The sequence below is a fragment of the Porites lutea genome, chromosome 12 (genome assembly GCF_958299795.1).
Source record: "Porites lutea chromosome 12, jaPorLute2.1, whole genome shotgun sequence".
Classification (NCBI taxonomy): Eukaryota; Metazoa; Cnidaria; class Anthozoa; order Scleractinia; family Poritidae; genus Porites; species Porites lutea.
Genome location: NC_133212.1, coordinates 7,628,644 through 7,697,551, shown reverse-complemented (window position 1 = coordinate 7,697,551; position 68,908 = coordinate 7,628,644). Strand labels below are relative to the sequence as shown.

Here is a 68,908-nt window from a genome sequence, read left to right as displayed (position 1 = left end):
CATGAGACCTGGGGCTTCAAGTAGACTCCACCCTTAGCTTTGATGAACATATTACAAACACTGTCTCATCATGGTTTGGTGAGTTTATGTCAGATAAATAGGGTTAGACATTTTCTCGACACCAGGACATTGGGGAATGTTATAAATGCGCTGGTTTTTGGCAAAGAAAAATATCCCAAAGCTGCAAAAAATGCAGAATTTCGCTGCAAGAATAATCACTAATACACGTAAATTTAATCATTTTACAACGGTTGTTCAGGAGTTAGGCTGGCTCCCTGTGAGTTAGCATGCGGTAATCGCTCTTACGTTTAGGGGTGCGAATGTTACTTGAGTGATCGCTTTGTGACAAGATCCAGTACTTTTCATGATCGCAAAACAAGAAATAAGGACTATCTTAATACTCCAGCTTATCAATCGGTCGCAGGTCAACGAGCTTTTCTATATAGAGCAATTAAACTCTGGAAGTCATTGCCACGTGCGATCACTGCTGCAGACAGCCTGCGTATACTTTCAAAAAGAAACTTAGAGAATTTCTTTTTGTCAATGTCAATGTATTTGAAATTCTAAGCGGAGGCTTTATATTCTTTCCACAATACATTGTTAGCTCTCACTTCACCTCATGCATAATTCGTGTTGTTAAGTTCACGTCTTGCTAAATCACATGTGACGACGAAATGAGTGGAGTGATTTAGCGCTTTGGACAATTATTGGATTTTAGCGCTATATAAATAAAATTATTATTTATTCATTATTATTATTACCGGTTTGATTCATCTGTCTTGTTAACGGAGAGTTGTCCATAAACTCCACGTTACTTCGACAGCTGAACGATTCTATGTGGGTCCAAACAAACCTTTCTTCTGTTGTGAAGTCGCAAATCGTTTCGTAAAACTCTACTGTGCTTAAATTTTTCAACTTGTAAACCCTACTTTTAGCTTTTTCCCATGTCATGAAATGTCCCTGCGTGAAGCAACCATCTGGCTAAATCCCAGTTCTACTTCGGTAATCTGCTGGGCAAGTGCAGATAAACTCAACTTTGGCATCGTCAATGCATGACGTTCATGCCCTGAATTTCAACACCAAAACATCCTGATACATATCATACGCCAGATAGTTTACCTGATAAACGTATTCACACCCGAAGTGCGTAGAAGTAACCCCGAAGTACGTTAACCATCTGTGTGCTTAATCGCCTGGGGCGCTGAACCTATCTTCATACAACAGTTCACAACGACTCTGTTTCATCTTACCGACCGTCGTTGTGTAATTAGCCAAAAACGGAAATTTCTAAATATAATATGAAACGGACGAGGAAGATAATTTACCTCGTCTAGAATTCATATTGGGAAAGTTGTTTTGTTGTTGTTTTGTTTTTTTGTAATTACTATAATCATCGTCATCATCATCATCATCATCATCATCATTATTATTATTGTTATGTTATTATGTTTAGTGATTTTCTTAGTAAGAATACGTTAACCTTGAAATACGTTTTTTTTTGCAATTGAAATGGATTGCTTTAATTGAAATGAAATGTTTTTAATAGGAATATTTTTTTATTAATTAAAAGAATTTTTGCCAATCAAAATAAGGGTTTTTTAACCGAAAGGAATTGCAAATAGTGTTTTGACGTAATAGTTTTCAGTTAAGCGAATTAATTGTAAATAAGGTTTTAACAGTTAGCATTGTTATCAATAAAAAATATACTACAGTCAAACCTCTTTAATACGGACACCAACGGGACAGAACCAAGTATCCGCTTCACAGAGGTGTCCGTATTATAGAGGTGTCCGTAAGGAGAGTTTACACTGTATTAAGATTGAAAAATTATTATTATTATTATTATTATTATTATTATCATTATAGGTGAGGAGGAAAAGGACTTTCGGAGCAAGGACGAGAACCATAATTTGCCTGAATACTGATCACTTTAGACGAAAAAGGACGAAGACAATCAATACATGCAGCCACATGTACATTGACTAGGCCAGAGTGACCGTTTGGTCTGGTGAGCCGCAGAGTTCAAGTAACCGCTGACAACTAGCTACAAACCAATTGACTTTGTCTGACGTATCTTATATGAGACAAGCTAGTAGCCGTTAAATTTTCAGAGGCTGGGGCATTCGCAGTTTTGTGTTGCTTCTTGTTTGTTAAAAGCTCGTTCAGAGTCTTCCACAATTTACGCGAGTAATAGCTGGCTGTTTCATCGACACAGAGTTATGAAACCTTTTGTAACTGCTCCAGTGAAGCTCTTTGTTAGTTTTAATGGCTTTGTTGTGATCAAAATCGCGCTTTTTCATCAAGTCCTTTATAGGAGGTGTGATCCACGGTAAAGATCTCCCGCGCACACGACGATTGACTACTGGAGCATTACAATCAGCTACAGCCATAAATAAATCGATATCCTTAAAAGAATTCCACGCGTTGTCAGGGTCTGATTCAAGTTCAATGATATCCCATGGGATACGATTTAAGTCTGCTCTGAATAATTCTGGATCATAATTAATTTGATCAATTCATTGAAGAATAACCCACTGTGCAAGAGGTCATGCAAGGTTCAAACAGGTTAGGATAAATTAAGAAAAATTGTTAAATATACTCAAGAGGGAACAGGTTGATTGAGTTTCTCCTTATTCGATTTGAAGCCATGAAACACCACGCAGAGTTACTGTTTTTGAAAAAGAGTGTTTTTGTCTTCTTTTGCATGCTAAACTTCCTAAAATTCAGATCTACAGCCGAGCTGCTGGTGAAATTTATTCAGAATACGGGCTCCTAGCAGAATTTATCTTGTGCCGGGTTGTAATCATCCATATTGTGGTCATGTGGCTCAATTCCGTTTGTTTAATACTGAATGTAGGAATGTAATGGCCAGTCTTCATCACAGAAAGCAAACCAGAGTGATTCAAGCTAATGGTTTCTAGGTTTGTGGTATAAATTTGACCATTCCCACGCTTCAGTAATTGTGTTCAATATTTATGATTAAATTGAATGATCATAAAGCATGATAATTATGATCAAGCTTGACTGGAGGGAATTTAAGGTCGAATGTATAGTGAGACTTTTTTGTCCTTTTTTTCTCTCTAGAGGCAGGTTGGTAGGCTTTTAATGATTGTGCTAGCACAATTAGTGGTATAATCCCTCATTTCGAGTATAATGTTATATCCATGCCCTTTTCTTCTCTTCCCCCTTTTTTTTTCTTCCAAAAACAGCATATCTGGTATGAACTGCATTTCTGACCTGTTGCAGTTTTCAAGTCCAGAAAAGGAAATTTATCGACCATCAGTGCAAAGTTACAGTGGTATTTTTCAAGAAAGAAACTGGTACGCAATTTCGACATTTTATGCTAAGATTAGCATATTCTAAAAAAACTGGCATTTGACATTTGCATTAATTTTAGGCATTTGATATTCCAGAAAAGTACGAGCACTGCCCAGTGGTGTGTTATGTCATTGTCAAGAGCACAATTTAGCAAAGCCTATAAGCTACGGACGCAGCAACATCCAAAATTGTTGCGCTAACAATGTTGTGTGTTATTGCGTCCGTGTTGCAATGGTGCGCAAACGGATGCAACAACTCCCAACAACACGCAACAAAATGTAGGGGTGTACAAACGGACGCAACATGTAACATCCAACAATGTTGGGAGTTGTTGGCCAATAATTTTGAGTCCGTTTGCATAAGGCTTAACAAGTAGGTCATTGGCTGCTTCTTAGAGTTTTTACAAATTAATGTTCTCTTAAAAATGGCGCCACTTTTGTTGTTATGCTTCCTTAATTTTGGGGGCGGGAATTAAGTATTGCAAAGTTATTCACGCTTCGTAGTCTGACTGTTTTAATTGAAATTGCTATAAACAATAACCATTATCATTTATATTGCCCAAATTAACATAAAAATACGATTAAATGCTCATAAATGAATATGTACTAAGTTTGTTGTAGAATAAACTGGATCTTGTTATGACCAGAAAGAGAGAGCTTCAATCTTATTATACAAGAACACCTTAAGAGTGCAACTAAAGATACATCTATTCAAGCGGAGGTATTGTTTAATACAATGCTTTGCTTAACCTTTTCTTTGTCCCAAAGTCAATTATCGAGACAAGTGATGTCTTTTTTTAACTTGTGTGATCATGGGGTTGGATCAAATCCTGCGGCCCTGTGATCATTCAAGCAAGACACTGTTGACATCATATAGCAGTGTTTTTGACCACTTAAATTTCTATTACATTACTGAATTTTGTACTTTGGGTAATTTTTTTGTGGTTTTCAAGCAACGTTAGCCTTTGAAAAAGTGTTATTCCATAAACAAGGCGGATAAGTCAAAGTTCTAAAGATTCAAATGCAGAAGACTCAAAGTGATTTCAAAATGCCAACTCTCGAAAAAAAAAAAGAATGCCTGGTGACTTATACAGTTATATTAGCATATTCACAGTATCTTTTCTTTCTTTTCAGTTTAGAGGTCGTCGAGCGAAAGTATGGAAATGAAAACAGTTGGGGATTAGTTGACCTGTAGCGCAAGGGGGTGGGGGTGGGTAAATTAAGTCTTATTTTCAACTTCTTTATTTATTTATTTTTTTTTTTCAACTTTTAGACAGTTCACTCAACTTATTGAATATTGCACACGTGCTATCTATTCTGAACTTATCAGAAATGAAACAGATATTAAAATAGTGTAACCGGAGAAAGGCACTTATGCCCCAGTTTTGTGATTATCATACCCAGGGGGGGGGGGGGGGAGCTACTTCCCATACATTCTCTTAAATGGAATCCAAACGATGTTCTCACAACTTGCAAAGCGTTCAGGAAGGGTCTTGCCAGCGGATTTGTGTACTGATCATTAGCCTGTTCCAGGCGTTCAGCTAGTGGGGAGCGGTGCGAAGAAAAAAGGAGCGCGAAAAAATAAAAGCGAGGGAGGGGGGGGAGGTGAGAGAGGGAACGCCTGTTAGATTTGTTTTAAATAGACTCTTCCGCCCACTCAGACCGAATCAGCTGTAGGTGGTCTTCACTTGTCAATTAAGACTGATGCTACAGCCCCATACATTTATTATTGTTCTTAGGAATAAATCAAAATTTCTCACATCAAAATTAATATTATGTGTACATAATCTTACTAAAAACCTAATGTAAGACTTTCAGACAATAGAGAGCGGGATAAGTAATTTATTTACGGCTTGAAAACATGATTTCAGCGTGTACGTGACAAAAAAACTATGAATCAAGTGACAAACAAATATCGCTCATTTCGATAGAAAGCCGTTTCAATACAGATCGTTAACTCGAGCAATGAAAATGCCCAACAAACGAAGGGAAAATTTGCTACTCGATGATTGAGTGGACCTCGTCAATAGCGATAGCTGCAACTTGCCTTCCAAGCTTTCCTTTGAAGTCCTTTTGTCCATTCCTTAGACAACCACGATTTGTGACAGCAGTACGCCTTTGAGTGAATTTTTAAGGATCATACAATTTCACAGCTTCCACTTTTAACGGCTTCATCCACATCTTCTCCCATCATTGCCGCCGCTACTCCGATTTTGTTCAAATGTTCCACTTGGTCTTTCATGATGGCAATCAATGGAGTTACCACAACAATCGTAAATGGTATTCTATCCTGCCTTCACTCCAACACACGCTTTATTCGAGGAAAAAGCTGGAAAATAAGTCTTTTCCCAAAGCCAGTCGGTGAAATTGCGAAGACATCTATCCTGCCGACTACGTGTTTTAAACAGTTCCTTTGCTCTTCGCGTTTTAGCCTCCACGTTTGAAAAGTCACTCAGCTCTGTGTTTGTTGCGACGGGACGTAGAGTCTGTCATCATCGCCATATCGCATTTCTCGCTTTGATCGAAGACGCTCCACTGTTGACAAAAACTGTCAAAATCAACCAATCAGAGGGTATACCAGGATCTGATATACCGGAACGCACTTTTGTTAAGAATTCTTACAAGCGTTGCCGCACCTCTCTCCCCAGTCCCCCTCTACTTTTCATCGTTATCTTTACTTCGCACCGCTCTCCACTATCTGAACGCTTGGAACAGGCTAACTGATCATGCGCATTACGTCAAAAACCATAGATCAACGGTCTTGAGAAAAAACAAGAACATGGCAGTCGACGGCGGGACTGTTTCTCACTATTATATTTTGGTAATTCGCAAATTTATTGATTTTATGTCGCTTTTCAGACATAGTATGTGGTTTTCTTTTTCTGTTAAACAATTTCCCTTTGCAGAGTTTGGAATATGCAACATATAGGTCCGTATAGCTGCTAAGATTCGCCGACGAGTTGTCAGAGCTATCGAGCAGTGTTTTGCTGCAAATCTTAGGAAAGTTAAAGCCGCTTCAAGGTACAGAGCTTTCAGTAGTAGTTGTGATTTGTTTTAGGATCGTTTTGAATTTTAACTTTGGATTCAAGGTGTTGACTGATCGAAATAAACGAAGTGAAATGTTATGAAGTGTTAATTTGTATTCAGTTATGATATGTAGAGCAGTAAGCTCATTTTTATAAAGCTCTATTGAATATACTTGCTTCCGATAAATTTGACACCTGCTCCAGTAATTTTTATCAGCATCAAGTTATCCTTGCCTGGCAAAAACGATGTAACCTATAAATAAATCCATCGAGCGCGTTGTTGTTGGTTAAGATCTAGTACGGTTGCGTTTTAGTTTCCCCGCATTTCAGTACCAAAGGACAAATACGATATTCAAGAAAAACAAAGATGCATGATATTATTTTTTTCAATTTTTTAAGCATTTCTGATTTCCTCTGTCGGTTCGCTTCTTGCTTCTAAAAAGTCTAAAAGTATTATTTTACTGTGGGAAAAATACTGTAATTATCCGCTGACCACCTCGCTGGGTGACCGCTTTGCAAGTTGTGAGAACATCGTTTCTCGGTCCCAGACCTCGTCTCTTCATAAGTGAAGTACATTAAATTGTAGGTTGCGGAAAAGGTCCATAAGGTCGTGATGAAAGTCGTGAGTTATCAAAACAAGCTTAATAGTATTATGTGGAGAACATACTAAAACATAGCTAGGGCTAATGACTTTAAAAAAAGTAAACTGGAGAAAGTGGGATTTGTTTTGTAAAAATTTCAATTTATTGGGACATATTCATTAAATACATAAATTATTTAACGTCATCTCGGCTTAAGTATGTCGCGAAAATGCGTCTCGCCAAAATGCGTGCTTGTCGCCAGTTATCTCTGTATCTTTCCACTTTCCAATTTTTTTCAGTTCAACATCAAGATCCCATTTTTCGCATACTTTAATGCGGGTAAAAAAGGAAAAAAAGGAAGAAAAAAAGAAAGAAAAACCATTATGTTTGAAGGTACTGTTCTAAATAGTTGCGAAATTAGCGATGCATTAATAGTATAATATCAGGCAAATGTACATTATAAGCAAGTAGATGATTAAAACCATTCCCGACGTCCATTATGTTGTCTAAATATATTAAAAGGACCTAAAATATATACCAAAAACGCAAGACGTAGGATTTGAATACCAAAACTCAAAGCTCATGACATAGCTCCTTGGACTGGACATAAAGTATTCATATTCTCTGTAATTTTTTACCAAGATATTTTACTGCAAAAATTAATGGTTAAAAGTTAAAAAATATCAAGCTTATGTGCACTTATTACTCGTACACAGTATTTAAAAAGAGTTTTTATTTCTTTTAGAGACACTTTTTTCTTTTTTTTTTCTTTTCCCTCTCCAGAGGCAGGTTTGAAGGCTATAGATTGTACTGACACAATTTGTGGTATAATTCCTCCTTTTCTTCCGAAAACAGCACACCTGGTATGAACTGCATTTCTAACCTGTTTTCAGTTTTCAAATCAAGAATAAAGGAAGTTTATTGATCATCAGTGCAATCAATTTTTGTTGCATGCTTACAAGTCATGCAGTGGTATTTTTCAAGGAAAACACTAGTAAGCATAATTTCGGCATTTCATGCTAATATAAGCACATTTAAAAAAAAAACCGGCATAATTTTAGGCATCATTTCAGAAAAATACGAGCACTACCCAGAGGTGTATTCAGATGCCATTGTCAAGAGCACAATCCAGCAAAAGCTGAGGTATGTGCAAACGGACGCAATAACTACCAACAATGCGTCAACAATGTTGTGTTCTGTCGCGTCCGTGCTGCAGTGTGTGCAAAGGGATGAAACGACTCCTAACAACACGCAACATAATGCAACAGGGTATGCAAACGGACGCAACGTGTGACATCCAACAATGTTGGGAGTTGTTGGCCAACAATGTTGAGTCCATTTGCACGGTGCTATAGGTGTGTAATTGGCTGCTTCTCAGTAAAGTTTTTACGACAAATGTCTTCTAAAAAATGGCGCCATTTTTTCTGCTGTGCTTACTTAATTTTTGGCGCGGGGATTATGTGATGCATGTTAGTCACGGTTTGTAGTTTGACTATTTTAATTGAAATTGTTATTAAATGAATATGATCTATCTTTGTTGTAGACTAAAAAGAGTAAGTCTTGATGTAAACGAAAAGGGAGAGCTCCAATCGTTTAACACAAGAACACCTTAAGAGTGCAACAAAAGGTACACCGATTCAAGCAGAGGTATTGTTTAAATGTATTGCTTTGCGGCTTAACCTTTTCTGTCCCAAAGACAATTATCGAGACAAGTGTTCTCATTTCATTTTAACATGTGTGGTCGGTGGATCAAATCCTGCTGCCCTGTGATCATTCAACTAAGACATTGTCGACACTGTTACCACATAGCAGTATTTTTAACCAGTTAAATTTCTTTCACAAAACTGAATTTTGTACTTTAGGTCATTTTTTTTCCGGCTTGAAGCAACGTTACAACGTTGAAAAGATGTTATTCCATAAACAAGGCGCCCCGGACTGCTCTGATGGTTCTTTGACACGGCTACTTTAATCAATCTTCTAAAAGATTCACATGCCGAAGACTCGAAGTGATTTAAAATGCCAACTCTAGAAAAAAAATGCCTGGTGACTTATATATTTAGCATATTCACAGTATCTTCCTTTTCTCTTCAGTTTTGAGGTCGTCGAGCGCGAGTATGGAAATTAAAACAGCAGTGAAATTAATTGACCTGTAGCGCAAGGGGGTGTTAGACAGCTCACTCCACTTATTGGATATTGCAAACGTACGATATTTCAAATCGTAAACTTATTAGCAATGAAACAGATATTAAAATAGTGTAACTGGAGAAAAGACACTCATGCCCCAGTTTTGTGATACCTTTAATTCATTTTCGTTTAATTTTGGTAAGTACCTCGATAGCTATCCCGAAACTCGACGTTTACCAGTATTACTTCTAAGTAAAAACAGGAAAAAATACCAAAATATCAAAAAGGGAGGGCAAGCCTAATCTCTCTTGCTGTTCGTTTGTAAGAATCGCTGGCATGTATATACCCCCTCTCTGCCGGGGCGGAGAAAGATAGCCGGCCAATTGACCACTCCAGAAATACCATAACATACTGATAATGTTCTTTGTTTGTCGCCCCAAAATTCTGCATAAGCATTGTTTTCAATTTCTCTTGGGGCCATTTTAACTCCCAAGAGAAACTGAAGACAATGCTTATGCAAAATTTTGGGGCGACAATCAAAAAGCATTATGGTATGTTATGGTATTTTCTGGAGTGGCAAATTTAGGACAGATGTACGCTGGAAGATTCACGAACCCTTTTAAATCCAAATATTATTAACTAAAGGCAAAAATGATAACTAAAAAAAACATAATAAATTGAGCCAACACTTAATCAATATTTTTTTAGCAAAGCGTTATAGAGTAACTTAGATGATTTTAATTTTTTCAACTATAAGTTCAGGTTTTTAAATTACAGGTTATTTTAGGTTACTTTTGAGTGGACTACAGAACCACAAAGGTATTAGACCTTGACACACTGAAAATTATGCCAAACACTAAGCTACACTGAGCATTATAGTTAAATATAAAAAACCGGCCACCCCCCGATGAGTAATAATAAGTGAAGTACTTTTGTAGGTTGGGGGAAAGGTCCATAAGGTCGTCAACAAAGTCATGAAGTTATTAAAAAAAGGCTAAATACATGTTTCATGTGGAGAACATGAAATAAACTTGAACATAGCTAGGGCTAATGACTTCTAATAAGTTAACTCGGGAAAGTAGGAGTCGTGCTGTATAAAAATTTCAGTTTACTGGAAAAATAAAATACATACATTATTTAACATCATCTCGGCTTAAGTATCTCGCGAAAATGCGTGCTTGTCGCCAGTTATCTCTGTATCTTTTCACTTCCCAATTTTTCATTGTTCAACATCAAGATCCTCTTTTTCGCGTACTTTGATGCGGGTAAAAAAGAAAGAAAGGAAGAAAGATAGAAAAAGAAAAAAAGCATTTTGTTTGAAGGTACTGTTATGAATACTTGCGAAATTACCGATGCATTAATGGCAATATCAAGCAAATGATAAAATAATTATAAGCAAGTAGATGATTAAAGCCATTCTCGACGTCAATTATGTTGTCTAAATATAATAAGAAAAAAAAATGGCAAAAACTACACAAGACGTAGGAATTTTTTTTTAATAACCAAAGTCAATGCTCATGGCATAACGAGCGCTAAACTCCTTGGACCGGATATAAAGTAACCAGATTCTGTGTAATTTTTTACCTAGATATTTTATTAATAATTAATGGTTAAAGGTTAAAAAAGGTTGAGCTTATGTACCTAATTTCTCGTACACAGTATTTAAAAAGAGTTTTCGCGTAATTTATTTCGCCGAGTTTCGCAATCTTCCTTTAGCCACAGGGCAATAGCGACAAGATTCCATAAAATACTGACAACAACTTAAAAATAATGGTCATAATGCATGTTTCAGCTACTCGAGTGTAATTATTGATTAACTTGAAGTATAGCAAATAATCATTTGAAACAGTAATTCTGGTCGTGCTGGCTAGACATCTCCTTTGGCGGTCTTAAAACGCGTTCAAAAACGATGCTAAATTATAAACACAATTATAAGAGTTTAATAAAAATCTTGTTTTATTAAAGCGCCAACAAGTATATAATCTTCAGGTTTTGGCGTCCAAAGCAGGATCTACATGTAGACGATTCTTTTAGGTAAGAAGTTAATTTTGACTGTTTCAGTATTGAGAAGTCAAAAGTTCGATTAGCATAGTTGGACATTTTTTTGTGTGTGTGAGTACAGGGGCACCCAATGGATCTGTTCCTCAAAATATCTGTTCTTCAGGCACATTTTTGCTGGCTGGGAGATGTGAAAGAAATAATAGTCCTTGGAAGCAAAGTGTTGCTGGGAAAAAGATAATTCAGGGTGTCAGAGGGGATTTGAAGTCTAGAATAGCTGCTACGGGTTACTTGTATGGGTTACTTACCACTTAAAATCTGAATTGTGCCCTATGAAACTTCCCAGTAAGTCAGGTTGCAGGTTGAAAGGTTGCTGGCTGGGAACTCTTCCATCAGTCTTGCTGGGAGTGAGGAACAGATAATTTTTTTCCAGCAATCTCCCAAAATGCTTAAAATAGTCTCAAAAAACTTTATTCACTCTTTGTTGTTGTTTTTAGGTCTTTTTCTCAAAATTTCCCGTTGGGTGCCCCTGTGAGTATGTGTGCCTTAGATAAGTTTAATCCTTGAATGTAAATTTGTTGTAGCTTATAGAGATAAAGAAAGAATCCATTTGCATGTAGTTCCATATTACTGTTTAGCCCTTCCCTTTAAGTTATTACCTCTCTAAACCATTGTTGGTAACGAAAACAGTTAGTTTGAAAAGGTAAAACATAGAATTATAATTCTGCAATCAGCCCACTGAGCATTTAGCCCCTGGTAAAGGACATTTGAGGACAAGACGCGGTAAAGAGAATGTATTTTGACCTTGGTTAGTTTTAAACCTTCACCTCCTGTTTAGATGTTTAAATGTTACCCACTATTAAACGTAATATCGATCCTTCTGATTCTTTAGACGAATACTCTTGAAACTGCTAATATTAAGAGCTGTAGACAAAAACTCGGGTTTAGGGAACGGGAGGGTGCAGTGATCACACACCACGAAATTCGACTAAAAGACGAAAAGTTAGGATCGGAATGCGGCTTAATGTCATTTGCCCATTAATTTTTAGAGTTTGCTGTCAAATTGTCCAATTTTATAATGTTTACTGTTGCCGAAAAAAATACTGTTGGAGGGTTTTTCGTTTTTAAGTTTGCTTGTCATTTGTTTTTGTTTTTGTTTTTTTTTTTTTTCATTAAAAAAAAAAGGACTTCCCCTCGGAAATCGTCGGTTGTTCTTGGAAATCTTCGGTAGTCTTCGCGAATCCTCAGCAGTCTTCGGAAATTTCTGAAATAACTGGAATTGTCGCAGAAGAGCGTCTGAGTGAGGTTTAGAGTTAAGTTTTATTTGCCCATAATTTTTAGTGTTTGCTGTTAAATTGGCCAAATCTTTCATTTTTACTGTTTCCCGCGAAAGTGCTGTGAGGTGTTTGGAAGATTTTTTTTTCTGATTTGTTTGGAAACATTTCAGATTTCCCCTCGGAAATCGTCGGTTGTGGCTTGAACATCGTCGGTAGTCTTTGGACGTGTTAGGCAGTCCTCGGAGTTCTTCGGTAGTCTTCGGAACTCTTCGGTAGTCTTCGGAAATCTTCTGAAATAACCTGGAATTATCGTAAAATGGCCAAAAGGTGTCTGATATTCACTCACACCAAGATACCTGATATGCCTCAAATCTTAATTTTCATGCATCACGTATAAGGTCAAATTATGGCAAACACACATTTACGTTTGCCATAGCGAAAGAGAAGAGATTGCTAAGCTAACATAAAATGATTTAGCTACTACCAGTTCAAAATTTATTTTTTGTCACCCGCGCTCGACGGACTTTGAAGAGAAAATGGAGGGTCTGTGAACAGGCTAAGTCCTAAAAACAAAACAAAAGAATTTCATTCTGCGTAACTCTCAACTGAATGTTAACTACGTATAATGACTATTTCACATTATTATCTATAGTTGCCATGACGCCTCGCACACACATTAAATATTCTATTCATAACTTATTAGGGGTGGTTAACTCAAAAGCTAAGCTCCACTTATCACCATATATTTCTATCAAAGCCATTAATTTCTTCCTTTTCTTTTTCTCTAACTGATCTGTAGGGTTATTATCTCTGTTTTACAAAGACTTAAGAGTAACATGGATAACAACATGAACGACATTGAAGCACATCCAGAGAGAAGAGGTGACGAGGATTTGCCATTGATTCCTATGAGCCCTGCCCTAAATCGGAGCCATCGAGCCAAAGCACTGAGTCAGCTGTCTCTCCATTCAGAGGGGAGCCTTTTGTTTGATGCCACCTTTGATGGTAAAGATGCTGAATTACTGGTATGTTTGAAAAATCTAAATATATCAATGAAAGTAATTGCTTATTATCAGTCAATGCTTGAGACGGAGTTCCGTGCTTTTGAAGTAACCGGCTTGCATTTTAAGAACGCGAAGTTTTCGCGCTCTGATCTCGCGAGAGCTGTTTCGTTGTTGCACGAACTAACACATGATTAAAAATATCACAAAATAGTGACGTTGGGCACATTTTTACCAGATGAGCTTGGGTGTTTATAAGCATGAAGTAGTAGAGAAGAAGTCATTCTAGAAATTTGTTAAACTGAATTTTTTAAGTACGGTTCGGCATAACATTGCCTTTGGTTGTAACCATATTTTACCTGAAGGATTTTTGTGCAAGCGTAGAAGCCGATTTAGAGAAGTTTTAACAGCAGTGACACTCAACGTTCGTAGGTTTTCACACTTCTCTAGTACGGCATGCAAAGTAACACAGAGTGGTGCTGAGTTTCTGACCGGTTACATGTTGTCTTAACTTAATTAATTGTCTAATTTTGATATTTTAATGTCTTTGTTTTTGTGTTTTGTCAGGGCTCCATTTAAACTAGCCTGCTAAATTGGATGCCCCTGGATAAATATTGAATTAAATAAAAAAATAAATAAAAGTTTCCGACCGGGAGCATGTGCAGAACAGGGTAGCAAATCTTAATTTATCAGGGTTAAGACGAACGATAACTAAGATGCTCTTTCGTTTTTGCAGGTGGATGAAACTGTAGAACATCCCGACAAGTTACATCTGGCGTCCTGGTGTGGAGACGAAAAAGAAGTTAGAAACATGATAAACAAAGCAGGTAACGAGAAATATTATAATGTTATATACATGTAGCTACTTTGTTTTACTCCTCACGCGGTCAAGAATATATATGTCATTTGAAAAGTCTTTAGTCACCAAAAAGGTACAGAAAAGCATGAGAAAAAATAGTGGTTGTAAAAATTGTTTATAAACCAAGAAAGAATGAAATTTAGAAAGGAAAAATGTACAAAGAAATTGGATATCGATTGATGTTTCTGGGTAACTGGCCAAATACCCCTCTCCTCAGTAATCATAAACACTTCCCTCTCGCTTAGGGCAAAAATTGTGCAGGGGTAGGTGGTCATACAGTTACCCAGAAACTTCAATTAATCCAGAAATGATAAAATAAGTAAGACAGGGCCAGCCTCGTTCCCAGTCGTCCTCGGTCGGATGTGACGTCACCTGTAAAGCTTGTCGGCAAACGCCTCGGAACGAGGCTGACACAGGGCTAAATTTCTGCTCCAACTACCAAGAACGTTAACAAAACTGCCGTCACCGTTTTCTTTTAGAAGTTAATTTGTTTTTTTAGATGTTAACCAACTTGACAAGTCAGGACGGACCGCTCTCCATAACGCCATCTTAGGAGGTCACGTAAACATAGTGGAGATTCTCCTAGAGGCAGGTGCTAACACAACACTTCTGGATAGGAGCCAAGAGGCACCTCTTCATACTGCGGTTCGTACTGGAAACGAAAACCTTGTCAAGGTAAGCCCTTGTCACAGGGTCACAGGGATCCCAAGACGTTTTTGGTCCCTGATATGACCTTAAGAGATGGAGCACTTTTTTAGGCCGATGTTCACATTAAGCCCTTGATTGGGAATTGCATAGTATAAAACTAGCCTAGCACAATATCATTTTTTATGTGAGCGGCTTGTACGGGGATATTGCGATTACTAAAATGAGCATTCAAAATGTACCCGATTGTTGCTTCCACGTGCACTGCGCAATCTGCACTGAATTTTCCGAAAAAAAAAACAACAACCCAGCAGAAAAGAAAGAGTTTAGCTCCTCAATAGGTAAACGTTAATGACGTTGCGTCTACGTCACACAATTGTTCAGTCCAGACCTACAGTAGCCTTTTTTTATTATTCATTTATTTTACAGAATAAATGCTCTCTTTTCTTTCTTTTGGCTTCATCATAGCCAAGGAACAAATCAAAGTGAAGAGACTTTGTTAATTTTTTTTTTCCTTTCAAGCGCTCAATTCTTTTAAAAAATCCACTCTAATGTATGTATGAGTGTGATTTTGATATTTATATATAGCATACGAAAAAATTGAGAGAAAAAATGCCAGTATTTGAAAGGGTGAGGTCACGAGGATGTCGTCGTTTTAACGCCAAATTTGTTCATAAGTCATTACTGATAAAAGTACCTTTATTCATGCACACTCTACTCCAACAGAGTTTTTTTCAAGGAACACTAACCATAATATTTTTTATTGAACTTTGCAGGTAACGCGTTGAAAAGAATTCTTTTCCTTTCTTTTTCAAGTTTCAATCCACATGCATCCTTGCCATCCGTAACAACAGAAAGGAGAGGAAACACTTTCAATGCCTAGTGTTACATAACAAACCTGAACCACTATTTTTTATGTTAAGACATTTTAAAGCTTTTTGAAAATATAGCAAATGTAACAGCCCCTTTAAAGAGAGTAATCTGAATACAATTTGATTTTTTCGTTTTTTTTGGCTGATAACTGAACCTATTTTTCGTGCATTCTCCAGGCCTTTCTTAGTCGAGAAGATTGCAACCCTGACATAACTGGAAAAGCATCTCAGACACCACTTCACATCGCAGCTAAGATGGACAAAGTTTCTATCTGCAAAGTTCTGGTAAGTGGCAAATGAGGTATTGAAGGTTTACTGAAGATGTCCACAGGCATCCCCAAGACAACAGGCAACCCACATTCCACAACGCCACCACTGGTTGCCCTGTGAAGTGACGTCGGAAGGAAGAACGCAAAAATGCATATTGGTGACGTGTTACTTTCACTACCCAGATATGGGTGGTGCCTCTCAGTGGTCATTCCGCGAAGGAAATTTGCCTCAGTAAATCAGAGGCATTACCAATATTTGGGTAGTGACGCGTCTGTCAGACGGAATTTCTTAACTCGTTCCTTAGAACGTGGTGGCGTTGCATACTATCGGCTGCTTTCTCAGGACGGTTAGCTAGGGGGAAGTCATCTAGGTATTCAAAAAAAAAAGCAAGCAAGCATACAAAGCTAATCTCTCCAACGCGCTTTTTTTCCCGCGAATATAATGCATAAAGAATGAAAAAATTTCTTACTTTTGCTATGAAAATGCTTGCCGAGAGTCTCTTTATTTTAAATCACTCAGAAGCATAAATAAAATGGTTTCCACCCCCTGTATTTACAAGATACTAAAATTCACGCATAGATTCAGTATTGAATAGCGCTGTTCCTCAGTCGTCTGAGATACTTTCCTTTGGGAGTGATCAAATCGACAGAGTTCTCCAAGCTAAAAGATGAGGGATAAAATTTTCTCGTCTCCCCTCTTACTTCCTATTATTTTGGCTCTTGCTACAATCATCCCGCAAGTCTCAAACAACTGTATTTATTTAGATCGATCACGGTGCTTCTCCAGACTGTCGTGATGACGAAGAAATGACACCGCTGACACGAGCCGTGGAACAAGGAGCCTGCACTGCTGCGGAGTTATTATTTGAAGACGGTAAGCAGTTCAGTAAAAGAAAAAGTAATGTGATTAACCAAGCATTCTTCAGTCCGTAAATAAGAATTAACTATTGTGATGTTTAAGCTAATGTTTAATCCAGCCTGCACTGAAAGTGACAAAAAATCCTTTTCAGCCCCGCATGATTTAAATCCACATCAAAAGCCTATTTCAGCCCATGCTGGGATTCATCTCAGCCTGTGGGTGCAAATCAGCCCTCGGTAGTTGGGCTTTAGACACCCTGATTAAGGGAGCCAAATTAGACCCCAAAACAAGACTGTAGTCCCGTTTTTAGGGAGAAAACAGATCCTTCTTGTTGACAATGTGGGATTCTCTGTAGATCTACATGTGTACCCTCGGGGTACACAGACCTTTTCATCTTTTATTGTCAGACACAAACGCTGCCAAATCCCAGTTCGAGAGACAATTGTTAAATGATTCCTGATATAAGATTGTGAGGGTTATCTTTAAACAAATTTTCCAGGTTCTATAACATTACTACAAAGGTTGGTAGTCGTGATTTTACTATTTTATTTGTTGTATTGAAAAGTATCACATTTTAAGGGAAGGATTTGCATTAAAATCTTAAAGGTGATTACCGTACTTATTTACTTATATTTGCTTCGTTCAAAGCTAAAACAAGGGACAAAGAAATGGTGAAGGAAGTGCTCACTAATGTGGACTCTGACGGCAGTACTTTGCTCCACTTGGCAGTCGACAGTGAAAGTTGTGCGGTGGGTACTTGTTTCTCTCATCAGCAATTTTCTTTTAACTGCGATTCCTCCTTGCGTTTAAGGTTGATCGTTTGACCGTTCTACTTCGTTTCAGGTCGTGAAACTTTGTCTTAAAAATGGATCTATCATTCGACAACCAAAGGTAATTGGCAAAGGGTAACTAAACAAGTCTAATTAGCACAGTAATTCATTGATACGTTTAGGTTTGATAATATTGCTAGTCGCACTGATGGCTCTTTTAGTAATTCGCTGCTTAGCCTGTTGTGAAAAATAAACAGAAAAAAAGAATAATAAAAAAAGACTGAAAAGAAGTAAAAGGAGCGCCGGCGAGAGAGTAGGAGAACCCATGACTCCATCTTCGTACAGCGCTTTGTTCGTACGGGGATATGCACTGCGTAGTTTACTTTATTTTCACTTAACCCCGGCATCAGCTTGTCTTAGAATGGTTGAAGAGGAATCTGCCAAAAATAGTTGGTGTTTTTAGAAGATATTCTCTTAGTACAAGCTTGTTAAATGGAATGAGTTCTGTTTAATCTTGATTCAGGATCATGACAGGAGCACTGCATTTCACTTGGCATGTGCTGTGGGAGCCCTGGAGATAGTTAAGCTGTTTGCATCTAAGGATCCAAAAATTTGTCGAATAACCCTTATCGATGCACAAGGTTGGACACCATTACACCTAGCAGCTCTCAACAATCACCCATATGTCTTAAAGTACCTCTTGGAACAGGTTAGTTCATGAACACAGAGTGATAATGATGATGATGATGATAACGATGATGATGATAACGATGACGTTGATGATGAATGATGATGATGATGATGTTGACGATGATGATGGTGGTGGTAGTGGTGGTAGTGGCGGCGGCGGTGGTGGTGGTGGTGGTGGCGGTGGTGGTGGTGATGATGATAATGATGATGATAATGATGATGATGATGATGATGATGATGATGATGATGATGATGATAAAATGGAGAAGGCAGCGGAACAAGATAGCGATGAAGGATGGCGATATTTACCGGTAGAGCGCCAGATGAACAAAAGAACTTTAGGAAAGTTGTTGATTAAAGAATACAGCGAAATCTAAATTTTTGGAAGTACTTATGCTCTCGATAAGCTAATATCTATCATATAACATGATTTTTAGGGCGCCTTGGTAGATCCACGTGACAAACTACGTCGCACCCCTCTCTTCTTAGCAGCTGAGAATGGTGGAACGGAGGCTGCCAAGGTTTTGATTGACAATGGTGCTGACGTAACTGCCAAAGATGTTGATCTCCGATCCTGTGTCAGAGTGGCTGTGGGACATACTGCCACAATGACAGTGTTATTAACGGTAACGTAATGAAACGAATAATTATCAGTAACGGAAACGTAACAAATATTAAGAAAATGACAACCAGAGTAGGAAGAAGATGTAAATTATGACTGAGATTAGATCGAGGGTCTCTCCAGAATTTTCATTAACAGTACAGTCATAGAAGACGCTACAAAAACTAAAGTCTTTTTTCTCAGACAAATTAGTAAATTCAAGAAAATAAAACAAATGTACTCACTGTTGTGAAGAAAACTTCGGACAGTGAAAAAGATCTGGTGTTTGGATATGATAAAAAACAACCCTTCTTGCCTTTTGATTGGCTTAGAGCGGTGGTATTTCAGCCTAATCTGAAATACCTACATGTGAAAATTACAAACCTTTTGCGGGTAGTAGTATAAGCAAATAATAGCATGATTTGTACGTGATATTTGGCATAAATAACACTCGTGATATTTCAAAATTGTCTCAAATTTCACTCGCCTAAGGGCTCTTGAAATTATGTATAACAATTTTGAAATATTACTCGTGGTATTTATGCCAAATATCACTACAATTCATGTTGTTACTGTTAGCTATACAAGATCATTAATTCATTGTGAAGATACAAAATTGCCATGGCAACGTTCCGTGGTTATCAGTGCCAAGATGTCTGCTGATTACTGATTCCGTTTCCTTTTCCGGATTCCATACACCATGTTCTAGTGCTGCCAAATTTGTACCATGTGACCAAGTTTCCCCTTTACTTGTCATTCACTGTTCAATATTTTAACACATAAATTAGTAGTTGCACGCGATTTTTTATCCATAAGAATTGAGCTGTTTTTATCTGCTCATTTTCTACTTTGGAAAATTCAAAACTTGAACCTGACGTTTGACGTATATGTGATGCTTGAACTCTCTAATTACTTTTTTTTTTCCCTAGAAACGGGAAGCTATTCCACTAATAACTGACAAGGATATCACGGGGTTTGCTCCAGTCCACTATGCTGCAAAATACGGCAATCTTCAGGTAAGAATCTGAGCCAGAGCCTTTGTGATCTTCAATGGCCAATCAACGGTAAAAAGATCGATTTACGTCACCCATTGATCCTAATGTGCCAATAAAGGGCCTATAGGCTGTTATAATACATATTTTTTGTTTTTTCTTGATGGCCTGCACCTTAATGAACCTTAAATGATAAATAAGGTGGGTACTACACGTCGAACTTTACCATCCGACGAACCAGCTTGCCATTTGGGTTTACCTTATTGAGTTAAGTTGGACTGCTGTGTAAAACGTCTAACTCAATTGCAACTTAGCGCAGGTCAAAATAGGTTAAACCAAATATATGGCGCGAAACAGTTGACATTCGTAACTTGAGAACCATTCTTTGATTCATCTGAGTATTTGCACAAGCTTTTCTTATTTCCCATAGAACATCTTACTGTTTATGAAGAGAAATAAGGCCGCTACTATTGTGACGTCAGATGCACTGGACACAGCTCTTCACGGCGCCGCCAGGTATTCTCTCCCCATAATACACTATGTCCCACATACTTTTCCCTAAACTTTGCATAAACTCGTGGTTTAAAACGCTCTTGGAGGGATTGTATATTCCCGTGGGTATTTGAAAACAATATACAAAATTTGGGGAGTTAACAGCGTGTATTACGGGTGATACGAAAAGAACCAATCAGTCATTTTGAAGACCGACCTAATTAGGGAGTAGAGGTTAAGTCTATTTGCATGGCTATAGAGTGAGTAAACAATGTCAACGTAACGTACGCAAACACAGATCAAGAGAGGATGTATTTTAATTGATGAAAGGTAGCAATTTCAGTATACACACGAAAAAGAGATGAACAATATCATTTTTGTATTCAACTAGGTCTGGAATATTTTGTGCAGATGGTCAATGCAACACTTTCCAAATTTTTATTAGATGATTAATATTTTTTTAGATATGGTTGGCTAGAAATAGTTGATGCTTTATTATCCGGCCGGAATGTTCGTTCAATCAATGTGAAAAACAATCAAGGAAAGACAGCTTTGCATTTCGCATGCGCTGAAGGACATGACCAAGTTGTTGAACTCCTACTCAAGCTTGGTGCGACTGTGCAAAGGTGACCTTCTATTTAGTATCTGTTGATGGTAGTTCTAAGTTATAACTTAGATATAAACCTATAACCTATTAGCTCAGTTGGTAGAGCGCTTGACTAAAGAGCGGGAGGTCGCGGGTTCGATTCCCGAGGCCAGACCAACACTCAGGGTCTTAAAATAACTGATAAATGAAGGTACTACCCTTGCACTGAAAGGGGCTAGACCTTGACGTGACTCCGATGACCAAGTAAAATGGCGGTCCCCTCTCCAGGAGCCGTAAAAATAGTGTCCCCAATTAGTATAAATAAATCTTGCTAAATACATTGACATTCAGATAAAGTGCATTTTTTAACGTCTTCTTATCCATTCTACGCTTTCATTGTTGTTGGAGCTCACGCCACATTCCATTTGCACGCGGGTATTCTTTCGTCCTTTACTTTGTATCCTTCCTGAGATCATCCTGAATGGCAGGAATTTAGCCTGCATCTATACTGCAACTACAAAGGGGAGAAGCTGTTAAGAGCGAATGTCTGTAAAAATCGAGCAACCGGCGGCCACGATCAAAAATTAAATTTCGCTCATATCTTGTCCATACATACTTATTAGTCAGTAACTAAACGTGGTGTAGTTTGTTTTTCAAAAGGCCGCTTGGATTTGGAGAAAATCGACAAAATCAATTTTCGTGGTCGGCGACTTGAAAACAACCAAAATTTGGCGCAAAATGAGGCGGTCTCAAAACTTCACTCGCACGCAAAAAAGGAAGAAAGCGCGGTAAAATATTCCCCGATAAATCAATTTATAAAGGGTTTTAGCCCGAGTGTGGCGGTTAATTCTTATCTTAACGATAATGTGGAAGGTAAACAATTTTATTTTAGTTTTGGTTCTTTTTCAACTCAACGAAGTTTAAATTTAGACCTAAAGTTGCGATTTAATTTTTAGGCATGTGCTACACCTTGGTTTTTCCTGAAACTCAAGCTATAAGTTAGCTAAACATTGTACTAAAACATATGTAAGAACTGGCTTGGGTAATTTAATTTGCGCTTCAGACGAACCTTCTGAACTTGACCAAATTTTGAATGAAATATGACACATTTGCATAATTCACCAATGCCTTGCTGTTGCCGAAAGGGATCATTGGCATTTCTTGAGAAGAAACCTGATGTATCTTTATATTACGATAGTTAATTTGCTAACATGCAATAGAAATTAACTTACCTTTATAGTTTTGGGCACTTGTTTTACTTTTTCTACTCTCGAGCTCCAAAATTCTGCTGGCGCTAAGGCATTTTGTAATTTGACCTCTAACGAGAGGTCATTGGAGATGGGCCAGGTTATTAAAATGTCACTCAAACCGAATGAGCGTTATGATCTAAATTCTTCAGGTGGTTGAACAAAATATTTCACGAGAAAAATATGTTTTTAAGACATTTTCGGCGATTTGAAAGATGTTCTTACCACTTAATAGAATCAGTTACAACATACAGGGAGGAAGTGTGAGAAGACAAGGAGTGGTGTTGCGTGACAACGAACACCATCCTTCGAACAGAAAACAAAATTGTTTATACATTTCTTGGATGTTTCCAAAGTTATTTGTTCAATTATACAACAACTGGAAGGTTGCATAGTCTGGCTGCCAACAGTACTTGATTTAAAAGTGTAAAGTGGAAGTCAGTTTTGCGGACACCTGCGCGTGTGATAAAAGCAATGACTATTAAGGAATTTGGAAAACATCAAAATCATACACCCTGCCAGTACACACGAACACTGAGTAGGTTTTAAACTTTGGACAACCTGGATAAATGATCTCGGAAGCGTTTTTTGTTTTGAGTGAAGAATCAATAAAAAAATCACGTTATTTCATATGTATATTTGGGGGAAGGGTGGCTCTGAATCTTACTTGGGTACTACCTAGTAAGACTCCGATGGAAAGGCCGTTGAGGGGATAGGAGAATCCGTAGAAAGGGTTAAGCTGTAACTCTTTCTCAAGGATGTTAGGTAAGCAATTCGCTCTAAACACTGTCTCCCCCTTTTCAAATGCTTGCACAGGCTAACCAGCATTAAAAACTTACATTAGCACACGCAAGTAAGAAAATATTGCAAATATTGGGGAAACGCGACCCAGGCAGGGCGTCCTTGTGGAGTGGTAGTTGACGTAGCGCTATTTTCAAGTCTACAAACCTCTCCTTAAGTGTGAAGACTTAAGGCATGAGTTTCAGTTTCTAGTATCGAATATATACAATGAAAGAAACCTGGGGTCTAGAACGCTGACCTGTTCGTCTCTGATTCCTTTACCAAAAGATATGTCAAAGTATATCACACAATTTCCTCCTTACAGCATGCTCGGCTACTCAAACAAGCTTTAAAATCCGACACTAAGAAGATATACCGCAGATACAGCAAGTTAAAAAACTGGAATGAAACGTGTTTACCAGTGGCTTAGGCCCTGACGTCTTCAAATTCACGATAAAAGGACACTGTTAAGGCAAAAGCATTAAGTTTACTTTTCCAGTAAATTCTGTCTTGCGGCCTTTGGCAACGGACCACAGGGGCCCGTTTCTCGAAAGTCCCGGTAACTTTTTGGGCCCGAAATCAAATATTCAAATCGAAATATAAAGAATAAGAGCGCTGCTCCTGGCTAGCAAACTACTCCATTTTGTTTCATTAACTGATAGTTTTATCATGTTAGATGCAAAACTATTAAAACCTCGATCTTTAATGTAAACGGAGACAGCTTACCGGGCACGTTAATTATTGGGACTTTCGAGAAACGGGTCCCTGGGGCCCGTTTGTCCAAAGTCCCTATAACTTTTCGGGCCCGATATCAAATATTTAAATCGATATAAAAGGAATGTGAGGAGCGCGGGTCCTGGCTAGCAAAATACTTCATTTTTTCATTAACTGATAGTTTTATCATGTTAGATGCAAAACTATTGAAATTTCTATCTTGCATGTAAACAACAACAGCTTTAGGGGCCCGTTAATTATCGGGACTTACGAGAATTGAACGGACCCAGAAGCGGATGTAGCCTCAATATCCGTTTCATTAATGACTGCCAGAGAAAGTTATGGTCCGAGACTTTCTTTTCAAGAGTTCTGATCATGAATTTCTGACGAGCCACCAAGTTTCAGTCTCAAGACTGGTACCAAAGCGCACACTCAGAAAATGGCAAATGACCGAGAGTAAAACTGAAAAAAAAAACTATGTGGGTAAAGAAAGTAGTGGTAGCGTTAGGCGATAGTTGACAGGGGCACCCAACGACAGTTTCCTCCTAAATACATTGAAAACCCTTTTAGGCTATCTAAATCACTAAGTTCTTTGCGGCGCCATATAATTATAACAACTGTTCTGTCATCCACAGGGCAACTTGAGTAGTCTTTTCGATCGAAATTACAAGGGCTTGAATATTATTCTTTTGTGAATTTTGAAATTTTTTCTGATTCCCTCTCTATTACAAGTTTTGTATTCGAAAGTTTTAATTCCCTTTATATGGAGGAAACCTGTCTCGTGTAGGAGAGTCACCCTCCTAGCCGAGCGAAAAAAAAACATTGGCCCAACCGGCCTTCGCGCATGCTCTAATTGTCTTGCCTTGGCTATGCGAGCCCTTTACCGATACGGATCGGATTTGATCTAGACGGTCGGACCGAAATGTCTTCTTCCATTTGACAAATTTTTTTTCCCTAGGACCAATGATCTGTATCCTGCTTACAAGCACGATAACCAAACTCGCGGTGGCTTTGGTTTGGTCTTTGCAACTGGAATGTACCTTCCACTGGGCACGTGGTTTTTCCGAAATTTCAAACAGGAATTTTTTTATTCAATAGAAAGCGCGTAAAGTGCCTACGGAGAAACGTTGGCTCGGCTAGGAGGCTGACCCTACCATTACAAAAGGGTGACTGGACAAAGTGGGTCACCCTTCTAGCCGAGCAAACGTTTTGTAATTTAAACGGTCCACTATGTTTTCAGTAAGGAAATGTGTGAAAAGTTGCCTCTTCCAGGGAAGCTTAGCCTGAGATCATGCCCTTTCCCTATTAAGGGAAGCTCGGATGGGCGGGTGACCCTTCTGCTCGAGACAAATTTTCGTCATATAAGCGGGGCCTAAATTTTAATTCTTTACATTAATTTCAATTATTAATTATTATTATTATTATTATTATTATTGTTATTATTATTATTATTATTATTACTATTATTATTATTATTATTATTATTATTATTATTATTATTATTATTATTGATTTCAATACAGTGGAACCCCGTTGATGCGACCAGCGTTGGGCCATAAAATCCTGGTCGTGATACCGAGGTGGTCGCATTAAAGAGGTCTTCAAAATGATAAAATGACTCGGAGATTTTCACGTCCGGGTGAAAGACTATGGGAGGTGAGCTGAGGCAAGAGGTGATCGTATAAACGGGGTAATCCCAAGGCGGGGTTCCTCTGTATATAAACAGACTGAAACAAGAGTTTGACGATCGAATAACCATGTTCAGATTAGAAAAAATATATATACTAAAAGATCATTGCAGAAAGTTTACGAAAACTGTTATCCCAAAAAATGGAACTTGCATATATGAGAGGAAAGACAGCCGCCTGATAGGTAATAAAGCGTTGAAATAGCTAGAGGTTGAAGCCTGAAGTCAATCAAAGGCACATACAAGGCAACGGGGGAAAGTTGACGTGAAAAACGATGTTTTTGGACTTATTTAGTATGGTATGGAAGCACACTTTAAGAAAACTTAGGAAAAAAAGAAAAAAAAACATGATTTGTATTGTTAGTAGCATAATATGCTACTTCTGGCAAGAACATTAAAAAAAGGCGTCGCTCAAATGGTTAGATTGGGAAGCCTGTGAATACTGTCACGCAACACTTTTGACCAGACTTTTATCACCAAAGAGGAATCGGCAGCCCGAAAGTTTCACTATCAAAATCGCACTTTTTGTGAGACCTAGAATTTTTAAATGGCAATGGATGTAAAAGTGTGACTGCGGAAAAGATAGGCCATGTTCTGTTTGAGGTTATTTTCACGCACCACGGTTCCTCGAGTTTTTGGATCTTCGGTTGATTAGCATGGGACAAGGCGCAATGCCAGTTGACAAGAACAGGAAAATGCATTTGAGGTAACAAAAATTATCGTTTCAGTTCAAATGTCTTTAATACAAGTGCGATTGTGAGTTAAGTTTCGTTTGGAGAGCCCAGCCATCGTGACTTGTCGAGCAACAACCAACCGACTTTCTTGAAAAGTCTCATATTTCAAGCAAAATTTATTCAACTTCAGAAGGTTCGTGTGAAGTACAAATTTAATTACCCAGGCCAATTCTTACATATGTTTTAGCACAATGTTTAAATAACAACTGGCTGGAGTTTCAGGCAAAACCAAGGTGTAGCACATGTCTAAAATATAAAACGCAACTTTCAGCCTAAATTTAAATTTCGTTTAGTCGAAAAAGAACCCAAACTAAAATAACATTGTTTATCTTCCAGATTATCGTTAAGATGAGAATTCATTACCAGACCAGAAGAAGAACCCTTTATAAATTGATTTATTGGGAAATATTTTACCCCGCTTTCTTCCTGTGTGCGTGCGAGCGAAATTTTGAGACCGCCTCATTTTGCCTCGAATTTTCGTTGTTTTCAAGTCGCCGGCCACGAAAATTGATTTTGTCGATTTTCTCCAAATCCAAGCGGCTTTTTGAAAAACAAACTACACCACGTTTAGTGACTTACTTATGCCTATCTATGGACAAGATATGAGCGAAAATGATTTTTTGACTGTGGCCGCGAAATTTCGATTTTGCTCGATTTTTACAGACATTCGCTCTTAAATCACTGAAAAATATTATTAATTAGGGGACCCAAGCAAGTTATTTTCACTTCAGTATGGCATGAAAACCGTCTGTCAAACAAAATTTCCTTGGAATTCTTAGTGCATGCGTACCGCGATATTCAATAATAATAAATGATACCTGAATGGAATAATTCAAATGGTCCCGAAGGAAAATTGTTGGAACTCATATTAAAGCAAGGTGCGCTAAAGGACTACAAACAAACCTCTTGTTTTAGCGATGGGTTTGGATGAATTTTGCTCGTATAATGGCTTATTCTGGCTGCCAGCAATTCTTGTAAAAATTCTCCTCGAGTTCTGCTCAGTATCTAAAATGTTTTCGGTCCTTTTGTCCACTAGCATTTTCACAAAAACGAAAGGAAGCCCGGACTCCTAAATACTAATTAGAATATAATTACATTAATCACAAAATCTCTCGGTTTGTTATTTTTGTTATTTATTTTTTTTTTTTGCAATTTTGTTACAAATATTACGTGATTGAATAGTGATGCTTTTTCTCTGATTTTGCTCTCAAATTATACTCGAAAATGCCTTACTGTGCCGGGAAAATGCTACCTCATTCTGCTGAATATTAAGCCAGGCGCAGTAAAATTTATCTAAGCCTACACCTTGCGAAAGTATATATAGGATTCCTGGTTTAAACATACCAGTCATTTGTGTTGTAATTTCAGTGATCATAGCGACAGAACAGCCCTTCACGTTGCTGCTATGAGAGGATCTACGCAATGTGTCAAGTATCTGTTGCAGTATCAACCTCAATGTATTAACCACTTGGACAAACATCAGGTGAGTGATGTCCGAGCATTTTTCTGACTAAACAACAACAACAACAAAAACTAACCAAAAACAATAAGGACATGTGATTAACTCCACCCAAAAGCCAAACCTAAAAGCGGAGCTCCTGCTAAATACGAACCATGATTTGTTTGAAACAATAAAATTTTTAGCAATTACAATCGAAATTTATTCATCTGAAATACGTACAAAACAAACTTGAAACCACGATCCAAAGGATAATTAACAACTTCTATAAACATCAAAATGATATGTACCCTTTATTTTCCTGCATGAGCCAATGTTTCGGCTTTTTTTTATAGAGATTTAATAACCGAATGTATCTTTTTGACAGCTGTAACTGACTTATTGTGGTTAGCATATTAACCTGTACTTTCTTACATTTTCATTTCGTTATAGTCGCTTGGGAGCTTCATCGAATTGTTAATTATGTCTCTTGCATGAAAAAACAAACTTCAGCAATATCACGGGTAACTAACTGAACCGATAGTTATCTCAACATATTAGAAAATATAAATTGACGAAAGAACTTTTTTTCATTTAGAACACTGCATTACATTTGGCTGCTATTCACGGCCATCCAGATATAATATCCTGTTTATTGGCTTGTAAAGAACAAGAGATTCTTCAGAACAGTAAAAATCAAAATGCGTTGGACGCAGCCATGGAGGCCGAAAGGAAAACTTCCTTACTCGCAATTGCAAGTCAAGAAAGGTGAGCAAACATTCTTTTTAATTGTTAGATAATTGAAAATCTAATTAAAAATAAAATAAATCATCAATTATGTTCTTTTTTTAATTCACATTTAGTAAGTTTCAATTTAAGATACCATGTGTAGGAAAAGTTATTTGTGGTAAAAAGCTACAACTTCTATTTAAAAGGGAAAATAATTTGTGCTTAAGAAAATTGAGACTATAAAACTCCACACGTTTCCTTGGTCTGTTGAGCGTTATAAAAACAGTGGAATAAGCATTGATTGCTCTTTCGAGCCACGTAAGTATCTACTGTATAGACTACGAGCCAAACAGCTTTCCTACATCATACAGTGGTAGTAGGATTTTGCACTTTTTTTTCTGCAGATGGAGAGAGTTGCTAATGTCATCGGCCCCAGGTCACATGTCACAGATGCAAGTTCTAGTCGTCAAATTTCCTGAAGTTGCAACGGTAAGAAAAGTGGTCTTCCTCACTGGATTTAACGCAGAATTAATTTAATAACCTGATAATCATAATGATAATAATATTAGTAATACTAATCAGGGCTCCTTTTTAAGGGTATTTAAAGCTACTTAAAGCTACACCGAAAGAAGTCCAAAGAATGATTTGAGGTCGCATCTGGGAATCGAACTGGGGACGTTCCGCACAGAAGGCCGCGAACTAACTACGCTAATCCTCCTTCCTAAAGGTGATGTTACACGAGACGATTCGCAACGATTATTTTTAGCGCAATTTCAACATTGTTGCGACATTGTTTTAAACATTAACAACATTGTGCCAACATTGTCAAGGCTGTGTTGGGCTAAAAATCGTCCTTGTAAATCGTCCCGTGTAACATCACCTTAAGGGTTGATTTCCAGTATCGCGTTTTTGTTTTTTTTTTACGTGCGTACCTGCGTAAAATTTACGATCGCAGATAAAATAGAGGCAATGCATGAAAGGTCGCATGTAAGCGTTAAAGTAGAACCTCGCTCAACTTCTCGTTTAAGCTCAGCACTTTTTATCTTGCCTCTATTTTATTTACGTGATTAAAATTTACGTGTGTTAACGTGCGTAGCCATAACGCGTAAGTGGGAATCAATCTTGTGAAGGAAAAATCATTGTTTGCACATAATTTTGACAGAAATCAATGTATTAAGTTTTGACAGTAGTTACATTAAGATGAAGTATGAAATAAAAAAAAACGTCTTGTATCTAATTTTAAGAGGGATCGAAGTCACGTCAGTTTGCATCTGGCCAATTATAAAATTAACTCTGAAGACCCGTTCCATAATGATAATATTTTCAATCAATACTTCTTTGCTTAAGCGTTCCTGAACTAATAATTTATAGCTCATGCAGCACTCTTCTCCTCTGTAGCGTTTTTTGGACCAGTGCATAATCAATGAAGGGAACCCCGATGGCGAAGATTACACAGTAAGGGTTTATTTGTAACCTCAAAAGCCTAGCATTAGCCTGGATAGAATGCTGGCTTTCTTTCATTGCTTGCTACAAATAAAGGTCAGTTGAAGAATATACCGTAAAATTCCGAAAATAAGCCCCGGGGCTTATATTTAGCCTGCGTAGCAGGCGCTAGGAAATAAATGGGCGCAAAGAAAAAACGCGCGCGAGGGAGACACGCGAGGGGAGAGGGAGCTCCCTCTCCCCTCGCATGTCTCCCTCGCGCGCGTTTTTTCTTTGCGCCCATTTATTTCCTAGCGCCTGCTACGCAGGCTACTTATATTTTTCAAAGGCCCTTTTTGATTGGCTTATTTTGGGGGGGGCTTATCCACGGAGGGAGATTTGCGTTTCTAAATCGATTGGGCTAGCCTCACAGTTGGAAGTAAATTTACCGTTTCTGCTTTGTCTTACTTTGTATTTGAGGGCAATTTTCCAAGTACAAGCCCCCGGGGAGGGCTTATATTTGGAGGGCAATTTAACGGAGGGTTTTCTGCGTTACCGGTTTGGGAGGTTTATATTTGGAGTGGCTTATTTTCGGAATTTTACGGTAATACATTAGGTGTGATCCCGACAATTAAGATCTCCTCCGTACAGATTACCCACCCAAGATCACCTAAGACAACACTATAGGGATGACCATGAAAGCAAGGTTCTTAGTTATTCTTTTACTTCCTTCAAAGTCTGCCGCTCGTAAGTCCTCATAAATCTTAAATTTTCTTGTTCGTTTTGTCTTCCTTGTTTGGTTTTTGTTTTGTTTGGGTTTATGTTTTTGTTTTGATTTTTTCTTTTTCAGGTGACCTACGATTTGTCCCTCATTCAAGGAAAGCAGAAACGAGGCCAAGACTATCTGATGGTGCTGAAGGTAACTTTTTTTAATCTTCTTTTTTAAAACTTAATAATTAAAGTGCATTAATTTTTCAACCAGACTTAACATTTTCTGATTTTGTCAATGTTCATCTGTTTGTGGCGAAGCTGAAACCAAAAAGACCAACTTTCTCTACAGACCATGTTGAAGCATCAAAGAATCAGCTGTTTAACTCATCCAATTTGCTTCATTGCTATGAGCACTAAATGGTAAGGTATGCAATTATTGTCATTGTTTGGACATTATCATCATTGACATTATTATTATTATTATTATTATTATTATTATTATTATTACAATTATCATTACTATTAATAATAATAATAATTATTATTATTATTATTATTATTATTATTGTTAGTAGAAGTAGTAGTAGTAGTAATACGGATAATTAATGTATCTAAACAACATATTAAAAAAGAAAATACATGTAAAGTGTTCTGTTACTGTTATTTATTTAATTAAATTTCTTTGACGGCAAGCATTTCATCTGTCCTTTAAGTTCATTGCTTTTAGCTGAGGAGGATAAATTTTCTTACTTGCCACCCACATACAACAGGAGCTTAAAGCTAAAACCAGTCGTTACAAAAGATTAATGTCTTTCAGCTTAATATGTTTTACCTCCCTACCTCTTTCAGGAAGTTTTTTGGATGGAAAACCATAACCATCAACATGATTTTGTATCTCCTATTTGTGATTCCGCTGACTGTTCTTGCTGTCACCGAGCGCGCTAATGAAAAACGTTTGTGCAACATAAATGAATCGTGGACAAGAAAGGTAATTTTAGAGATAAGGTATCGTTATCTGTCTCAATGTCAGTCCGGGAGATGACAAGTGCGTGATTTAATTTTCTAAGAATTGTTTTCTGCAATTCCCTGTTTCATAAAAAAACAATTATGTTATGTATTATGGGTTTTGAAAACTAGTCAATTATTACGTTCGACGAACGAGAACGCATACTAATCCAGTCCCGCAGGTTACCCGGATATCTCGTTCGGAATGCCATGCGATTCGCAGTTTGGACACCATATTAGACTGACTGGCGCATTTGACTTCGATCTCATGTGATCATATTCTCTGCCAAGGGGATCATGGCTCTGTTTAAAATTACTTGAGAGATTAAAGCTTATTTTCCCTATGCAGTTACTTAAGAGGCGAAAGTTTGTCATTCACGAAAATAACTTGAGAGGTGAAAGCATTGGTCCCATCAGTGAAGTAACATGTTTGACCTGTTGTTTATATTCAATTAAATGCAATTTAAATGTCACTTGAGAGGAAAGACTTATTTGCTGTCGATGTCCAGTTCACTGATATCTTAGAACTTGCTGACAAGATAATATTTCACTTGAAGCTAATAATTATTATTAAAAAAATCGAACGCACTTACTAATCTAAGATTACTTCTAGTCTAAAAGTCTAAGGTTAACGGTGGAATGGAAAAAAGGTGATTTCAAACAACTTTTTATTGAAATGCTAATTCTATGAAAGTGTTAGCAGAAGGTGGTGTTTAAAGCTGTGAATAAATTGGCACCAACTTGTTTTATCGTTGCTTACAGGACTACATTAACTTGGACGTCCCGTGCAGACAATCCGACAAGGTATTACATTGCGAATACATCTCCACCTACATCATTTCCAATACTCACTACTTATAATTGTGGAAAGTGCGATTCCCTTAAGTAGTTCAAGTGGTGTGAGTTGTAAAAGAATGTTTACAGTTATTGTCTTTTGTTTTGTTGTTTTTTACTTTATGCGGAGGGCGCTGATCAGAACAACTATAAGAGTGGAGCGAAGCAAAACAACTTTGAACACAAATTTATTTTTTTTTAATACACCTGAATGAACTGATAATTTTCAAAGGACTTTCATTGTCCTGTAACCACTGGCAGTCCGGCCATGTTTAGTTTAGTGAAAGTGTAGGAACATAACAATTTTCATAGAGGTTTTCTTATTTGGATTGTATCATTCTTTTCAATGACAGGTGACCCAGTTTCTTCTGTATTTCGTAGCCATAATCACGATGGTGCACGCAATGAAGAAACTTTTTCAGTTGAAAATGCAGGTTGGTACTCTAATAAGGCGACATTATTATTTGATGTTGGCAAATGAAGAGGCATATAGCAGCTTTCCTAACCCTAACAACCAATTGGTTCGATACCCTTACCGTGAAACAATAAGAAATAATGATAAATGTGTTATTGCTTTTTGCGACCAATGAGGAAACACCTTACTAGCAGCTCTTACATTACTGAGGGGAGCGGCACCAAAGCAGTTACTAAAAAAAAAATTAACATTGCAATTTACTGAACAAAAACATTTGTAAATATTCTAAAACGATGAGTCTCCGATCCACGGAATTGTTCTCAGGAAAGTCTGTGAGGTAGTAAGGATGATAAAAATTTAGAAAATATTTTAAATGAATATGAAAAAAAAAACAATTATCGAATCAGTCTTTCTTGTATAATGAAGAATTAAGTAAATCTCGTGGGGATCCACCAAGGCCGTTGGTACTCTCCCGGTGATCTGCTTAATCCTTCATATACTCAGCTTCATTCAATAAATGTTCACCATCACTTTTATTTTCCAACGCCATCTGCAGGAAATTAGTCTCCCTCGCAACCGTTTTTGTCTCGTCACTCAGCGCTCGTCGAGGAGCGTTTCGTGACGAGACAAAAAGGGCTGTGAGGGAGACTGGCATGAAACGACGTGCTAACTTTCCTCACAACTTTTCCTTTTTATATATTCACCGGTTTCAGAAAAAAAGATATCTCGTCTTCTTTTCTCACTATCTGGAATGGATTGCCTACGTCTCTGCCCTTGCTTACATTTTCCCGGCTTGTGATTGTAAACTAGGATACAAGCAGGAAGTGGGTGCAATCGCTTTGTTCTTTGGTTGGGTGAATCTCATTCTTTTCCTCAGAAGGTAATGGCTGATTGGATTAAAAGGCTACATTTCTCACTGGCGTCAAAAGTGTTTTCAATCACGTGGCCAGCATACTTGTAATTTATTGTAACAAAACAAGGCCTAACCAAATACAGGCCTTTGTTTGAGACAGGTTTCATTGTCTAAGACTCCAATATGGCCGCTGTGACGTCACAAAAAAACGCTCTATATATTTTATCCTAGTATAATGTTCACAGCAGACTAATGGTTCATTCGACTGATCGTATTCCGGAATAGGAAAACGCGAACTTTTGTTGCAAATCTCTTGTACCGTGCTTTTATGGGCCACTTATCATCGATGTATCTAAAAAGTTTATTCCACATTCCGGACTATAGTTAAGTATTTATGAACCAAATTAATGCTGGCATAAAATTCGAAGACAAGCGGTGTGAGTCGAGTGGTGTTTCCATTTTCATCTATGTTGACAGTAGGGTAAACGTCGAGAAATGGGATTTTTATGGCATTTTTGTTTATTAATAACGGACGAATTGTAATGTACAGATATTCAAGTGCCACTCAGTGTTGGATGTTTTTCTATACATCTTTTAGATATACTGTTCACGTTTTGCCTATATTCCTCTAGACTATAACTTTCGGGATCGATCACTGAGTCGCGAACGTTGCTTACATAAGTTCCTAGAAAGGAGCACAAATGACTGATGGGAGGTATATGGGTGATGACATTATATCGAACATATCAATCTTTATTTTTAAATTCACAGGATTTCCTCGTATGGTCGGTACATAATAATGCTAACGACAATGTTTGTCACGCTGTTTAAGGTTAGTGCTTGATCAATTTGCACCTGTCCTCTTTCACGGTGGTCGGTTGCTAGGGCTTTTGCTCCCACACCTCTCAAAACTGAGAGTTTAAGGCCATAGAGAGAAGTAGAATGCATGGAATGTAACAAAACTTGGCAAGGAAGTAAGTTGATAAATTACCTATTTATTGGTGTTTATTTCATCCCATGTGACTTCTATTGTGACGTCATAAATGATGTCCAAATTTGGCATCAGAAAGAAAATTCAGGAAAGAAATGCTAAAAATTTTACATTAGTTTTCTGTATAGAATTCTATGATTTCTGGTGAAAACCCCATCTCAATCGGATGAAAAGGCGCAAAGTTACATTTAATTAAAGAAATTCAAATTTCCCGCCAAATGACCATATATGGTCAAACTTTAGGGGTATTTTAACGCGAAAACAATGAAGGTAGTCGCAACGGAGAAAAGACAAATTTGCATAAAAACAAAATTGTAGTTTTTTGAGTTTAGGATGTGTGGTCTATGACGCGTATTTCGTCACGAATTACGTCATTTTGACGTCATAATGACGTAATTTGTGACGAAATACGCGTCATAGCACCACATATGCCGAATTCAAAAAACTACAATTTTGATTTTATGCAGCTTTGTCTTTTTTCCGTTGTAAATACATTCATTGTTTTCGCGTTAAAATACCCCTAAAGTTTGACCATATATGGTCATGAGGCGGGAAATTTGAATTTCTTTAATTACCTGTAACTTCACGCCATTTTATCCGATTGAGATGGGGTTTTCACTGTAACAAAAATGTTTGCAGCATTTTGAACACTGCTTATCAAATTTTTAACGTTGTTACTAAAAATAGGTGTCACTTATGACGTCATACTTTCAAGAAAAGTCAAAAATACCTTTACAATTGTAAAAATTTAAAGAAAACTTTTCTCCGATTAAGATGTTCTAATGTTTTGCTTCATTTGAAATATAAACTACCCCGCTGTAAGCCAGAAATTGAATTTAAGACCAAACGGGAGCAAAAGCCCTAGCAACCGACCATCGTGTTTGGTCAGTTGACAATTTGTTGTCTTAAGACTGTAAAAAAGCGCTTCTGACATCATATACTGGTTGTTCAAGGCTTAATTGCACGAAAGAGACTGCTGTTATCTCGTACCTACAATCGGCGACAAAATTGTTGAGACATTGTACTTAAATAGGGTAACTTCGGAGAACAAATGAATCCGCACCCCACCCCTGTCCCCTCCATTCAAAGTTGGGGTGTTTGTTGTTTTCTATAGATAGCTAGAAAAAGGGCACAACATTGCACGGAGGGGATAAGTTAATAAAACGTAAAAAAGCCCAGTTTTTGGGCGAAGTGTCTCAACTCATTTTGTCGCCGATTGTAGATTCCAATACTTGTAAATATCTCTACTGGTTTAATTTTGTCATCCAAAAATATAGCTAAGCAAAAACGTTAGGTTTTGTAAGTCATGTGGTTTTGTTGTTGAAATTACTGCTTCTATTCCAGGTCCTCTTGCTGTTTGTCCTCTTCGTCATGACATTTAGCAGTGCGTTCTACTTGCTCATGGATGAAACGCAGGTTAGCGCTCAACAGTTTTTTCATTGTTATTGATGAATGGCAAACACTAAATATCATGATGCACGGCAATTTCTTGTGTTCGCTTGAATTGTTTTGACTTGTGCAACGTGATTTTGCGAAAAAAAAGTGGCGCACGAATTACGTCGTCACTGAAACTTTATGGAAAGTGTTGGCCTGAATAAAAACGGGTGACATTTCGCAATGCCACCACTGGTTTCCCGACGAAATAGGGAGTTTACGCAACGACGACCACGACGGTAACGAGAACGGCAAAAAAGCAATAGGTTTAGACAAGCAAAATAACAACTTTTTTGTACATTTCTCTGCCGTCGTTGGAAGACTACAACGTGAAACTGCCTAATTTCACATTTTGTCGAGGACGGGAACAAAAGACGACAACTTTCTTTTTCTTTTCCTGAACTTTGATGCAGTCCTTTAGAATTCAACTACAACAAAAATTGCCGACATTTGACGAATTAAACAAGATGGAATAAGCGCGATAAAGTTCGCTGCAGGGCAAATTCACTTTTTAAGTGACGTTTTCGTAGCCGTCGCCGTCGTCGTTGCGTAAACTTCTTGATGACGATTTAGGAACGAGACTCAAAATTCCCTGCTGATGACCCGGATCTGGGTAGTGCTATTGATTGGTCGCACCGTGAAGGAAATTTGCTTCAATCAATCAATAAAACTTTGCAAGGGCGCCATAAACCTGTCATGCACTGGAAAAATCATCCCGTAACATTATTTTGGACTTAATTTTTTATTAATTGGTCCAGAGAGAAACAATGTTTTTTTTTTCCTTTTTTTCCCGGTAAAATGTGTGCATGAGAGGAAAAAGCACGAGAGCCTTTAAGTGAAACAAATTTACCCATATGACAATAATATATTGTTTACTATTTCCCTGATAACCCATGTGCCTGCATATCTCTGCTTACAGTCGCACCTTGATACATGCATATGCGCATGTGCGTACAGTATAGTAGTTACTTTAGTAAAGCATCAGCCCTTGCATTACCACGTTCAATGCTACAAGACCATCACTTCTTAGAGTCTCTGTAAAGAAGGGTACCGATCCCGCATTCCCGCTCCTTTTTCCCTAGAATCCCGAATGTCTTCGCTGTCCCGAAAATCGTTTTCTTCCCAATCCAGGGTGCATTGTGCCCACACTTTAGCAAATCCCGCTTTCCAGATAACAGTCAAATTGTGTATCCCGTTAACATTTCCCGAATCCCGCTCTGTATTTTGGCCAAATCCCGGATCCCGAGAGTATCCTTCCAGACCCTGTTTTCTATTACTCACACTTGACACTGTTTGATTTCAGTTCGCTACTTTCCCTACATCGATGATGACGGTCTTTGTGATGACTCTAGGTGAGATGAGCTACGAAGACCGATTTATGCCCTGGGATAGCCTGGAATATGCTACTCTCGCCAATATTCTGTTTTTAATGTTTGTGCTTGGAATGCCTATCATCCTTATGAACATGTTGGTAAGTAGACTGTTATAACACGAGAGAACTAAAAGTTCTAGACTTGAAGTTAATCTTAGTATATGAGCTGTAAAAGTAAATTAACCGCGACTTGTGCTGATCACCCTTTCACTAGCTACACCTTGGGGTCTTTTGAACGACTTATAGTCTTCTTCCTAAAAGGTTTTCTTAGAAAGGTTTCTCAAAAACTAAAATACTGCGGCTTTGTAAACGCTAACGGTCCTTGGTATTCTTGTTGTTGTTGTTGTTGTTGTTTTATCTTTTTCTTTTTCACCCCTAAATCATGCAATCGTCTTTGTACCTAATAAACTCCCACCAGTAAGGGAAAATTTGTGCCATCGCATGAGACATTTAATTTCTCTACGAGCTTTATTTATCGTTTAATTCTTCCAATTTTAGGTAGGTCTTGCAGTTGGAGACATTGACAAGATTCAGGCACACGCAGCGATTGATCGATATATGATGCAGGTATAATAGAAGATGATGATAATAAACGCACGGAATAATGTTGATTTAAAGGTACCTTTCATTGGTCCAGCTAATGTAGTAATCAAAGCTTGAGCCACACCCAGACTGCGCGGCTGGTGTACTTCATGGGGCTTGGTTCTAGTCTTCCCTAAAAAATACGTCCGGGTATACTCAGGATAACAAATTTGGCGCCACTTATGTATGATCACTTTTGCATTGCCTTGAACGTGATTTGAGCTATTATGAGGACCCATATATTGGGAGCAGGCCAATTTGTCGAGTTGACCTTAACCCGTGAAAGGAATGAAATACAGAATGATGATGTGAACTGCCGAAATACAAATATTATATGAGGATATGATCGTCGCAGTGGTAATTGCAGTTTAATGTTTCATTCCTTTCACGGGTTAAGATGAACTCAACAAATTGACCTGCTCCGAACGTATGGGTCTTCATAGTTCAACTAGTTACAACACTGCCGCGCTAACACAGCGGCCATTGGTTCGACTCCAGTTGAAGTCCTGCTTATTTTTTTCGGGTAAATTTGCAATTGCTTAAATTGCAGTTACCAATGCGACGATTATATCTTCATTTAAAATTTGTATTTCCCCAGTTCAAATCATCATTCTGAGTAACATCTTCCTTCTCTCTCTCTCTCTCTTTTTTGCCTTTTTTTTTTTTCAGGTGGAATTAGTGTTGGATATGGAAGAGATGCTTCCTGCATGTCTAGCGAAACGGGCTCATGTGACAAAACAAGTCGTGTATCCAAACAGAGACGCATCCAAGGTATGAGTAGTAACATTCATCCGATTTTTCAAAGTCGTGAACTTATCCCCATAGCTTTACGTAGCTATAAAGAAAGACTGAATCTACATGTACAAAATCATCTCAAGGAATGGAGCGAGGGAGCTCTGACTTGAGAATAATTTATCGCCTTCAGGGACTTTAAAGTAAAATCACTCAATCTGACTGAAGTTATCACTAAAACTAAAGCAAGATGTTGAATTATTTTTGCATACCTTTCTATTGTGAAATACAGTCTCATATGAGGTATATTTTCACACGCATATTCTAGCTTAGCCATAAATTATATCTGACTAATAACTTGCAGCAATTTTAATACTGTATAAAACCGAAACTACAAGAAGTTTTCATGATGGATAAATTTGGATACAAATAGAGGCCTGTACATTTGATTATTTTCTCGAGGAAAATAACTTGACAGCTTTCGGCCAGGTTTTGCTAGTTTTGTATCATAGTGCAATGAAATTAATGTATCACTACTAGTGTATTTGTTTATTCATTTGTTCGAGTGATGTCTTCTTTAGCTGTATGACAGGTTCTTGGGCTTTAGCCCACCTGGAGACGAGAAACAGGAAGACGAAGCCTCCCCTGAGCACATGCCTCTGCTGGATAAAATGAAGGAACAGGAGGAGAGGTAAGAGTTTACTTGTTAGTACTAGAGAAAAATTCTCACAGATTTGAGGGAGATCGTAAAACAAGTTATCACTACAATTATAGTCCGGACATCGAAGGCACAGAGCTACTACCTCGTCCACAGTCACTTGCGATCAAGTAGTTTTGGGGATATTTGAGTTAGTTATTAAGGAAGCGGAAAGCGAAAGAAGTCTTTTTTCCTTCCAATCGCACCCCGCTCGCGCTCTGTGCTCGTTCCCGCCTCCCCTCTCGCACTTCTACCTTAATGTCTCCAGCTCTCGTGCTTCTCGCTTGGTCCGTGCTTCCCAGTTAACGTTGGGAAAGCCTTGGAGGAGGTAGACAGAGCTAAATGTCCGCAACACACAGCTGTCCGTTTTATACAGGTAAAGATTGTATAACTTTTATCTTTGAAACCAGCTGAAACCAAGAGAATTCTACCTAAAGACCGATTCACACGGTGCGACTTCAGTGTCGAGTGTATGTACTTTCGATAGACCTCCAACGCAAATCGTACCCTGTAAATCAACCTTACGATAGTTTCAAAACGGTTGTAAGTGAATACAACTTGCGTCGTTGGATTAGCGTTAGCACATTGCTTGCGACAAAAATGTGCCGTTAAAATTGGTCTTAATAGAGACACATTTTGACTACCTTTTGACAGTCTTTGGTTACAGCCGCTTGCTGTGGGTAAGAGGTATGACGTCACAGTTAACATAGGTTTGAGCTCTTTTTATTGCTTAGATCATTCTACTAGAGTACGGGGGGTCGTGGGTTGGAATCTCACCTGGAGCCTCGATTTTTTCTGGGTTTTATGTGGTTGATTCTCACCTACGTGATTTTCTAATTTAAAAATTATTTGATTCATTTTGTTTTATTTATTCAATAGAATCAATGGGATATACGAGTTATTAAAGGAACAGTCAGCAATTTTAAAGTCTTTGGATCCTGCCCGGAAGCGAAAAGGACAAGACGTGTTCCCTTTTGGAGTGTAGCTGCCAAAATGGAATCCCAACATCATTTCATATCAGCTGTTAGCTACATTTAACGGCAGATATTAATGTCAACCCAAAAACTGATCCTGATAGAGACATGAATTGGGCAATCAAGCTTGTCATTCAGTTCCAGTTTTCTAAAACTATAAAGGAGAACGAGTTTGTTTATCAGGGACTGACGTATTGTTTATGTAACCCTAAAGCTTTCTTTGCCTACAAAAAGTGTTCCGTGAGTATTGAACTACGCCCGGAAATATCAGTTATACCAGGGTTAGTTTGGATTTAGCACATTCTTGTACAAGTTATAAAAAGCAAAAAGACTTGATTGATTAAGTTTCCGTACAGCGAAAACATTCCATTACGAAGACTAAAATATTTACACAAGAACCAATTTTGTTCTCATTTTGCCCAATATACCTTATTATAGGAAATTAACGCTTCATTTCAATTAACGCGAATCGTTAAAGTTCGCGTTAATTTAACTCGCGTTAATTTTGTTGAGCGTTAATTTCCGCGACGTTTACGTATTGGCGCAGCGTTAATTTCCGCGCTCTTAATTTCCAGTATTTTAACCCCAATTTTGGAGCCTGTCCAGACATTCTTGACACCTAAACGACATTAACTACAACATTTCCTCCTTTCCATTTACCCTTTATTTTTCATCTTTCGCAAAAGCTAAGGCAAAGGTTTACAATATTTCGAGTTCATCTTCACCGTTGTCGCTCTCAGAAGTGATGTCAGCTCAGTTTTGAATTTTTTTGCATCCAGTGTTAAAATAAATTTGTTCCAGTTGTCACCACCAACTGTGTCTAAATCGCGTTGATTTCCTTTATTATGAAACTCTACTTCCTCTTTCGCGTTAATTTTCTTTATTCGAAAGTCGTTTTCCATTAAATTCGCGTTAATTTAAGTCGCGTTAATTTCCAATACCTTAATTTCATGGAGCGTTAATTTCCTATAAGAAGGTAAGCCGCAATACCTTAGTTGTTACATTCTTTGCTAAGCGGGTAAACAGGAAGTTTCGAAATGCTAGGATGGTATATTAAGCGAAACTCCTACAATGTACGATAGACAAGTTATTCCCTGTCGTTCAAAACCTCGGGTTATTTGTTGTATCTCTGACCATATCTATGCTTGAAATCTTTCAATAAAGATGGTTACTTATCGAAAGTTATCTTCAGTTGTTACTGCTATTAATTGTATCATTTTGGCTTTGGGAACTGAAATGTTTGAACAATTGGCGAGAAAAGGCACATCAAGAAAACTTAATCCTCTAAAATTGGTCACTTTTTAGTTAGACGCAAGTCCGTTCCCATCTCCACAGAATTGTTATTATGCAAAGCTAGGTATACTACAAAAATAGTTGTCTAAAACTACTACTACTACTACTACTACTACTACTACTACCACTACCACTACCACTACCACTACCACTACCACTACCACTACCACTACCACTACCACTACCACTACCACTACCACTACCACTACCACTACCACTACCACTACCACTACCACATACCACCACTACCACCACTACGACTACCACTACGACTACCAATACTACCACCACTAGTACTACTCCTACTGCTACTGCTACTGCTAGCTACTGCTACTGCTGCTGCTGCTCCTTCTAATAATAATAATAATAATAATAATAATAATAATAATAATAATAATAATAATAATAATAATAATAATAATAATATTTATATTAATTGAAAACGTTTTAGATGAAAATTGAGGCTAAAAAGGGTAAGTCCACGATTAAGGTCAAAAATGTGATATTTCTTTCGATCTTCTCAAGCCAGAAAAGACCTTTTTTGGACATTCTGAATAAAGAAGAATGCTTTTTAGACCAGAAAAGTGAAGCTTTAAAATAGTCCAAGAAATAGCAATTTTTCCAAAGGAGTTAGTCCAAGCTTTTTGTCAAAAATTTAAACTTTTTTTCAGCTGTGTTTCTGGGGAAATCAGGCCAGAAAAGATCGCTTTTGGATATTTTGGAAGGAAAAGAACGCTTTTTAGACCAGGAAAGTGAAGTTTAAAAAAAGTCCAAAAAACTGAAATTTTCCCAATTGTCAACAATTGGAACTTTTTAGCAATTGTGTTTTTTGGCAAATCAAGCCAGAAAAGATCGATTTTGGATGTTTTGGATAGAAAAGAACGATTTTTAGACCATAAACACTACCTGAAGAAGCCAAATAAAACTGCCTGAGTAGTTGAAGTAGTTGTGGTGAAAAAAAATCTCCATCAATGGCAACGCAATTCGATTTGTTACTGTGGAAATGGAGACTGTTATTTTTTCCCGACGAAACTTTCGATTTGGTATGGGTTTTTGCATTTTGGTGGGGTAGAATTGCCTTTGGGTGCATAATAACATAGGGAGACCGTGGGCATACTTCCCTGGGAAAATGGAAACATTCTGAACGTCAGAAACGCATTGTGACAGATGACGTCACTGCAAAACTTGAAAGAAAATTGTTGATAACCCCCCCTTTAAACCCAATATGTTATATGTTTCTCCTGACCCCCTCCCTCCTTAAAGTCGTATTTTTTCATGCCCCCCCCCCGCCCCCCACCAAATCCCACCTGCCCTCCCCACCTGATAAAAAAAATGAACGGTTCCTAAAAGTGAAATGTGGCATGCAGCATTTGTATTTTAAGGAAGTTTGCAGAGGGTCGAGGTAAGCAAGTATGGAAACTACGGCGTATGAAACTTCCATACACGTTTTCAAGCATGGAAAATGCTTTGAGGTTACATTGCCCTCCCAACTCGCTACCTTTTATGGATATTACCCATTTTTCACGATTGACTGCATGTTAAGTAATAGGGAGTTTAAGATGCCACGACGGCGACGACAACGAGAACGTCAAAACAGCAATAGCTTGTTTAATGGGCTCCTGTGCATTTTTACGCTTTTTGTGCATTTCTCTGCCGTCACTGCACGACTACGACGGGAAAATGCCTAATTTCACGTTTTATGGAGGACGTAAACAAGCAGCAGCTAAATTTTCTTTCTCTTTCTGAAGTTGAATATGGTTCTTAGGAATTCGGCACAAGAAGAATTCGCTTGCATTTGAAAAATTGTAAGAAAAGATAAATAGAAACTTTAAATTCGATAAATCGACATAAAAGAAGGTTTTAACTGATCGCTTTTTCTTGGCCACTTCTCATGTCAACGCCTCACCTCACCCCTCCCCTACGTTTTTACCGAGTGGGGCTTGGGGACCAGGGGAAACCAAGATGGCGTCTTATGATGATACGATGGTTCCCTCGTTCAACTAACTTCAAATGAAAGCACAGATTCTGCCAGAACACAGCTTGGTCTTTCAGTTCAGTGACTGATTAAAATGTATGTGATTAAAAGAAGGTACTCTATTTTGGAACAAGGAGGCTAAGTCCTTAGTGACAAAGCACTGTGGCATGTGGAGAGTTTTGATCATAGTACAGGTAAGATATAATGACGGTTTAAGCTTACTGTGCAATTTTAGAACTAAGGAAACTACATAGTAGTTGCTTAGATAAGAATGTTAACTGTCAGAATGGCTTTGATGAAGAGGGGTCAGTCAGGGAGGAGTGGACAAACAAAATGTTCTTTGTTAGAATTTCATTTTTTTAAAGTCACGTGCCAAATTACATGTAGAGGAATTGCAACCCCTCTCCTTTTGAAGGAAAATAGGGAGTATTTTTTAGCGACAAAGGCACTCACACAAGTTCCTAAGGTGCAAACCTCTAGCGAGGTCGGCCATCTGGGGGTATGATCCCCTATGAAACCATGAAATTTTGCAAATTTAGTTTCTCTCAAGTGGCAGTTCCTGCATTTCCACATCATTTTTGTGGTATTCTTTAAGGATTTCATTGTTATCACAGATATCTTATGCACAGATAACCAAATTTTCTTACCCTTGGTGCTCCGCTGCTCCCGCTTTGCATACGCGAGAGCTCCGCTCTAAACTTAATGTACGTATACAAGACATAAATGCATTAATTTTAGCTGAAGGCAACACTGGTATAGGCTCTGTTATACTTGGTAAACCTTCTGCATAGACTGCTGGCCCTAGGAGCCTGCAGAAAACGCAGTGTTCAATGAGACTGGAAAGGAAAAGGAAAAGAAAGTGTAATACATAACGTTTTACACTTACATCGCAAGAAACAATGCTTAAGATAAGGAATTTTTCCCCTTGTTTTTGGAGGTTAGTGATTAAAAGGTAGAATCTGATAAAAATCGGGAGAATAGGAGACAACAAATCAGATCGAGAGGGTTGGAATCTCCGAATACAGCTAATGCAGGCAGTTATGGCAAGCTACAGTGTGGTTATTTTTCCTCTATTCTTGCATGGGCTTTTACCCCTACCAGGCCTGGCCGAGTGGTCAGCATGTCAGACTCACGATCTGGATTTGTTCTCGGTTGTCCCTAGTACAAATCCTTGGCCACCTTTGTAAATAGCCAACTGGGTGCCTGCTGGAATTTTGAATCATGCTATGTTATATTTTGAATTATTTGTTTCTAAGCATTTGTGAAGAGTGCGCCTGTAAACTAGCTGGATAGGCTTAGTGCACTTTCCACTATAAACAAGCCTGTAACCCTTTAAGCCCCAATTTCGACATTAAAATTCTCCACATCGATTTCTATACATTTCCTTGAAAAACTTGGTTGACTGGAATGGTTTAAGAACATGCATTCATTTGATTGGGTCATAAGACTCAAAGCAGATATAATTTTATAATGGAATATCCATAAGTGGGTTTAAGAGATCAGTAATCAGCGGAGTTTAAAACTATTGTGCAATTGAACGGAACATTATCACATTATTTTTCAGCCTCCCCTTTTTGCACTTAATAAGTCCTGACATCATGATTTAAAATTTCAAAACCCCAGTTTTCAAGCTTATCAACTATTTCAACATATTAGCTCTAAATGGTCAACGTTTTCCATCTAGGAAAAGTTATTATGCTTTTATTCGTGTTTATAATGTGTTTATATGAATTGCATTGAGTGATGAGATTTTTAACAAAAAAGTTGCTCTCATATCATCAGTTCATGTGCTAATAAAAATGGTTAAATATTTATTTTTCAAGCAGAAAAAAGACAACAAATATGGCACAATGGTCAGACAGTAAGAGAAATGGACTGCATTCTTTTGAGAGACAGGATAAATAAGAGGATAACAGCCATGCAGAATCACAGGCTTGACATATTAACTAGTTTGGTATGTATGCTGTCAAGAATAATAATATTGGTACATGTACTAGTTGCCCGTCTTTGTTACAGAGACTTGGCTTTACACTTTTTATGACCAAATTCGGGAGATTGCTGATTGTGGGGTTCAGCTTTTTTGCTCAGGGTATTTCTCCTTTGAGGAGTGGACTTTTGGGGCAGGTTATAATCACCCAGCTGTTGTTCTTCAGCCATTTTTTTTGCCTTGGACCACTTTACCTTATTACTCTTACTTAATGTTTCTTGGGTTGGTACTCACAATAAAACCAACTGAAAGCTGTTGTCAGGTCACAAAAGCATTAAAATTAACATAGCTGGGTTAAGATAACCCAGGGTTAGTGCAAAATTTGAATTCAGATATGAAAGCCTTAATTCTCTAATTTGATGATTGGATGCTCCAAAAAATAGACTGAGAAAATTATCAGAGAAAATGCCAAAAAGAAAATCAGATTCAAAAATTAATTTAACCCAAGTTAGTGCTAACCTACCTTCAAATTTTAATTATTATTATTATTATTATTATTAACTGGACCCAGATTTTAGAAATCTAATATTGCAGGCAGGCTTTTGTAGTCTTTTTGTAAACATCTTTAATGAATTTTGCTGTAAAACTCTGACAAAACCATGAACACTTGAGATATTTCGGCAATGTTTTTTGTCTTATGATCAATCACAGCAAATATCAAGACATGACTGTGAGTTTGCCAGAAAACCACAAACTTATTTATTTTGCCTGATTGTCTTTTTTCCTTATTACACATGTTTCAGACATATTTCTGGTGTTTGTTTGGGTTTGTTATTAATTTATTTTTTCAGTAAAAAGATCGAAGCAAGGCTTCATTTATTTAATCTTCTAGGAAAATAATTATTATTTTTGCAAAAGGGGCATCCATATTTGGCATTTTGAATTTTTTTTGCATAAAATTTTTTATCTCTTACAGTACATTTCTGCCCATTTCACAGAACCCCTCCTATCTGGGAATGTTTTGGAAATTTCCTGGCCCATCACAAGTTGGATATCAAACAATTTCTACAATAAAGGGACGACATTAAAAGTGACAGCTGAGGATGGCAGTGTCCCATTAGTAGTTTCAGGCATTCCAGGTATTAAAAGCTTTTTTTTAACCTTCTAAACTGGTATGACACTTTGTTCTGTGACTGGGGTGCCTAGCACGGAATAAGCCTAGTCCTAGTCATCTCAGTCAACCCAGTTATCCTACTTATGTAAAGTTCATCATAGGCACCATTGCCATCCGAGTCACCAGGTATCCCAGGCATTCCAATCATCCTATGTATCCCAGTCATAGAATCATTCACCTTATCCCACCCCCCACCCCCCCCCCCCCAGTCACCAAAGTCACCATTGCAGTGCCTGTGATCCTTGTCATCCTAGCCATCCCAGACATCTCAGTCATCCTAGTAATCAGAGGTACCCTTGTCATCCTCATTAATATTAGTCATGAACCCTTGTCATCCTTAGTTGTCTAAATCATCCCAGTCATCCAAGCCATCCAGTCATCCTTGTAATCCCAGTCATTCCAGTCACCATAGTCACCCTAGTTATCCCAGTCACCCTCGTCATCCTACTAAATGCTCAGAAGTAAGTTACTAGTTGCATATTGTTTCCTGACTATGAGAATCACATAGCGAGAATCATTGAAACAGAAAAATCTGTCAGCATAAATTATTGACGACACGTCCAGCAAGAAAGCATTTTGTGGACTGAAGAAAACAGGCATTAGCCTTTGCATAATTTTAAGTTTCTTTCAGGAAGTTTTCTTTGAAGTTTTCATATTTGTTAGTAATTGACATTAATTTTTGCACTGCATTCAATCGTGACCTTTCCTTTGACTAAAACCATGATTCTTTGACTTTTTTAACTTTCTGATTTTAGAGTCTAAAAACGCCTTGTTCCTTTCCAGAATAATTATCGTCAAACACATTTAGCTGGCTGATTTTGCCAAAAATAAAAACTTGGAAAATTTTCAAATTTTTCACCGAAACCACCCTTGCGAAATGAATTCCCAGCTTTCTGGGAATTCCCAACAATTCCCAACTATGCAAATCAGCCTTCATCAAATAAGCTTGGAATTCTTGAGAATTTTTGGGAATGGCAAATTAGGTCTCACTCTAGGCTTGGAATTCCTTGGAATTCCTAGGAATTCTAAGTTTTCCAATTTTAGAAGCTTAAGAATTGTTGAGAATTTCTGGGAATAGAAAAATTCAGGCCAACTGGGCTTGGAATTCCTGAGAATTCCTAGGAATTCTAAGTTATGCAAATTAGGAATTCAGCTCAGGGATGTTTAAAAATCAGAAAGACTTTAAAAATTGTAGAAGATTTCGTAGTCTTTTCTTATTTTTTCACATTTTAATTTTAAGTGATTGCACTGAAACAATTCTAAACTTATAGTACAGAACATACTGGTGATGTATACTTCTATACTTACATTTTTATATTCAACCCAATTTTTTTTACCTAATCTGGTAATGCTGACATGTGGCGAATGCTGTTCACAAACCTCCAACCAGTATTTAAATTAAGATAACAATTTAACTTATCTAAATTACATTATTACAGCATATTACAGCAATAAATATTTAAAGCTGTTACATGTCCAGTACACTTTCAGTGCAAAATGTTGTCCGAAATGAGAAGTCTCGTTTTTAAAAATATGAAGTGCATTTCCACTCTGAAATGTACGTTTATTATCCACATACTCCACGGAAATTAGGCAAACGCACAAGACATGGGCTGTCTTGATTCCATTCAACCCTTGGAGTGCAGTCAAAAGCATGGCAAGCCCGGCCAAGCCCGGAACAACGGCCACAACACGTTTGTCGTCGCAGTTCTTTGATGATAATGTGGTCCAACATTTTCTTTCCCAACTTAAAAGAACAACGTTAAGTTTACCTCTTGCTTTTAACACTTCAAATGCGTTGCTTCATCTTAATTAACGTTGAAAACAACTGCTATTTCGACCCAAACGGGAGCACGTCGCAAGATTAGCCGCCATGTTTTCTTGTTTCCCAGGCTTCCACGCGTGCCTTTGGCACATGCGCGATTTGATTTACTTTGTCACGTGCGACTTTTGAACCAATAGAAAAGTGCCAAATGAACTTCCGTTGAATAGTTCAAATTCACGCGGACTTCACAATTATTTTCGTAAGACTGTTATCCATGTTATTTTCGAGACAAATTGATCAATTGCGAAGTTTGTGTTCACATAAAGCATGTTTGCAAGTGAGTTTACTCAGCTGGATTAATGTGGAAAGGTATGTTTTCTAATAACTTTGCGTAAATAAGCTTATAAAGTTCAAAGATGCATGCAAAGATATGCCATTGATCAGATCCCTTTTTGCTGCTTTTTGTTTACTGCAGATCGAAATAACTGTACTCTTTGTTGCAAATAGTCAGTGGAATACTCTGAAAACTGTATGTTCTGGCGCTACAAGGTTATAGCAGACTTGTCAAGACCAATGTTAGATAAAATAGGAGAAGAAATAGCATAATAAGTATAAGTTTCCAATGGCTACTTATACAAGTTAGAAGCAATGAAATTTCCAGTTAATTTATAAGGACTTGAGACTTGAACTTACATATAAAATATTAGAATACAGCCGGTAGGTTTGTTCATTTGAACGTTAATTCATAGTATAAGTTGCATAAGGTTTTATATTAAATGCTTCTGGTACATGTAATCTTAATAATCGCTGCAATAGTAAGGTCAAAAACAACTAGCACTAGCACTCGCCTGATGTGTGGACCTTCAGTTCAGAAGGCTGCATCGGCGACATTGGAAAAAGCAGTCATTTAGCTTTTTTCATATTCATGCACTGTATTAATTATTCGAAGATGTTTATTTACATGCATGTATGTAGAATGTGGTGATGTGTATGTTGGGTAAAATAAATTACGAAAAAGAGAATGTTCAGCTGATGTTGTCATTTGGATTAAAAACAAACACTATCTATAGATTCCACCAACAGGGTATGTTTTTATATATATTTTTTCAATCATGACTAGGTATATGTTACTTTACATTATCTCACTATCTATAGATTCCACTTGAACAGGTTATGTTTTACTTTTTTTTTCAATCATGACTATAGCAATAGTTTACTTTATACTACATGTATATCTATGTGTAAGTATATCTATATCTAAGTTTATTCATATGTATATAAGGACTACAGTCATTATACTGAATTACTTGATTCCTACTTCCTACTTCCTAAGTCATTGTCTTAAATTTGATTTTTTGAGGTCACTGTTGTAATTTTTGGAACATTTAAACAATCAGTGCAGTGAAATTTTTAAGTCAAGTTAAAGCAGAAGAAGTATTTTTTGTTAACATGGAGAGCTATTTTTCAGTTATTGCTGGAATAAACATTGTTTCAGTTTTTGTACATTTGCCTTATGGATTTCTGGTTTGGGGAGCAAAATAGCAACTTCTAGTACTAACTTCCTTAACATAAGGGTTTAAATGCAAATCAGTTTTTGATTTAAATATCCCTTAATTCCGGCAGCAGGTCGATTTGTTACATCCCTATTGACCTAGCTATTCCAAGCTATTCCAAGGAATTCCTAAGAAGTAATCATTCTGTTTATATTCTTTCAATTCCTAGGAATTCCTAAGAATTCCTAGGAATATTTTCCAAGCCAACTGATGGGTGAGCAAAGCTTGGAATTCCTAGGAATTCTTAGGAATTCCATGTTCCAATTACCGTGAAATTTCACAACTTGATTCCTAGGAATTCTTAAGAATTCCTAAGAATTCCTAGGAATAAATTCTTAGGAATTCTTAGGAAAATCCTAGGAATTCCTAGGAATTCTCAATTCCATTTCGCAAGGGCATGGACTAACCCTTTTGGAAAAATCTCGATTCTTCGACTTTTTTAACTTTCTGATTTTAGAGTCAAAAACACTTTTTTTCCTTTCTAGAATATTGCCAAACACATTTTGCTGGCTGTTTTTATTGCCAAAAATAAAAGGATGGAAAGTTCCATTTTTTTTACCAAAACCATGGAGTAACCCCTTGGAAAAATGCTGATTCTTTTACTTTTTTAACTTTCTGATTTTAAAGTCTAAAAATGCTTCCTTTTTTTTCTAGAACAATTATCGTCAAACACATTTTGCTGGCTGATTTTGCCAAATGAAATCAAATTTTTGACGGAAACCATGGACTAAATCCTTAGTCATCTTAGTTACCCTAGTCATCTTAGTTATCTCATCATCCCAGTCATCCTACACTGTAGTTACCCCAGTTATATCTCGTCACCCTAGTCATCCTAGTCACCCCAGTTGTATCAGTAAATATATCTCATCACCCTAGTCATCCTAGTCACCCCTTAGGCTATTGATTCAGAGGCAAAAGGGCGAGAGGAATAATTGTTTTAGTAAAATCCAGCTAGTTGGTAAAAATCATATCGAGACAAAACAACTTTAGCTAGTTAAAGCTAGAATTTAATCCTTTTTGCCGCCAGAAAGTCAGCGCTTTTCACCTCTAGTGGGCTGTAACATATAGCCTAGTAACAGCTCAGCCAATCAGAATGCAACATTGATAATAGACCACTAGTTGGATTTTACTAATATCAGTTATCTCATCAGCCTAGTTATCTTAGTTATCTCATCACCCTAGTCATCCTAGTCACCCCAGTTATCTAAGTTATCTCATCGCCCTTGTCATCTTAGTCAGGGTGATGAGATAACTGATGTAACTAGGGTAGTCATCCTAGTCACCCCAGTCATCTCAGTCATCTCATTACCCTAGTAATCCTAGTCACCCCAGTCATCTCAGTTATCTCACTACCCTAGTTATCCTAGGCACCATAGTTGTATCAGTTATCTCATCACCCTAGTTATCCTAGTCACCCCAGTCATCTCAGTTGTCTCATCACCCTAACCACCGCCTGGTTAGCTAGGTTAGGAGAGCGCAGGTCCGCTAAGCTGAAGGTAACAGGTTTGAGCCCCAGCTGGATCTACACTTAATGTCTTTAAATAACCGAGAAGAAAGTGCTGCCTTTGTAATAAAATCTGCAACTGGTTAGACTTTCTATAGTCTTCTCGGATGAGGACAAAAAACATAGATCCCTTTTCTCTCTGGTTCTTTTGGGACATAAAAGAACCCACGCTACTGTTCGAAAAGAGTAGGGGACGTAGACCTTGGTGGTGTGGTCAACCTTTACACAACACATCACATCATTCACATCATGGGTTGGGTGGGCACAGTAAGTTCAAAATGGACTTAGAATAGCTGCCAGTAGCCCCTTTGCATGCTGATGTTCAAGCTTACTATTCACATGTTAATTTATCTTGTAAAGAGGGCACCTCTGTTGTCCTCTCCTCCATGACTCCTTTCCTCCTTCTTTCCTAGTCATCCTAGTCACCCAGATATCTTATTACCCTAGTCATCCTGGTCACCCCAGTTATCTTAGTGTTATCTCATCACCCTAGTCATCCTAGTCACCCCAGTCATCTCAGTTATCTCATTACCCCTCTCATCCTAGTCACCCCAGTAATCTCAGTTATCTCATCACCCAAGTTATCGTAGTCTCCCCAATTACCTTAGTCATCCAAGTTTCCCTACTCAACCTAACCATCCCACATATTCTTATAGTTATTCTTTTCATCACAGTCATCCCAGTCACCCCTGCTGTTCAGTCTATTCATCCGAATAAGATCAGTGCTGCTTAACTAACAGACAACTAATATCATCGTAGTCTGCTACACAGCCATTTTTAGTGTCGTCACGCAACGCTCGTCCCCACTACCAATCAGGTCAGGTATTCTAGTTGTCCAAGTCACCCTAGTCATCCTAGGCTTCTTAGTCACCCTAGTCATACCAGTCACCCCAGTCATCCTAGTCGTACTAGTCACCCTAGTCACCCTCATCACCCTAACCATCCTAGTCACCCAAGTCACCCTAGCCATACCGGTCACCCCAGTCATCACAGTCCTGCTAGTGATCCCAGTCGACCCAGTACTCCTAGTCATTCCAGTTATCATAGTCATCATAACTATTCTAGTCATCCCAGTCATTCCAGTCATCCAAACCATCCCAGTCATGCCAACCACCCTAGTCATCTTATTCATCCCATTCAACACAGTCACCCTAGTTTTCCTAGTCATCCTAGTTATCCCAGTCATGCTAGCTATCCCATCATGATAACCATGGCTTTTCCAGTCATCCAAATCACCGCAGTCACCCCAGTCATGCCTGTCACCCCAGCACCCCAGTCCTCATGTCTTATCTCTTTTCATTCCAGTAGTCATCCAAACCTGTATCCCAGTCATCTCAGCCATCCTAGTTGTCCTTGTCATCACAGTCATCCCATTCACTGTTGTCATCCAAGTTACCCCAGTCATTCCAGTCATCCCAATAAACCTTGTTGTCTTAGTCAACCAACTAATCCTAGTTATCCCAGTCATTCCAGTCATCCAAACCTGCATCCCAGTCATGTTAGTAATCCTCGTCATCTTTATCATCACAGTAAACTTGTTCTCTGTTGTCATCCTAATCATCCCAGTCACCCCAGTCATCCCAGTCAACCTTGTCATCTTAGTCATCCCAGTAATCCTAGTCATCCTAGTCATTCCAGTCATCCAAACCTGCATCCCAGTCATGTGAGCCATCCTAGTCATCCTTATTGTCACAGTCAACCCATTTACTGTTACCATCCCAGTCATCCCAGTCAACCTTTTTGTCTTAGTTATCCCAGTTATCCTAGTTATCCCAGTCAATCCAGTCATCCAAACCTGCATCCCAGTCATTTCAGCCATCCTAGTCATCCTAATCATCCCAATCATCCCAGTCAATGTCCTTGTCATCTTAGTCATCCTAGTAATCCTAGTCATCCTAGTTGTACAAGTCGTACAAACCTGCACCCCAGCCATCCGAGTAATTCTAGTCATCCCAGTCATTCCAGTCATCCAAATCATCCCAGTCATGCTAACCATCCCAGTCATCCTATTCATCTCATTCAACTCAGTCACCCTAGTGTTCCTAGTCATCTTAGTTATCCCAGTCATGCTAGCCAACCCATTAATAATAGTTATACCCGTCACTCTAGTCATTCCTGTCACCCCAGTCATCCCAGTCAACCTCGTCATCTTTGTCATCCTAGTAATCCCAGTCATTCCAGTTATTCAAACCATCCCAGGCGTGCCTGACACAGTAATCCTAGTCATCCCAGTAATTCCAGTCAACCAAACCTGCATGCCAGTCATCCCAGCCATTCAAGTCATCCTTATCATCACAGTTAACCCATTCACTGTCGTCATCCTTATCATCCCAGTCACCCCAGTCATCCTAGTCAACCTTGTCGTCATAGTCATTCCAGTAACCCTAGCCATCCCAGTCATTCCAGTCATCCAAACCTGCATCCTAGTCATCCCAGCCATTCTAGTCGCCCTTGTGATCACAGTCAACCCGTTCACTGTTGTCATCCTAATCATCCCAGTCATCCCAGTCATCCCAGTCAATGTTGTCGTCTTAGTCATTCTAGTAATCCTAGTCATCCCAGTCATTCTAGTCATCCAAACCGGCATCCCAGTCATCCCAGCCATTGTATCCATCCTTATCATCACAGTCAGCCCAATGACTGTTGTCATCCTTATCATCTTGGCAGTTATCCTAGTCTAACACAACCCTAGTCATCCCAGTCACCCTAGTCATCTTAGTGATGCCAGTTACCCTGCTCATTCCAGTGATCTTAGTCATCCTAGACACCCATGTCAAACCTGTTATTCTGGTCACCCTTGTTTTTATTCTTAGTCATCCTTGTCATTGCAGTCAGTCTTGTAGTCTTATTTAGGAATGAACATGTGATGCTATAAGGTCTTCGTTTACATTTATTTTGTGAAATCGGTTAAATGACTAGACATTAGACATTATGCTATTGGTACATCCCTTGCTTGTCTCTGTCCCTATAAATACTTAAAAGCCAAAAGTCATCATTTTAGTCACAGATAAGTTTCCAGTTGAGTGAAAATGAATTATTTTTCCTTAGGTACAGAAGAACAACCGACTTGGCATTACTGCGTGGTTCGCAACTCATCAGTAGCTGAATGCAGGAGTTCAAAAGCCAAGAGTGAGGAGGCTGGTATAACTATATCCAAACCTGGTACCATCAAAGTCAACTTACAATAAATACCTGGTTTAGTATTTACAAAATCATAATTATTAATGCTAACAGTTACAGCCAGTACCTTACCTCAAAGCAGGTACTGTTTAAGAATATTTCTGACCCAGCCCGGGAGGTCATTGAATGCGGGGTACAGCTGGCCCGGGGGTTTTCCTCCTAGGAGCAAGTGGACGTACGGGGAGGTTTTTCACCCAGCTGTTGTTCCACAACCTCCATTCAGCAGCAATTAGACAAATTCATTTAATTTGGCAGTAAAAAAACAAAACAAAACAAAAAACAAACACTGAAGAAGATTGACCATTTCAACAAATAGGAGCCTCATGCATATTAACAGGTCCATGGTATTCCTAACAAGAGTGAATAGATTCACTTGCAATATTTTTCCTTTTAACTATACCTGTAGTTTTCAAATTACTGAGCTTTGCTCATACAGAGAAAACCTAATTTGGTCCGATCATAATCAGCTAGTATCTTCACCACATTTCTGCTGAATACGTAGTGAAATCAATAAGAGTATTTTTTATTAGGCAAAATTCTTTAATTCACTATTGGAGGGAATACTAAGGTATCTGCAGTATTGCAATAGTTATGATATAATTATACAGTGTGTGTGCCACCACATTTGTACAAAATAAGCATCACTTACAAAATTTTCTCAACTTTGTTTTTAAGTCTGGGATTGAAATTTTATGACATAATTTATTTATGTAAATGAGTCTTCATCCAGTTTAATTTTTAACCAGACAGCAGACCAGACATTTGTACAAAATAAGCATCACTTACAAAATTTTCTCAACTTTGTTTTTAAGTCTGGGATTGAAATTTTATGACATAATTTATTTATGTAAATGAGTCTTCATCCAGTTTAATTTTTAACCAGACAGCGATCAACCTATCAAAGTTTTCATAAATTAATTAAGTTTGCGGTCTTTTTTTTTTCAAATTGATAATGAATGCAGATGCTTATTTGTACTACATGTACTTACATATTAATAATTATTAAGTTCAAATGCAAGATTCCTTTGAGTAGTATGTAGTTTGAGTAGTATACAAAGGTCTATTACATTTAATTATAAAAATACTTCAGGGAAGAAAAGGGATTCATAAAACTTTGTGTCAGACAAAGTCAGTGACAAGCTCTATCCAAGAATAGTTATAGTAAGTAGTTATGAAAGACATTTTCCTCAGGAATTAGTAATTTTATCAAAATCTGCTACACAGTATGTCATTCAATCACCTGAGAAGAATGCTTTCAAAAATTAGCTTTTAGACCAATTTGGTCTAGTATACTGTTAGGGTTAAGCGCAACTGAGCTGAACACTTAAGTCTGGTATGGGCTAGAGTTTTTAGGGTGCACCTGCCGGCACATCCCTACTCCAAAATTGTTTAAAGTCAACTACCCTTGGGCCTAGTACTTCACTGCTCAAAGGAAATCTTGCTAAAAATTGATAATAGTGGTTATGATGTAGTTATAGTAGTCTGGTGGGTGTGGATATTAATTTTATAGATTATTCTGTACATAAAACTGTAAAAGCTCAGTTAAGCCCCATCTAGCTTATAACGAGGTTTAAAGGATTTTGAGTGGGGGGGGGGGGGGGGGTGTCGGGGGTATTAGGGGGATGAAGGACGGATTCTTATTATCTCAAAGTTGAGGGGAAAAATTAGTGGAAAAGTGTTATTTTTGATCCCACCTGTAATCTTGCATTGGTTTGATGGAAATCAGTTCCTGCATTTTCTGCAAGAGGAATGGCGTTTCAGGTAAGTTGTGGAGGATGTCATGTAAGAGGATCAGGTTACAAAATTAGTCTTTAAGAAATAGTTTTGGGGGGTGGGGTGGATGGGGCTTAATAGAGGTTTTACATCTTATAGTATTAGTTATTACTTATTTCTAAATTAACACTCTACAATTAAGCAAGCTCATTAGCAAAATATTACCCTTAAATCTTTTAAGTAACATTAATGTCTAACCTTAGGGTCACAAAGCTACAGCGGGAATTGCATCTAATTTTTGCAGGCAAAATCTACAAAGCACAGTTTGGATAGAAATAGGAAAGCATTATTTTATAACCACAGTGACCTTGATCATTGAAGTCCCAATACCAATTTCCAAATTCTGCTTACTGATCCCTTAGTAAGGAGTATGCATGCAAGTATCAAGAAGGTATAGTTTTATTTTTGTTTGATTAGTAATAAGTTCATGTTTGATTTTGGTCTCTGTTGGGAATTCAAAGTTAGGTCCCATCAGTGCACAAATGATTTTGTCCTTTCAGAAAAGAACTCCAAAGCCACAGGAAATTCTCTTAAGAAACAGGCTGGTAAAAAAGTTAGGCCTAATAGTGGGATCTTAAGTATTACAACACAAAATAGATTTTTTCATTAGTTTACATGTACATAATGTCTATAAGGCAATCTCTAGTCTGCTTGTGCTTTTTTTTCCTAGGCAACTTGCACTAAAATGTTGTCTCCAAATCGCTGATAATTTCACAACTGAAACTTCTTTTATTATTATTATTATTAAATTTTGAGAACAAAGCAGACTGGAGACTTATGATTGCATTTATATTCTTTTTTGATAATTAATTTTCTTGGTACTGCATTCACTCTCTGTATTCTTTTTTTTATTATTTTCCATAGTTAGTTTTAGGAATTGTCTCCGTGGCATTTCTTTTATTTCCATTTTTTACTCATATAAACTGAGCATTAGTTGACTGACTACACAGGCACATTACGGAGACGTTTGAAGGACCAAGAAATTTCTAGTTTTGTTTAAAATGCTAATGAGCTTGTATCAGTTGCCTTTATGCTAATTAGTGATATTTGTTGTTAGGCTTGCATTAGCTAAGGCTTTGAAAACAGTTGAGATTTCATGACGCTACCACTGGTTTCCCCGCAAAATAACCTGAAATGAGGATTGAGTAAAGAAGTTCCGTACTGATGACATGTCACTACCCAGACCTGCAAAGGGCTTCTGATTGCTTGAAGCACATATTCCTTGTGGCATCACGAATCAGAAGCACTATCCAGATCTGGGTAGTGACACATCATCATTATAGAATTTTTTCACTTATTTTTTTTTTCTGGGTCATTTCTTGGGGAAACCAGTGGTGTCGTCAAGAATTATCGGTTGTTTTCTTAGGCCATTAGCTTTTCATTATTTTTTTAAGTTCTTATTTAATTTCAGACCTCAGGTGGCACACGCACAAGATTAGGAGCCCATCACTTGGGCAAGGTCATGTTTAAGTCTAGCCAACCTCATCCCTGCTGGGCTGTGGAAGCTCTGCCTCTGAGAAGGTGTGAATTCTGATGTCCTCTGAGATTCGATATTCCAACTGAGAAATCCTGGGAAACTTTACCTGATCCTGTTACTCATGCTTGGGGCAGTTGGGCACTTGGAAGATTTTGCCGTTTGTTCCCAAGCGGGGAGGACAGTGTGGAGGAAGGTGAGAGTTTGCTTCTTGTGTTCTTGGGGCTTCATTCGTTTTGTCATAATACTACCCACACCTTTTTTAAAAAAAAAAAACAGTAAGGTGCTTGCCTGCAAACAATATGTCTGGGAATGTTCCACTGCGGTAGGATGAAAAACGGGGGTGCTAACATTGTGCTGGCTCACGGAGTAGGTGTTTCGATGGAGGATCCGAGGACAGAGGACTGGACATTGAATCTCACTGGTGTGGTGTGGGTGGATTTTTACAAATGACATCAAATTGACCTGATAGTCATAAAAAATCTCTCTAATGGGGGCAACTTGTAATGGAATTCTCTTCTAAACCTAAAAATTTCACATCTATCTCAAACTGGCTTAGGCCTAATAATAAATAACCGTTCAAACCATCGCATAAGATAAAAATCATATACAAATCATTTATTTATTATATTGATTATATTTCATTCTCATATTTCCTGCCTGAATTATCTAAAAATGATCAAAACTAAGGTCTTATCACATCAACATCTGTTGTTTGTTTGTCTGTTGTTTTTGTGTCAACTGGAAACAACAGTCAATCAAACGTGGCTGTTGATGTTAAAGACTAACTTCTCTTTTATATTATTTAAACCTACGGAAAGCAAGATGTTTTTAAAAAACCATTTTAATTTAGGATTCAATTATTTTCTTAATTATCATTTCATTATCATATTTCCTACCTGAATTATCTAGAAATGATCAAAACTAAGGTCTTATTACATCAACATCTGTTGTTTGTTTGTTTGTCGTTTTTGTGTCAACTGGAAACAACAGTCAAACAAACTTGGCTGTTGATGTTCAAGACCAACTTCTCTTTGATATTACTTAAGCCATAGGAAACCCAGACAACTAAACCGTATTAATTTAGGATCAAATTCTTACGATTAAATTAACTTGGTTAATCAGGCTGCTGTGGAAGTCTTCTCTATTTCTTTTATTTAAAAGGGACGTAGAGTAGATTTCCTTGGCTTGTGTCATAAATCAAGTTAATTTGACCTTCATGCTTCAGGTTCGGTTGTAGGCATAAATATATAAACAACTTTCATCATAAACATAGATCTCGCTTCAGTAGTGTCTTCTTTAAATTTTCAGCTAATTTCTCGGCCGTGACTTCAATTGATACATTAAAATCGGCTTTCCCATAAAGGACTGGAAGATTCTTCTTATATATATATTTTTATTTAAACAACGCATTTGGCTAGTTCCAGTCTTCTGTGGGAAACCTGATGTAAAGTATCCATTGCGGTCGCGTCAGCTGAAACATCTCTAGGGAAATTAGCCCAAATTATTATTCCGGCAAATTTTCGTTGTTATGCGGATAAACATCGCGGCTAGCTGCATAAATTAAGACTTGAATCAACTCTAAGTTTTTCCTGCAAACATGTAATTTTACTTTATAGGATAACAAATGTATATTTCCGCTAATTTCCGTAATTTCTTTTTTCGTTTTGAAATGCGAAAATTTGTCCGTTATTTTCATTGGAAGTAAAAGGTTCCAAAATTTAACTTAAATGAAATATTTAGTTACAAAGTCGCTCTAGATCTAATCCTTTTGGCGAAATTTGAAAGCGAAATCTATTCGGCACTGATTTTAAATAACGGCATCTTAATTCATAATAGGACGGGCAAATTTTAGATTTTGAATTTTAAACGAAACATTAAGACCAAAACTCAATCGCGGCACTTCGGCATTTTGGGATAAATGATAATAATCGGCGCTAGAATAAAATCTTATTTTCAGTAGCAAATTTCATTTCGTTGAGACCTAAAAATTAAACACTCAACATTAAAATAGGGCGAGAGAAATCCAACATCAGTTGCTTCGCAGAGGAGAGATTATTATTGACTTGTGCTCTTTGGTGAAGTTTGTGAAATGAAGGTCAGTCAGACCAGCGCGATTCTTTGTTCAATTCTCTGCCTTCGTTTCTGACGGAGACTCACTGAAGACTGAGTTTCACTCTGTAGCACTTTCGTTTTTCTTGTCCGAGTCTCTGAATATTTTCACGATGTATTGACTTTGTAGATACGCGTCTTCAACTAAAACAAATTATATTTTTCATTGAGAATTATTTTTGGCCGGTGTGGTATTGTGACGTAAATGAATGAGACCCCGAGGGCATGAGGAGCTAACTCTCACTTTCCTTTACGCTGCCCACCCCACTTGGGAACAAACGACCGAATTTTCTAAGTGTCCAACTGCCTCCAGCTTGAATGAAGGGATCAGGTAAAACCGACCAGGATTTTAAAGTTGGAATATTAAATGAGGACAGAAGACTGAACACCGACTCGGAGCGGAGTGGAAGCAGCCCGGCAGGGACCGGGGAGGCTAGATTACTTTTTTTTTTTACTTTTATTTTTTATTTTTTGGAATAAATGGACAACAGAGACAAGCTTTAGTAAATTACTCTTATCTTCAGTACCTGTACTGTTTACTTTGTAATCCAACTACTCGAGTGAACCAGATAAAAGACTCGGACACAGTGAAATATTGCGCGCAGTTTACACTGATTCTACTAGCGACATAAACACAAGCACAACTTTTAGTGAAGACCTCAACAACGTGAGCGCAAACACGGAGAAAAAGAACGCATATTCTTTGTTTCCTCATAAGGAATTAACGCACAAATCGCGAATATTCGCAATGAGGAGAACATAAGAATCCGTTTTTTTTAATCTCTTTTCTTTGTTATTTCATCCGTCGCTGATGACCTCACTAAACTTGTACTAGTTGTGCTTATGTAGCTAGTATAAATCAGTCTTCGATTTACACCGGTTTCCAACTAAGAGATTGTTTCGCGCGGTGTTTTAGAAATTGGCATTTTACTTCTTTAAACATCGCACGTAACATTCTCATCGCTAGAAACACCAAGTAATTAATTTTTACCCCGTCAAATATTCCACTGTGTCCGAGCCTTCCTCAAAATAACAAAATAAACCAAGTCCTGCTTTCAATAATTTCATAGTTTCGACAACGCTTCGCCGTGTGACATTTGAACGGCGTAGTAATAAGACATGTTTGTAGGTAAAACAAACTAATACGCGCATTTAAAACAAAGTTTTAGAACTGATTTACAAGCAGCTTAACCGAGCCGTTTGCTAAGGCCAAACCAAAATTGCCTCACAAAGCGTTGTCAAGACCTTGAGGTTACTGTGGAGTTTCAGTCCTAAGCTGAAAGTGTCAATTCTCCTCACTTCCCCTACGCATGTCCAAAATACTAGCTGTGAAAATATAGATGTTTATCCAGGTCTTAACTTGCATTATCTTTCATTACTTGACAATGCGTTGAAAAAGTAAGGAGAAATGATACACTGATCATCCTTGGAACTGACAAGATTGATGTGGCATCTTTAAATCTCTCCATAGGGTTTCCTCGTAACACTGAAATTTTCCTACATTTTTTCAAACCACAAGAAATTTTTTTAACAATGCAACAACTCTCTCTTTTATGACTTTTCATCTTGTATTTGATTCACATATGAATCAAATAGCGATATTAGTGAATTTTTCTTCAATGCCCTTAAAATTAAATGTTTTATGATCATAGAAGGTAAGTACCCAAACAGTTTTTACAACAATTTCTTGATTCCTCTTGTTGGTGATAACATTTCGTTTTACCAAAATGTTGCCAAGATATTATTAGGACTCTTCTGCGTTGTAGCTGGCCTTTTGTTTAAGAGACCAATCTGTGACGAGCGAAGTGCCCCTTTTATTGTTCATTGCCCTCCCTGGGATCCAAAGAAAATCGACAAAAAGGAAGGGGGTATTGCTGACAACCTTAAATTTCAGGAAAGAAATTGTTTTCCCTGACAAAAGAAAACATATCGCTGAGGTGTCAAATGTCAGTGTTACAAACTGTTTGCCCCCACCCCACTCCCCTTCCCACCCACTCTGAAAGAAACGCCTGGGAAAAGAATTTAAACATTCCATAGCGATGACATGGCACCACAAAGGCTTTATATTCACCATGGTGAATTAGTAGTCGCATTATGATAATACATGTATTATTAGCGACCAAGAAAAATGCTAAGTCACTAATATGGAATGCATTAGTTTTGTTCCAGATGTCTTAATTTCTATTTTGAAACATCTTTCTCAACTCACATGGGGTTATGCAGGAGAGATTTAAAATACACCATTATGAAATGAAATATGGGAAGCACAGTTCATCAATCTACTAAAACCACACAGAGGACAGTTGACCGTTTAGCTGATCAAATAAATAGCGATCAGTCAAATCGATCTCCTAGTCAAAAAGTGAGCAACCAACCACCTTGCAAAAAAGTCATTCAAGACAGTTGTTTTCCTACTCAGCTGCTAATCAGCTGGCTAGCTTGTGGTGTTAAATGGCACCATCAATTTTAGCCATTTTGTCAGTCAATGAGTCAGTCAGTCAGTCGGAAAGTAAGTCAGTCAGTTTGTCAGTCAATCAGTCCTGGAGTTATCAGTCAGTTAGTCAGTAATATAAACAGACAGTCTGTTGATCAAACAGTCAGACAGTCAATCAATGGGTCAGTTTATCAGTCAGGAAATCAGTCAGACAGTCAACCAATTAGTTAGTTAGTCACTCATTTAGTCAGTTGGTTAATCAGCTAAGGCTCACTTAAGGATAGTCAATTAGTCAATAAATCAGTCCACTCAAATGGTATCATGTAGATTGCAGAACTATGCTTATGATTAAAAGCAGAACTTGGCTTTTAAGTACCATTGTGGCACAGCTTGTTCAAAGCAAATCATGCCTGCTGCATTAGGACAAATTACCAGTTGTCAATTTTAAGCTTTGATTTTAACTGCATGTAATTATTTGAACCTAAAAGGATTTTGAAGCATTAACATATTTTTGAAACACAAAATACAAGCGTGAGCAAAATAAATGTACAAATTAAATTGGTAGTGTGAATTTCAGTAAGGAGCCAATTTTTAGTGATCAATATGGAAACTCATAATCAAATGACCCTTTATGAAACCTTAAATTCATCTTATTCATTTATTCCTTTTCCAAAATAACATTAATATATTAATGTCCATGCCACTTGTGGGAGTTGCAGCTCATTATAATTGTCTTACAGTGAGGATTGTACACTTGTATAATTTTATTTGAGAGTATTTTGAGCCATAAACAGTTTTCTAAGTACCTCGGACTTATACACAAGAGCTACTACTTGGAAAGAAATGTACACTTTGGCCTCAAACTGTTTGAGAGCTTTTAGCTGGTCTTACATGAAGAGTTCAAAGCAAACATTCACTGACTTCAAAAAATTAAATTTCATTAAAAAGAAAAATGTTTTATACTCTTCCTTTGAGCCTTAAAATTTTTTGGAATCTCTGTTTTCTTAGTTGTAAACAAGAAACAGCTTGCCAAATATTGAAATCAAGAAAAATTCAAGTCACTCAAGTAGAATGTAGTGTTTTTTCCTTCATTAGCGTATCTCTCATTTTAGAAACAGTTTTGAATTTTAGTTTTAATTAGGCCAGGTACCCCTGGCCCCCTAAAAGCTAATGAATCTGCACCTCAATCTTACTTTGAACAAGCTGTACCAGAAGTTTTGCTTATCTGGTTCACTCAAGAGCTGGATTACAAAGCAATATATACAGCATTTACAGCACTGAAGATAACCTCTAAATCCAGTGGCTGTTAAAGTCTTGTCACATCTGCTGGACATGTCTAACCTGAAATGAAAAATTAGTCATTTCATCAGCAATCAGTAATTCTGATTAACATCATGGAGCACATTAAAATTAAATTCTCTTCTTAGCATGAATCTCCAGTATGTCAACCAGCCAGTCAAGCCAATTTAGTCAGGGCAACAAGCCAGCCAATCAATCGATCAGTCTGTGACCATTAATTATTCAGCCTAGTGTGTCATACAGTCAGTAATTGAGCAAGTCATCCAGTTAGACAGTCAGTCAAGAAATTGGTGAGAATTAAAAGCAAATTAGTCAGTTAGTCAATCATTTAGTCAGTTGGTTGATCAACTAAGGATCACTTAAGGAAACAGTCAATCAGTCCATAAATCAGTCCACTCAAATGATATAATGTAGATTGCAAAGACAATACTCATGATGAAAAGCAGAACTTGGCATTACACCAATATTGCGGTGACAGCTTGTTCAAAGAAGATCACATCTGTCATGTACTACTTTAGGATGAAGTGCCATTTGTCAAAATTAATTTCAAAATGAATTTGAATCTTTTCTTGTATCCTAGAGGAATTCCTAGCCATAAGAAGCTTCTTCAGGTTTTCTAGAGGCCATACCTTTCCATTTTTAAACACAACAATTAATACAAAAGTGAGAAGCATAAATGTACAAATTAAAAAATGCATTCAAGTCTTGTGGAAATTTCAATCAATATTTCAATGGTAACTCATGATCAAATGACTCTGATTTTATGAAACCTAGCCTTATTCATATATTTATTTTCCATTTCTCCATTATTTCAAACAACCAGTAAAGCCAATCACTCCAGCAATGAGCCAATTAATCAATCAGAGCTGACATGACTGTCAGTTAATCAGTCTACATGTATCTGTCATACAAAAGTGAAACTTTTACTAGTCACTTCTCAAGATAAGGGTAAGGGGTGCACGCACAGTCAGTAACTGAACAGGTGACCCAGTCAATTGGTTGGTAAGTTTCTAAAGAAGGAAATCTCTATCTTAATCAGCAGGTCAGCCAATCAGTCAGTTAGCTGATCAGTCAGTTGGTCAACCAGCAAGTACATGTAAGCAAATCAGCCAGTCAATCCGTCAGTCAGCCAGTCAGCAAGTACATGGAAGCAAGCCAGCTGGTCAATCAATCAGTCAGCAGATCAGTCAGTTATTCAATCCCCAATTACATGTCAGTCAGTTGGTTAAACAGCAAGTACATATGTAAGCACTTCGGCCAGTCAATCAGTCTGTCAGCCATACAGTCAATTAATAAATCAGCAAGTACATGTAAGCAATTCAGCCAGTCAAATGCAGTCAGTCAGCCGATCAGAACTACATGTATACTCATGATTAAAAGTAAAACTTGGCATAGTAAACCAACACTGTGGTAACAGCTCATTTAAAGCAGATCACATGTACTACTTAAGGATGAATTGCCATTTGTCAGAAAAGGCTCTTATTTTAAGATTTTGATATTAACTGCCCATGCAATTATTTCAATATATTAATCTAGAAAGAAGAAATCCCAAAGTGCTTAATGGTATCAGTCAATAATGAAAAGTAATTCCCTAAATGAATTTGGAAATGAACAATTTTTAAGTCGTACTACTTGTTGGAAAGAACTGTTCACTTTGGCTTCAAACTGTAGAGCTTTTTTACCTGTAGCTGTCTTTCATGAAAATATTATCGGTAAAACAAACATTCATTCGATTTCAATAAATGCAGTGATTTTGTTACAAAAATGTTATGGTGAGTCTAAGGACTCTTCTTGTGAAAAATCATGAGTCCCAGTCTTGAACAAATGAGTCCCAGTTAAAAACCGATCGCGAGTCTGAAATTGAAAATGTTTGGGCGGGCCTTTATGTAACCAGGACAGTTAATCTGAAGACAGACTCCTAAACTCTGTACTGCAATATACTAAACCTTAAATAAAATATAGTCCTTCCATAATTTTTATAGCACAACAAAGGCTCAAAGAAATATGCAGCTTTAAACAACAGTCCTAATAACTGCCACAGAAATTACACAAACAGGATACTTCTAGAAAAACACAAATTGATTGATTATTTTGCATCTTTGGGGATTTTTATGCATCAGGGACACAGGATGCTGAATTAACGAAATCACTGTAAATGCATTTTAAAATAAGAGCATTATTTTTTAACAAATTAACTGTTTTATATTCTTACGTTGTGTTTGAAAACTTCTATTGAATCTTAAGGCACTCAAGTAGTGTGTTCTTTCACTATAATAATTATAAGTAGACATGTATGTTTCATTTTACAGAGACATTAATTTTGAAACAGCTTAAAATTTTGTGTTAAATCATATGCCAGGTATGGCTACTAAAAGCTTACAAAAAATGTATACAATCATACTTTAAAAAAGCTGCACAAGTTCAGTTTTTGTGGTTCACTCAATAGCTGGATTACAAAGCAACGTATGGCACTTACAGTAGTGAAGTATATAATCTCAAAATCCTGGCTGTTGAAGTCTTAGGACATCTACTGGGCACATCTGATATGAAATGAAAAATTGACTATTCATTAGCAATCAGTAACCTTGATTCTTTTCCTATCATGAACATTTAAAATGCACATCAGCCAGCTAGTCAAGTGCATTACTGAATAGCGAGCTGTTTAAAAGTAACAGCAACAAAAGCAAATTATGGTAAAAACCTCACTAAAAACTGATTTTGCATTCTTTCAAACTTTATTCTTATCAAAGTACTCAGATAAAGTGTTTTAGAAAGGGGGCTCGTAAATGTAGAAGCATAATTATTTGTAAAAGTAGAAGCATATTTTTACTCGCCCAAGTGGATTAGCACTACAATTTGTAAGCCCTCTCAAATATAAACCCCCTCTGTTTATGTAGCTTCTTCAGGCTTTTTAGTAGCCATACGTACCCTTTCATTTTTTAAAAAAACAATAATTTAATACAAAAGTGAGCAGCATAGATGTACAAAATAATAATTAAAAAATAATGCATTCAATGATTTTGTAGTCTTGTGTGAATTTCAGGAGAAGAGCCAAATTTTAGAGATCAATGTTTCAAAGGCAACTCATAATCAAATGACTACGAGTTTATGAAACCTAAAATTTATCTTATTGATATAACATATATTATTATTTCCATTTCTCTAGGGTGTGTCAACCAGCCAGTCAAGCCAATACAATTAATACAAAACTGAGCAGCATAAATGTACAATTTTAAAAAATGCATTCAATGATTTTGTAGTCTTGTGTGAATTTCAGAAAAAGAGCTGAATTTCAGTGATTGATATTTCAATAGCAACTCATAATCAAAATTTAATGACTCTAATAAAATATTTTATGAAACCTAAAATTTATCTTAATCATATATTCATTTTCCAGCCAATTGAGCCAATAAGTAAGCCAATGAGCCAGCCAGTCAGTCAGTCAGTTCTCTGACTGTCAATTAATCACTCTATCTGTCACACAGTCAGTCAGACAGCCAATCAATTAGTCAATACGTTTTTAAGCAAGTAAGTCTGTAATTCACCAAGCCAGTCATGAAGCCAGCAAGTCAGCCAGCTAATCAGTCAGTCAGCCGATCAGTCAGTTAGTCATTCAGCAAGTTCATGTAGGCAAGTCAGCCAGTCAATCAGTCAGTCAGCCGACCAGTCAGTTGTTCAATATGCAAGTACACGTAAGCAAGTCAGCCAGTCAATCAGTCAGTCAGCTATTCAGTCCTGAAGTTGATCGATCTTCAAGTACATTACAGTGTACAAGCTAAGCAAGTCAGCCAGTCAATCAGTTAGTCAGCCAAACAGTCAGTTAGTCAATCAGCAAGTACATGTCAGCAAGTCAGCCATCGGTCAGTAATGCAGATAGTCAGTAAGTTACCAAGTCAGTCAGTCAGTATAATCAGCCAGTCAGTCAGTCTGTCAGTCATTCAATGAGTTTGTTTATGAGTCAATCAGTCACCACTCAGCATATCAACCACTCAGTTAGTTAGCCAATAAGGCAGTCATTTAGCAGGTCAGCCATTTAGTCAATGACACAATCAGTCAAAGGGTCAGTCAGTCAAAATATGACCTATTTATTGAGTCAGCAAGTCAGTGAGTTGCCAAGTCATGCAGTCAATCACTTAGCAAGATCAACAAGTTAGTCGTCTAGTCAATGAGTCAGTCAGTCAGCAAGACAGCCAGTAAGGCAGTCACTCAACAAGTCAGTGAGTCCATCAATAAGTCAGTCACTCGGTTGGTTATCAACTGTATGTAAGTCAGCTGTTTGGTCAGTCAGTAGGTCAATAGGTCAGCCATTCAGTAAGTCTATCAGACAGTTAGTAAGTCAGTTTTTCAAACATTAGGTCCATAAATCAGTTACTTAGCATATTAATCAATGAGTCAGTCAGTCAGTCAGCAAGCAAGTTACTTTCACTTGGCAATAAGTCAGTCAGTCAACACATCAGCCTACCAGTCAGCCAATCAGTCAATCCATCAGTAAGCCAGTTAGTCCATGACTCAGTCGATCAGTCAGTTAATCCGTCAGTAAGTCAGTTTTTATAATTAGTCATTCGGTTAGCAAGACTATTGGACAGTCAGACTAACAGTCAAGTAGAAAGTAAGTAAATCAGTTGTCAGTCAAAAATTCAGCCATTTTATTCAGTCAATGAGTCACTTAGTCAGTAAGTCAGTCAGTTAGCCAATAGGTACAGTGTAAGTCAGTCAGCAGGTCAGCAGATTATTCATTCAGGAAGTAAGATAGATAGACACTGACAGTCAACAAGCTTAAGTCAGCTAATAAGTCAGTACGTTCACCAGTCAACTACAAGTTAGTTAATCAGTCATAAAGTCAACAGTCAGTCAGCCATTTTGTCAGTCAATAAGTCAGTCAGTCAGCAAGCAAGACAGTCAGTTTGTCAGTCAATCAGTCCTGAAGTTATCAGTCAGATAGTAAGCAATAATAATATTTGGTCAATCAGCTATATAAGGACCACTTAAGGAAACAGTCAATCAGTCAATAAATCAGTCCACTGAAATGGTATCATGTAAATAGCAGAACTACACGTATACTTATGATTAAAAGTAAAACTTCACATTGTATACCAACATTGTGGAGGAGTTCGTTCATTGAAGCAGATCACATG

The 68,908-nt window shown here is 37.5% G+C and overlaps 1 protein-coding gene across 1 annotated transcript; it reads left to right on the top strand.

The window, feature by feature from the left end:
* Positions 1 to 13,159: 13,159 nt before the first annotated feature.
* On the top strand, positions 13,160 to 40,731 carry LOC140953652 (transient receptor potential cation channel subfamily A member 1-like). The gene is made up of 29 exons (XM_073403067.1): positions 13,160 to 13,328; positions 14,041 to 14,151; positions 14,683 to 14,858; positions 15,878 to 15,985; positions 16,735 to 16,843; positions 17,477 to 17,577; positions 17,672 to 17,719; positions 18,122 to 18,307; positions 18,726 to 18,914; positions 19,819 to 19,905; positions 20,312 to 20,397; positions 20,838 to 20,999; positions 27,490 to 27,604; positions 28,158 to 28,327; positions 28,693 to 28,777; positions 29,687 to 29,743; positions 30,561 to 30,629; positions 30,771 to 30,841; positions 31,271 to 31,409; positions 32,189 to 32,230; positions 32,614 to 32,694; positions 33,389 to 33,555; positions 34,300 to 34,360; positions 35,864 to 35,941; positions 37,257 to 37,424; positions 37,824 to 37,892; positions 38,577 to 38,678; positions 39,221 to 39,330; positions 40,216 to 40,731. Exons 1-29 carry the CDS (start codon positions 13,160 to 13,162, stop codon positions 40,319 to 40,321), a joined length of 3,222 nt encoding a protein of 1,073 aa, XP_073259168.1. The 3' UTR covers positions 40,322 to 40,731.
* The last annotated feature ends 28,177 nt before the right edge of the window (positions 40,732 to 68,908 follow it).

Coding starts and splice junctions, on each gene's coding strand:
- LOC140953652 (XM_073403067.1), top strand. CDS start 13,160: ATGGATAACAACATGAACGACATTGAAGCACATCCAGAGAGAAGAGGT. Junction 13,329..14,040: donor GTTTGATGCCACCTTTGATG/GTAAAGATGCTG, acceptor ACGATAACTAAG/ATGCTCTTTCGTTTTTGCAG. Junction 18,915..19,818: donor CAATGACAGTGTTATTAACG/GTAACGTAATGA, acceptor TTTTTTCCCTAG/AAACGGGAAGCTATTCCACT.